Genomic DNA, 53,994 nt, shown 5'->3' with positions numbered 1-53,994 from the left:
TTCAGCCCTTTGCTCCGGGACTGTCGGCAGCGCCGCTTCTCCCTTGTCTCGGGAGGCTCTGCTGGGGTCCTGCCGCGGAGCTGGCAGCCCCGGAGAGGACACGAGGCGTGGGGTGGGCACTGCGCAGCCCTTTGGTTTTCCTTCGGCTCTTCCATGACCTCAGGAGTTGGGCGTCCGCCTCTAGCTGCTCCGAATTCGAAGGCGCAGCCGCCTGCTGGGGAAGGCTCCCGGGGCAAAATCTGTCCCGTGCCAGCACCGTCTGGCAGCGTGGGCACGGCAGCTCCCCGCTGCCTCCCACCCTGAGCCTGCAGCAGGTAAGCGGGGTACAAGCAGCTGCTGCGGCGCCAAGCCCACCGCCTCCACCTGTAACCCGGGCCGGAGAGGTTCTGGTGCCCCTTGCGCCTGGGGAGGCCGAGTGCCAGCGGGTGCAGCCCCATAACCACCAGCCCGGAGCCCCCTGCAGCGGGGGGCTCCCTGCTCCTTTCCCCAGGGCACTTTTTGGGAGCCGCGGGGCCGCCCGGCACCTGCGGGGCTCCGGGGGCTGCGGAGCTCCTCGGCCGGCCCCGGCGCCCGGGGCTGGGGGAACGGGCAGGGCTGGCAAGCTCCTCGCTGCCGGGTGCCGCTGCTCGAGCACGGGACACCGAACAAAGCTTCAAAGGAGGGGTTACGGGAACGGGCCCGTGTCGGTCTGGGCACGGGCTGCCCGCTGCGAAGCAGCGCAGCAAATCCCCATTGCACCGCGCCGCCTTCACAGCTCCCGGCCCCGCTGCTGCTGCTTGCCTTGAGGGAAGTGCACTGAGGTGAGGAAAAACCACCCCAAACGCCAGGGGCTAGTGCCAGAGCCTCGGACAGGGGGGTGCCAGCAGTGCCGTGAGGTCCCCGCAGCCTGGCACCAGCTCGAGCCCCTCCTGGTGCGGCCGGGCATCGCCGCAGGGATGGAGCCCAACCCAAGCCACTCGGTCGCCTCTTAGAGGTTTGGTCAGCGCAACCAAATGGCACCTTCTGCACCTTCTGCGCCCGCGTTTGGCCTTTGGAAGCGAGAGCTGTTTGAAGGGGAAAGCCCTTCCCTCCCGCCCGCAGCGACGGCGGGATTAGAGCTGCGAAGAGAAGCGCCCCCGGCGCAGCCCCCTTGCATGGGGTTTGTTTTATGCCCCTACCGTATGGATCTCTGCTGCATCCCTCTTGCGTGGAATTTTCCTGGGATGAAAATAAAGGGCTGGCCGTGCTGCCGGGGGGAGCACTGCAGCGAAGGCACTGCAGGGGAGGAGGTGCACGGCGCGGGGACGGCGGCTCCCTTCTGCCCGGCCTCACCCTGCCGAGGCTGCCACTGCCGTTCCCAAACAGGAGACGAAGTCTGCGCACGTTTATCGGGGAAAGCAAGCAACAGGCAGCAACAGCCCTATTTCGGGCAGGATCTCGCCCTGTGGTGCGTCACAGGTCTGCACTCCTGCTTAGCACCCGACATTGCACTCTACAGGAGCTGATGGCTTCTTGAGTTTTCCCTCTGCCGGAGACTGACTGTCATAGGAAATCGATACAAGCGCCAGGCTTCAGAGCCAGAGTTTTAAATGGGGTACGAGATTTTACCCTGGCTGCAGTTGCTGGCTCCCTCTGCCTCTCACCTCTGACACGTGAGAGGTGCCGGAGCTCCGCAGGCTGAGCCTCCCATGAGTGGTGGGCAGGGGCTCGGCATCTCCTGATGCTGTTGGCCATTCCCCTGCTGTTTTGGGCCGGCCTGTCTCGTGGAGAGGGAACAGGCTCCCACTGAAGCTGCTGGAGCATCCTGGCGTCTCACGGCAGCACATCTCGTCCTGTAGCACCAGAGAGAAACGCTTCCCACCTCGCTGCCTCCTCACCCACCAGGTAAAGCAGCACGGGGGGAGCTGGGTGCCTGCGGGGGCTGGTGCTGTGCTCAGGATGTCCCCGGGCAGCAGCACAGTGGCTCCAGGCGCTGGATGCCCTCATGGTCCCCTCTGAAGATGACGCGCTGCTGGGTGACAGCATCCCACAGCTCCTCTGAGCCTCATCCCTCCGTGCCGCGGGCGTGGGGCAGCAGCCCCTGGCTGAGACAGTCCAAATGCTGCCCTACCCTTTGGCTGCGTCTTCGTCTGGAGTCAGGGATGGTTTTACCCACTGTAACAGCAGCAGGCACCCGTCTTTTCTGTTTCTCCACCCTGCTTTCACCGCGCTGAAAGCCTCTCGGGCTCTCCAGGGGAAGGGCACTCCTCCGGGTGCAGCCGAGGCTCACTCGTGAGATGGATGTTGTGGCTCAGCGATGGATAAGCCGCTCTGGAACATTTTCTGCTGAGTGTTTCACAGGCTGAGCCGCGCTCCCAGGGGTCGGCTCTGCCGGGCAGGGACAGCCCTTCTGATAAGCTAGCACCGGTGGCACGCACCTTCTGGTTTTAAGACTCATCTCTGTAATTCCAGAGAAAAATCCCCTCTCTGCCTTCTCCGTTGTCTCGTACCTCCGTAGGAATCAGCAACACCCAAATCGGCGTTCAGATGATGTCCCAAGGTCCATCCCCTGTGAGGCAAAGCAGTGGAAATGGAGCACGGTGAGGATGGAGCAGCCCCAGTGCCTGGCACCGTGCTCGCCGCCGTGCCTTCTGTACCTGCCCCAGCCCCCTGGGGCATGCCCCAGCGGCACCCCAGGCAGTGCTGCCCAAAAACCGGGTGCTGTAACTGCGGGAGGTGAGGCCCGGAGGCAGCAGAGCCTCCTCTGCAGCAGCACAGAAAGCGAGGTCTGCCTGTCTCCGGTTCTGCTAGGAGCAGGCCCTGCAGACTCCCTCCCTTCTGAAGCAAACCCACGAAGTGTGGTGGGGCCCCCCGCGCTTGCTAGGGGGTGGGAAAGGAGGATTTTCTGCCCCAAATGTGGATAAGAGAGGAGCGCTGCCTGGGCTTGGTAGCCCTGGCAAGCACATCCTGGTGCAGCACGGCTAGTCTCGGGAGGTCCCCGGCCGCCAGAAGCGATCTCTGGCAAAGTCAGCACAGAGAACGGACGGGACCCTCTCCACCCACCCCTTCCGTGGGTGCCCACCACGCTCCCCCACCATCTCCCAGCTCCCAGAATCCTCCCGGATGATACCAGGGGAGGCAAAGCAGCGCACGGCGCCTCGCCCCTGCTCTCCGTGCTCTGCTCGCCCGAGGGGCTCTGGCAAGCAGCTGCTTTCCATTTCGAACGGAAAATCTGGTCGCCGTCAGCTCCGGCCCCAGCAAACCCTGACCGGCAGCGGGGCACGGAGCCAGCACCTGGCGGCCACATCCTTCCTCCGGCCGCCTGCCCTTCCCTTCCCGAGGCAGGGGCACCGCGCCGCACCCTGGCTCCCCTTCCCACCCCTTCCCCTGGTGAGCCTGGCGGTGTCCAGGCTCCGGCTGCGTCCCCGCTGGCCGGCTCGCAGCTCCCTTCCCGTGGCGCTCACGGGAGAGGCCAGGACCAGGCGGGGAGCGGCGAGCCGCCCGGCATCGTGCCACGCTTGGGAAAGGTTGTTTGAAACTGGGATAGCTGCCTCTGAGCAAAAGTGACTAGCCAAGAGAGCGGGTAAGCTAATAATTGCTAGTTAGCATTTCCTTGTGGCTAATAAATACCTCATAAACACCAGGAACGAGGTTTTAGAAATCGTCCCTGGAAATCCCCGTTAATGACAGGATTCGGGCGAAGCGGATGCTCGGCGGGCCGTGAGCGCTTCTCCCAGCCCGGGCAGACGGGAGCCGAGGGCCACGCGCCGGGCACGGCCTCTGCCTGCCAGCAGAACACGCAGGGAGGACCCGGGACCGAGCACCGGCTGCGTCAGCAGCCCCACGGCGAGCGTGGCCGGCTAAGGGATCAGCCTTCGTGCCACAGCCCGGGGAGGGCAGACCTGGCAGGGGGAACATTTGACGGCAGGGCAGAAACGGGCACGGACGAGCTGGCTGCCAGCCGCCCTGCGGCAGGGACGTTTAGGATTACATCGGCATTTTAAAACCGAGATGTTTGGGGGTGGCAGGAGCCTTACCAACGCCGAGAGAAAAGGGCTGGGGAGCGAGAGCCTGCAGAGCATCGCTACGGGTGCAACCGGGCTGACCTCCGCAAGTCCCCGCGCAGCAACATCTGCACGGGAGCACACAGCCGCCAGCACGTGCCGTACATCGCCCAGAAGATGCCCGGATCCGGCATTTGCTTTTGCTCACAGGCAAACCCAGGCAACCTCGCGTGGCTGCCCAGCCTGCAGCCCCTCGTAGCCGCACCGCCGAGCCGAGCCCAGGTTTGTTGAGCTGCCTAATTCACAACGGGAGAAAACGGCCCGAGCAGCGCCAGCTCTGCAGGCAGCTGTGGATCAGCGGCTGCGATGACAGCACTAATAATTCGCTAATGCAATAAAAGTTGACTAGGACTAATTTCCACCCCTTTGAATTAAGCACGAAGCGATGTTGATCGGTGTGCTGTTAGAGAGATCTGCTTCATTCCCCTCTTTTCATCGTTATTACTGTTGTTATTACTACTCCTGCCACTGTTCGCTTCAGACAAGAACTTTCAGAGAAGCTCAGCGTCACCGGCACTGCTTGAAAGGGCCTCTTGTTAACATGGAAGCTCCTTGAGAAAAATCCTCCGGGCTTTTTGGATTAGACACAAACACCAGGGTAGAATGAAATAGCTCCAAAGCCCCCTTCCACCCTTGTTTGTTTGGTTTTGTTTTGCTCTAGGGCAGGGTCAGGCATTACGAGGCTGCTTGGTAAGGGTGGAAGTGGATCCGAAACAGGTGGGAGGACAGCATGGAGTCAGCGATGCACCAAGAAGCAGAGAGATAAGAAATGATAGCCTGGAAATCCACGCAACGGTTTGGAAAAACAAGCTTGGGTTAGGACCAAAAAGTGGCGCTTTTGTCTAGATTTTCTCCTTGCGGGGCACACTCCCTCTGTTCCAGGATTCGTCTGAGACCGTCTGTAGACGTGCTGCTCCCCAGCGCCTGTTCCAGCCACAGCAGGAGATTTACAGAGCTTTTACTGCGCCAGGCACCTGCAGCTGCATTCCCAAGGTCGTCCTCCGCCGGGCCAAGCCCTCCTCCCGCTGAGATGGGGGCAGTCAGCGGCGTGCCAGCACGCGCTGAGATGCTCGGGAGCGATATGGGTCTGTCACAGCCAGCTTCTCCCAGGCTGTGAGCAGCACGGCGAAAACCTTTCCGATGGTATTTTCTACAAAGCCGTTCCCAGCGGCCGGATGGCCGTCATTTAAAAGGACAAAGCGTCTGAACAGGCAGAAAGCCCCGGCGATTTGGTGAGATCAGCTTTCTGGTTTTGTGGCACGGAGCCTGCGCCCTCGTGGAGGGCACCTGTGTGAGGTGTGTGCGGATCCCCGCTCACATCAGCACGTAGGCCGCATGCATCTCGTCTTGTTTAGTATTGAATTCGGTTCGTGACTCTGTAAGTCGCCGTCAGGGCTCCAATCCAGGCGTTCACAGCCTGCCTTCAGCTCCTCTACCTGGCTTCTGCAGCTGCTTCAGGCTGCTGTGGATCTGTTAGCCTAAATGTGGCACAGCAACGTCCCGCCAGGAGCAATCCTTCACTTCCCCGGCTCCGAGCTCCCCGGGAGCAGCTGTGATCAACGCTCCAGAAGAGATTTAACTCCTCTGCTTACAGACCTGTGGGAAGCAGCAGCATCACCCTCCTGTGACCAGGATGTAATCACGGCTTTGAGACCACAGCTTATTAAACGCCCTCAGCTCTGTATGTTGGGATAAGCAATTATTTCTTAGGTACCACCAGTGAGTTCAGCCTGCCAAAGTGACGGTCGCTGCCAGTCTGTGCGGGGAGCGGGGGCAGAGGGGGAGCGTTTGGTGTCCAAGACGTGCCACCAAAGGGCCACGCAGCCGTGTGTGTGGCTGGGGGGCACGGGAGGCCAGGGCAGGTGGTCTGCAGATAGAAGCTGATGAGAATCACATCCCTGTAGTCCTTCAGAAGCACTTTATTTGCCCCTTTTAGAGCTGTTGCCCCTGCCACCTGTGGCCCACAGCATCGAGGAGAACACCAGGGGCTCCAACTTTAACCATGTTTTCATTTGCAGCTTCTGTGAGAAACAAACGGCAGTCCGTAGGATAGCTTGGGTGGGCTGATCCAGTGACCTAATGCTTTAGAGCACATTCTTATTGTACAAATCACCGCTCACACCTGTTAAGGAAATCTGCTCTTTGCCATGGAACATCTGTGCCAGCTGTTTGGAGGACACTGAAGTCCCCTGCAGCCCAGCTAGTGTCCTCCCAGCCACATCCACCCCGAAAAATACCACCCAGCACCGTTTCCCCATGGAAGAGGCAGGCGGGTTTAGCGGTGCCTGCAACCCGAACAGCCCAAAGCTGCCTCCCCCCTGCAAAGCTGCCAGCCCCTGCAGCAGTCGGGAGAGCTTCGGGCTGCCCTCTCCCGAGGAGCACGGCACGGGGTGGCCCTCGCACAGCTGCACCGGCCCCTTCGGCTGCTGAGTTTGGCCAGCTGTAATTTAACAACAACAGCCGTAAAGGGGAGAAGTTTTGCAAAAGGCAATGCTTCTGCCTCGCTCTGGGGCAGCACAAGAGCTGCAGACAAAGTAGCCGGGTGCTGATACCCCTTACCCACGGGTATCCCCGCTATCCAGGCTGACGTTTGTCCCCTCCACACGCTTCCTGCCGCGTGTTCTGGCAGCGCAGTACCAGCAGTGCCCTCTGCCACATTTTAAAGTTGGCATCCTCCTCGGTTCCCACCCTCTCCTGCAGCTTTCCCAGGGCCCGGCCTCGTCCGAGGCGCTGGCTGGGGACTGTCTGTCCTCGTCCTCCTTTCCCTAAGGTTTGGCCGTGCGGCGCCGATGACTCCCTGATGGCCTCCCCGGGACCCGCGGCCTTTTGCAGGCTGCTAGATGGGAAGCCCCGGTCCAGGCTGGGAGCTGTGTTTGGAAAGACTCATTCTGGAGGAGAAGGAAAAAAAAAAAAAAAAGAATTCTTATCTAAGCAATACAACACTCCCCCCTCGGTCACGGTCAGACCCGGTTGCGATGGCCGCGGTAGGAAACGCCGCACAAGCTGAGAGCAGCTGCACTTCTTCAGGCGGCCCCGGGAAGGGTCGTGCCTCCCAGCAGCCGGGCTGGGACGTTCCCAGCTTGTGCAGCTTTGGGAAAAGCTTCGTTTCAGCCTGCCCTGCGAAGGCAGCTTCCCCTGCTCGAGGGCCGCGCAGGAGGCACTACCGGGGTGCTGAGCCCTCAGCCCCGCGCCTCACAGCTGGCAGCACCTCAGGGCCGAGAAGCGCCCATTCACGAGTCAGTTTCACAGCTGATGAAAAACACAGAGCGCTACAAACACTCCACCTTCCCTAGGGGGGACAACAGGCACGTATTTTCTTCATTTCCTCAGGAAATCAGGGCTGAACAATTAAGGCACGCCTGTTAAGTGGCTAACGGGTGAGGCTGGGTCCTGTGGTGGGCTTGGTGCCGCCCTCCCCGAGCGCAGGTGGTGGCTGGCGGGGGGGGGTGAGGGGACACAGGGCCCTGCCCGGCCTGGGGGCTCCCTGGGGGCTCCCTGGGGGCTCCGGGGGTCTGTGAGGCCTTGGCGGGGCACGGGCCGAGCCGGCTCCGGAGGCTGAGGGCCGGGGCCGGGGCCGGGGCCGTGGCGGGCGCTGCTCCGCGGCGGCTCCACGCGGGGGCGCCGGGCGCTCCCCGCCGCTCTCGGCGGCTCCGGGCCCGGGGCTGAGGGGGCGGCGTGAGGGGCCGCGGCGGGGGCGGGTGGATGGAGCCCGCGGGAGGGGACGGGGAGCCCGCAGCCCGCAGCGGGCACCCGGGGCAGGAGGAGGAGGAGGAGGAGGAGGAGAAGGAGGCGGCCCCGGGCGGGGGTGCTCGCAGCCGGCTGCTGGGTGCCGCTGCCATGGGGCCCGGCCCCGCCGGGCTGCGGGAGGGAGCTGCCGGCTGCGGGTGAGTCCGAGCCCGGGGCTGGGGCTGGGGAGGCGAGGCGAGCCCGGCCGGGGTGAGCCCTTCCCGGGGAGGGGATGCTGGAGGCTGATGGCTCTCCTTCTCCTTCTCTTTCCCCACGGCTCCCTTCCCCTTCCTCCTCCGCAGGCCGTCGCTGTGGAGGGCTGCGTAAGCCTGAAGACCCTGGGGGGTTTTTCGGTTAAAATCCTCGCCCGCGTCGCGGCACGGCAACCATGCCCGAGCAAAGCAACGATTACAGGGTGGTCGTGTTCGGAGCCGCCGGGGTGGGCAAAAGCTCCCTGGTCCTCCGTTTTGTGAGGGGAACCTTCCGGGAGACCTACATCCCCACGATCGAGGACACGTACCGGCAGGTGATCAGCTGCGATAAGAGCATCTGCACCCTCCAGATCACGGACACGACGGGGAGCCACCAGTTCCCCGCTATGCAGAGGCTGTCTATATCCAAAGGGCACGCTTTCATCTTGGTGTACTCCGTCACCAGCAGGCAGTCCCTGGAGGATCTTCGGCCCATCTTCGAGCAGATCTGTCAGATTAAAGGGGACACCCAAAAAATCCCCATAATGTTGGTGGGTAACAAAAGCGACGAGACCCAGAGGGAGCTGGATGCTAGCGAGGGGGAGGCGCTGGCCAGCAAGTGGAAGTGCTCCTTCATGGAGACCTCAGCCAAAATGAACTACAACGTGCAGGAGCTCTTCCAGGAGCTCTTGAATCTGGAGAAGAGGAGAACTGTCAGTCTCCAAGTGGACGGAAAGAAATCCAAGCAGCAGAAAAAGAAAGACAAACTGAAAGGCAAGTGCTCTGTGATGTGACTGCCTTTGGCTAGACTTGCACGCTGCGTGGTGTAAGCAGAGCATGGACTCCTAGAAAATACGCTTTTGCTGAAGGGTTCAGAAGGATCCTTGCCTTACAGGGCTATTGCTTTTCTGTAAAGTCTCTGGATTATTTTGTGTTGGTTTTAAAGGGGATGGCTTTGTGCATGTTTATTTTTTTAAACAATAAATGTTCAATGTTAGTAATGACGTGGTGAAGTTTTTAATGCCAGAAGTTTACAGAAGAGAAAAATGTCACTTAGAAACCAACATCTCTGTTCCTGTGAGTACATGCTAGTTTTTAAGTATTTCCAGGCTGTTAGCTTGAAAGAAATTGTTATCTATAAAGTGTGTATTTCAAAAAACATTTTCAGGAATCTGAATAGAAACAAATCTCTAATAAAGCTAGGGGTCTGCACTGCAAGTGATCATGTCTGTGACTCCAGATGCTTACACTTTCGGGCACGAAGACTGGCTTGCCTACCAAAGACATAACTCTTTCATTTTAGAAATTGTTTTCCTGTGTGCTCTGCAGTTCCTGAGACTTCTGCAGTTCTGTGAATGATTAAAGCTATACCTGTGTATAATCAGGATGGTTTTTGCTTTTTTTTCCCCCCTCACTACCGTGTCTATTTTCCAACGCACTGTTAATGGTTGGTTTTACTTCTGCCTTGTTGACCTCTGTCCCTCAAACCAGTGTCAGTCCTGTAGGGTGTACAGCATCTCCAGGACGTAGTGGGAGAAGAGCTCGCCTGAAGCTTGAGTTCAGATCTTGGAGCCTGGCCAGCAGATGGGAAGAGGCAGTTAATTTTTCCCTTCAAATGTGAGCCTGAGTGATTGGAATAATGCTGCGCACTTGTGTGGCGTTCTTCTGCCGTACTTGTGTAAGAGCTTTAAAAGTTGAGCAAGTTCCCTTCTCCTTGTACTTCTGGGGAGCAGTGGGTACAGACTGGAGGTAACTTCAGCCTTTGTGCAGCTTTGGTGATGCCTCTGTTCACTGAGGCAGGAGGTTTTGTGCTTTTTGGTTCCGTATGTCAGGTGATTCCTGTCATTTCTATGTAAGAGCAACATCCTTCATGAAGTTAATCGGGCTGCTCTGAGTACCAGGTGATTTAATATCTGGTTACTCTGGCAATTCACCTTTCATCCTCCTGGCTTTGTGTGTGACTGAGGCTACTCTTGTAGTATCTTATCCTCCCACCTCTTTATTTCATCCAAGTTACCCAGGTTTTGGTTGAAAATCATGATAAGCTGTTTTAGGTAACACTGCTTCAGGAAGAAACACCTAAACTTGGAAGCTCCTCTCCTACTGGAACTTCTGGCAAACGCTTTCCACAAATGAGAGGACAGGAGACATGGATTTAGTTTTGCTCTTGCATGTTCCCTTTTTTGTGTGGGCCGTTCTTAGCAAGAGACAACCACGATAAGCCTCATCTGCAGGGCATGATTGAAAACGATACCCAGGAAATAGGTATTCATTGTATGCCACAGATCTGCTGCTTTGGGTATGCATCAGTCCAGAGCTGCAGCCTTCAGGACGGGGGGATTCGCAGTTGAGTTTACAACTTGCAGCAGGTTTACAGCTGAACTTCACCCTTCCCTCCGGCCCCACGGGTGTTGGGTTTGGGTGGGCTGCTGATGGGCTGTTGGACTGGGACGGAGGATGAGGGACCCCGGAGCCAGCTGGGCTGAGTGTGGGGTGCTGGTTTGGCTGCTGTGGGTCTCGCAGGGGGTGCTGCAGGGATGGTGGCTTGCTGAGAACCGTGGGGCCTCCTGAGCTGAGAGCAATGCTACGAAGCTTGCCCTAAGTAAAGCAGGGGGCTGTAAGGACTTCAGGATCACACAGCAGGCTGGATTTTTTTAAGCGGTAATGTAGTCTTGACAGGAGATGAATTGCTTTTTTTATAGCACTTCTCTAGCGAAAGGAGTTTATTGTCGAAGATGAGTAAAACACGAGCTGCGTTTTATGTCATCTCAGACTGGTCCTGCTGGACATAAGGGGTCAGTTAGCTTTGTTGTGGTGTGCCAGGGGTTTCACCCCCCTTACAGCTGGGGCTCCCGTGCTATTGAGCCAGCAGAAAGCTCTCGGGAGCTGACTGCAGAAACAACGGGAGTGCTTGGTGCAGGCTGAAATGTTTTGCAGTTTTCTCTTCTCACCCATATGTGCTTAATCTACTTGCCAAAATAAAGAGTGGGTTTGCCAAGTAGGTCCATTGATACGAAGGCCCCATACTTTTTTTTCCTGGAGATGACATCCCGCAGCGCTGGGTGCGAGGCTGGGCCCTGCACTCGGGGGGCTCACACTGAAGGGTGGCTGCAGAAGCAGCTTTAATGGCTTGAAAACAACTCGCTTTTTCCTCCCTGTGCATGGATTTCGATCTGTATTTTTTCATTTCCTAACTGTTGGTCTTTCTTAGCGTCTGGCGATTATAACGGTGAACCTATTTCAGTTCCATTCCAGCCTTTGAAAGCCCTGTAAGACATCACATATTTAAGCCTACTTAAAAAGTCGTAAGACCTAGTGATGCCTTTACAACTCCCACTGCCTTCGTGGAGACGTCTGCACGAAGGCAGAGCACCACGTACCCGCAGTTACTCACACGCGGGGCGTTCTGTGACGCGTCCTCGTTGCTGCGGCGTTTCTCCCGTGTCCACCACGGGCACCGCTCCGGACTGGGGCCTGGTGGAGCACAGGGAATACCTGGTGCCAGCGGGACAGACGGACCCCTCAGCACCCAGCAGAATCACTGGCACGTGTCCCGAGCTGCTGTGGTGGCCGCGAGATGGGAAGTCCTGCACGGCAGAGCGCGGTGGAGGTGCCCTGGGTGGCGTGGGGGCCGCACGGGTGGCCCCGGTCTGGCTGCCTCTCACCACGTGCAAAGGGGTGTTCGGGGCTAGGTCAGCTGCAGCAGTTGTACAACTGTAAACCAAAGCTATGAATAAAACTGTATGAACGCTGTATTGTATAACTCTATTTATTTCCGTATAAACCGACCTAGTTTGATTTCCTCTGTAGTATTCCTATAAGAAGAGAAATGTATTTTAATTGTGGTGGTGCCTGTCAAGATGTTAGCCATTAAGCTCCGCACAAATCTAAATTCCGGGGTAGGATCTCCACGGTCTGCCGGGGGACTGTGCAGGCAGTGACCGTAGTCAGTAACTGGGTGAGAAATGCCGCACTGCTTGCAGGCACCGGTTGTTACAAACCAGCTCAGCTTGTGAACGGCAGTAACTTCCCGAGCCTTGTGTTTGAGCCTGCGTGCTCATAGCCAGGGTCTGAGGGGCCGGCGTGGGGTGGGATGCTCTGACACTGTTCGTCCTGTGCCGTTATAACCAAAAATACTGGCTAATGTCGTTCTGGACTAACAGTATAACCGTGGAGTTATGACCGTCGGACTAACACTGAGTAGCTGGAGATCCGTCGTTTTGGGGCACTGATGGGTGAGCTTCTGCTAAACCAACCCTAAAGCGATACCTCGCCTCTTACAGCACACATGCAGAAGGTTTTTTCCTTATGTGGGAGCGTTTTGCTGAATTAAAGGCACAGTGCTTTTTCTTTAAGTATTAAAATGTTTTATAGCTTAAGGACTGTAAGTTGGTAGTAAATGCTTTAACCTTGTATTTGAATAAGTGGGGTTCTTAAACATATCTGTTCTCTTTATAAATAAATAAATAAAAGGCTGATTAAAGACATTCAGGAAGAGTCACTTGCCTGGAGCAAACAGGCACCTCTGATGTCTGATACAGCTCCTGTATGATGTGACCAGCCCTGTACTTAACTGCTGATTGCCAACAGCGTGTTTTTCGTGATGTAGCGACATGTTTTTTATGGAGCTATTTACGTATCCCGTTCCAGGTCCCTAAAACTGGCTGCACTTGGACTGAGAGGTGCTTGTACCTGCCCAGCGCCTCCCTCCCCCGGGAGGAGCATCACGGAGGCGGCAGGCGCGTTTCGTTCTGGGACGTGCAGCCCTGCTCTGAGCTCTGCCTTCAAAACCTGGCTGCCACTGGGCTCCCTGCAGCGGGGAAGCTCAGAAAGGAAATTTTTCCTTCCTACGCCAGAACTGGTAACTTCCAGGCTGGCCAGCAGTGGGCGAGGATGCCTGATTCAGCCAGAACCAGCGAGGTGACAAAATCCCCGGGCTGTGGCTCCTGCCCACCCAGCAGAGCCCCGGGAGAGGCATCTCCTGGTGGGGAGCGAGGTGGAAGGATGGAGCATCAGCCCGGGCTTTCCGTATGTCTGTGTCTCAGGACCTCTTGGCTCCAGTTTTGCTCAGTCAGCTCCTTCCTTCCCACGGCTGCAGAGCTCTTTTAAATAACTTTCAGAAACTCCTGTATTGGCCTCATTCACCCCTGAGGACTTGGTAGGCAGGATTCGGATGAGGCATCAAATCATCTCTGCCCTAATGGACAAAGATAATAGTTCTGCAGGCCTTCTGATTCTTTGCTCCAGGAAAAAAAAATGATTGACAGCTTTCATTTTAAAGCTGCTCCGTGGTTTCCTCTCTGCAACCCAGAAATTCAGACCCTTCTCAATTAGCAGCATTTGTTATTTCCATGCAGCACTTCTCAACTGGCTTGAGGCAGCTCGTTCCTGAATCTGGCCAGCAAAATTGGTGTCAAGAGAAAATACCGGGGAGGAGAACTGCAAACAGCTCCTCTGCAGCTTGCAAGAGAAAAACGTGAGCAGCAGCTGGAGTGTCCACCCACACAAGCATCTTAAAAACAAGCAGCCAGAATATTGCTATATTCTACTGCCTCTTCCCGGAGCAGAGCAAGCACATGATTAATGTGACAAACAGCCCCGAATAATAGGCAATATTGTTTTATGTGCACGGTCTGTAGCTACAAGATACCCGGAGCTGGAAGAACACAAGCACATCTTAATCACCTGCCATCCTCTACAGGTTATGGTGTGAGTAAACGAAGTATGTCAAATGCACCCGAGATCCAACGAAAAATCCTAAAGACTGGACTCAGCCACAGGAGTGGGGTGGCCTTTCTCAAGCTATTCAGGGTCAGTTCTGTTTATGCATTTTTAGCTCTGGGAAACGCAATGATCTGTACCTGTCAGACTCCGGTTTGTTTTATTTAGCTAGAGTGAAAATTAAGCACTTTGGCAAGTGCTGGCAAATAGTCTGAAGCTGAACCCAACCCAAATTCACTTCTAGTGCGCAGTTTTTCCCAGAAACGCGTAAATAACTCAGTAGCTGGGTCCCTTTGGCTGTAGGAGGTCCTAGGGAATATGACCGAGCAGCCTGCCGTTTGCTGGCACAGAGCTCGTGCCGTCTTTAGCACGCAGAAGTAATCCAGCCTCTCGTTCTGCGCTGCCTCTCTGAGCCAAGTGGCTGGGCAGCTTTTCTGTATGAGCTGCTTGGCTCCTAAAACAGCAGAGTTTAAATCTAGAAAACTCCGTAAGGGGTGCTGGATCCTCCGGGAGGAGCTGGAGGTGGAGGTGGCTTCACTGTAGGTAAATACGATGCGAACCCCAGAGCGCGGCGCGTGCCCTGTCCCGGTTGGAAGCGGTCTCCTGCTGGAAGGTATTGAATTGCTTTTCAGTGAGTGCAATTAAAAACAGTTTACTGACAGCGACGTTATTAGCATGCCCGTGATGAGGCCACGGTGTTTCCTCCAGCTGTGGGAGACCGTTTCCGTGCTGCCACCGTGCTGAAACACCTGGGCAGGGCAGAAGCCAAAGCCTCGCATCTTGGGCAGCAGCATGGGGCTGCTCCTTTCACCTCTGCGCTCCTGGGGTGACAGCTGGCTGTTCCTAGAGGTGAGACCAACATAAAACGAGTCAGCATCTTAACACTATCCAAGGCTGAGCAGCCCAGGTTTGCGGCGCTACTCCCGGATACCTCGGGGAGGCGGGGATGTTGTTTGCAGTCTGACAACCAGAAATATGCAGAATCCGACAGGGAAGCATCAACTGCTCAGCAAACACTTCCCAGCCAGTGGTCTTCAAGGGGGTCTCCCCGGGAGCACCTGCACGGATGGGCCCACGGTGCAGGACCTGCTCCCGTGGGATGGAGCTGCAGCCACTGCTTGTGAGAGCTGGGTTTGAGCCCCGGCTGAGTGGGGGCCTCCCCCTGATAGCACCGGGAGGGAAAATATAAAGGAAATGCGTGCGACCACTGCAGCGAGCGAAGGAAACGCTCGGGAGCCTCGGCGGCACATTACAATGCTGCCCGCGTTGCAGCGAGTTTGCAGTCCAGCCGTGCTCCTCCTGCTGAATCCTGCTTTCAGCCGGGGACGGAGGAGGAAAAAAAAAGCACGTCCTTGGCAGAACCCTTACCAAAGCATGCCGTGGGCGTAGTCTGAGCGGGGGAAAGGGGCAGCAAGTCAGAAAATTAGAAATAACACCTAAATCGGCCTTGTAAAATCTGTCCTAAAAGCATTCCTCAGGTTCGTGTGATGACTGCAGTTTTCAGAGGAACCCAGCTCTGCCATTCGCTGCACCCGTCCTTGCTCCCAGCACCAGTCAGCCTGGGGTCAGGAGGCAGTGACCACGCCGAGGGGGACGTGCTCCGGCATCCCCTGGCTCAGTCCCCACCCCGTAGTGCAGTCCCTGGCCTGCCAAAATATAAACCAGGAGAAAATTGGTTGGGGTGTGCTCAGAAACCGAGGGGCTCAGCAGAACCGCTTGGCTGGGACGCGACTTCTTATATAAAATCGGCTCACGTACCCGCTCCATAAAATAGCACCAGTATTTCATGTCCTTTGGAAGCACTTAAATCTTGTTCTTGGACGTGGCCTTGGAGAGCATCCAGCTCCCGAAGCGCGAGCCAGCCGGGCCCGAGGAGAAAGACCTGACGGGGACACGGCGCGGCCTTTGCTGTGTGACCCGCGGCTGAAACGCGAGGCAGCGAGGACCTCACCGACATTTTGGGATCGGAACGGGGAACAAGACCGGGACAGCGACCAAAAACATCTTTTCACGTGCGTGGACGGCATCTAAATCCCCCCACCCAAGCTGTGCGGTAAGCTCGGAGACGTACTGGTGCATACCAGTAATGACAGTGCCCCCATCAGCCCGGCTGCCCCCCGCACCGCCGAGGGGCTTTGTCGCCCCCAGAGCGAGGGCAGCCGCCCCCCTACCAGCACACGCAGCGAAGGCAGGTGCCCCGGGGCTGCCGAGCCTCCCCCCGTGCATCCTCTGCTCGCCCTCCCCGCCTGGTTCTGGCTGGCGCAGCTCGGGGCGATGCTGCAGGAGGGGATGAGCTCGGGGTGGGGCCCCGGGAGCCCCAAGGTGCGTTGGATCCGGGCCGCTTGGCGATGTTTTCGGGCTCTGTTTCGCTGCCCTCGGTGTCAGCCCTGGTCCTGCTCTGCGGCCAGGAATGGCTCTTGCACTGCTGGTACTGGCTGCGGGGGGCTTGCCCCTGGTGGCAAGGAAGAAAACCCCTGGAAACACAGATATCTCTGCCTTTGCTTGCTCTTTTTGCTATTGTATTTTTATCGTATTTTTAGCAGATCGGGTGTTCTGGCTTTCAGGTACAGATTGGTCCTGACGCTGCACTTCCACAGGGTAAAGCCCCCAGAAGGAGAGGGGAAGGAAATGAGTGTGTAAGGGGGTGTTTGAGCTCAAACTCTTGCAGCTCTTCCTGCTGTCAGACGCTTTACCAGCTGGCTAAGCAGGGACAGAGGGACCGGCTGATTTACTGATTATCTGGGAAGACCGGCCAGAACGTGCCTCAAGCGGAAAATCTTTCTATTGACTGTAAGAAACTCCTCTTTTCCACAGACCTCATTCCAGGCGTTGATTTGTTGGGTTCTTTTTTGGGGTGAAAAATGGTCTGCGCACAACAGAGAGGATGCTAAATTGGGGCTGGTGCTTCTCCACGGTGTAACACCTAACAGTAGGATGTTTGGCGTTTCACGTTTTCGTGGCATTCATTTCTGTTGTAACAGCACCAGAGGAAGCCGTGGTCAGAAAGCAAAAAGGGGTGATTTCTGGGGGCAGGCAGAGAGCTGGCAGCCTCGGCTCCTTCTCCCTGTCCTCCTGTGTGCCAATGGGCAGCGCTGCTTGCCAGTGCCTCCACCCCTTCCTTTTTAAAACGGGGGCACCAATTTCCTTCACCTCATTTGTGTCTTCGAGGCGTGAGCCATCTGCTGCCTGCTTCTTGGGCGCAGAGCAAACGCAAGGGGTGCTCCCCTGGCTGGCCGTACCCAGAGACTTCCCCGTGGGTTAAAGCCCCCGTTGTTTTGTGCGCTGGAGCTGCCCCGGAGAGGGGAACGGCCATATCAAACGCCGCTCCCCGATCCCTCTCCTTTCCTCCTGCTCTTTCTCCTTTAGCACAGTCTGTTCAGCATTCAGCAGAGCAGCCAAGATATCGATTTTTTCGGCTCATTAATTCAGGCTTTGCGAAAACGAGAAAGCCCTGTGCTGGGGCGGCTGGGACGGAGCCCACGGGCAGCAGCGGGGTGCTTTGGGGCGCAGGGTGATCACTGTCAGGAACGCTGCCCCGCGGTGGGACGGGGCTCTCGGGGGGGGACAGGGGTGGGCTGGGACCAGCGGGACCCCTCAGCGGCGTCAGCGGCTCCGTCAGCAGCGATGCCACAGCCGGCGTGACTCAGAGCCGGGGGTGGAGAGGGAGCAGCAGCCCTATTTTGAGCAGCAGCCTGCTGGGGAGGATCAGTGCCCCCGGCCGCTCTGCCCCAGAGCTGCGGGGGATCCCCTCGGTGCTGCAGAGCAGCCCCCAAATGGGGCCTTTCTGCGTCGCTGCCACCGAAGGAGCAGCTCTGCCCGACAGGCACGATGCCAGCGTGTATACACACGTACACATACACACAAACACACACACGCTCGGGGGGGACCGTGGCCACAGGCTCGGGCTGTGCCTCCAGCACATCGCCGTGATGGGTGACGGCGACCTGCAAATTGCATCGTGCTGTCTCCTGCACCTCCGGTCCTCCTTCCCCGGACGCCCAACAGAATTGGATTACCGGTCTGCTCCAGAGCAAACCATGCTGGCTGTGGGCATCCTTCCAGTTAACGTGCAAAGTACCTGTCTGTAGATATTACTCCAGGCCCTGCTCAGTGAACTAAACGCGCCGGAGGTCTGGGACTGCCCCTTCCCGAAGGAAATCACAGCCACACGCCTCTGCCCTGCACTAGCATGCGAACTGGGAGGAAGCCCTTGCCTGGTCTCAGCTGTTTTCTGAGCAGCTTTTCTGTGCATTTATAGTTAAGCGCAACCTCAGCAAAGCTGTCAAGACAAAATTCCTGTTTTGCAGGAAAAAAATTCCTGGGGAAAAATCCTCCGGCACTGCCCTGTCCCCTGGACGCGGGGTTCGCTCAGGGCTCTGCCATCGCAGGCGGGGTGACACGCCGCCCGTCCCACGCGCGCCGCGCCGTCCTGAGGTCAGCGTCTGGTTAGGTCTCTGCAGCACCTCCACGACTGCCTGCGGAAGACCCCGCAGCTCTCCCAGTGACAGGCACGCCACCTAACCGGCACCGGAGTCGGGTAGGGCAGGACACCGCAGTAGCACCCGACCGCTTCTCTGTCAGAGCTGGGGTGTCCTCTTCTGCGCCGCTGGAACCGGCTAAAAGGCACCCGGACAGGAGGAGCGGCTGAGCAGAGCGCTCAGAGGAAACCTTGCTTTGCATTAGCAGGGCCAAAGCACGTGCCGGGACCCGATCTTCTCTTCTCCAGGTTTGTTATTGCAGTGTGTCCCCTGGCTGAACTCTACTTGTTGTCACACGCGCAATAATAAGAGTTCAGCAAAGATAAATGATTGCGGTGGACGGGATCACGGCCTGGGTACTGCACCAAAGCGCACAGGCACAGGCCGGTGCTGATACCTCACATTCAAAGCAGCGTCCATGCGCCCTGCTGCGGGTTAAGGGGAGCAAAGTAAAAGAATGAAGTAACAAAAAGAGTCTTTACAGTAGCCGAAGTTGAAATACGGATGCAATATATGTAAAAAGCAAGCTGCAAAAACAACCCATTGCTTTGTGTGATTTTCCTCGTGTGTGTTTGTGCCAGAAGGAAGTGGTTACACGGACACGCAAAAGCAATGTCCTTCAGGATGGACAAAGTGTAGAAAGCGGGAAAGCTCTTGAGGCAACGACTCTGAGGATATTAAATATTGTGGGGCTCTGATCTAGGCTTAGGCCTCTGGTAGTATACATTAATAATACACAGCTTTATATATTTGTATGTGGAGGAGAAAGGAAATGAAGTGCTTGTGTCATTCTGCAGGTCAGAAGAACTCAGTCCTGTGTCCTCAGGCACGTGAGGAAGCTCTTGCTTTAGGGGCTCTGGGGCAGAAAAACATCAGCCTCTGAAGGGATGCAGGGCCAAGAGCGTCTCCTCTTGCTGAGTCCTTATCCAGTCCTGTCTCAAAAGGAAAACAGAAGTTTAACAGGGAAAATACAAAGCTCAGACTTGTTCTAAGTTTTACGGTTTTGTTGCTCTGAGCCAGAGCTGGAAGTTTAGTCCCATGCGTGGCAATTTTGTACAACTTGGGTTTGTTTGTTTGTTTGTTTATTTGCTTTGTAAGATGTAAAGGTGTAAGATGTAAAGGTGGAAGATGTGAAGGTGTAAGATGTGAAGGTGTAAGAATTAAAGGTGTAAGATGCTGTAGTGTTGCTTAGCCTGGAAAGGAGGAGCCACCAAAAAGGGCAGTCTGTTTTGGATCGAGAGGTTTAAACGTCAACATTTCTGCGGCCCTGCTATTAATTATTGCTGGCTTCAAACAAGCGTAGTCATTTTCCAGACATATGGCCACTATTTGTTTGGTAGTTGTGAATGGCATATAAAACGCCTTTTTAAAGGATAAGTGTATAAAAATAAATGAAGCTCATTAATCACCGCAAGGACGGTTGGAACAGCAAATCCTGTTGTTCATCAAAGGAATTATTCAGCTGGTCAAGAAGCATAATTTTGCCGCTAAAGAACTGAATTATTTGCATAGTCCCAATGAGAGCGTACTTGGTGTTTTTTGAAACCTAGAAAATACCTGCTCCAGGCGGCTTTTCAGTTTGCCTAAAGGTGGGGATTGAGCTCAGCTTTCTCCTCTTCTCCTGTGCGGTGAACGAGGGGCCCACCAGCAAAAGCCCCTGCTCCCATCAGAAGACCGTCAGAGGAAATGTGTCAGCAGGTAGGTAAATGGCAGTTAATTAAGCTGGTGACTATAAATGAATTACTGGAGAGCTGCTGCTTTAGCCCACGAGAGGGCATCGCTTCCTGGGAGCCAGCTGGCTGCCTGCGAAGCATGAGGAAAATTGTCTTTTTTTAATTAGAAATTGCATGAGTTCACTCTCTTTTGACTTTTTTTTATTATTATTATTCTCTGTTTATTTTACATCAAAACGCAAACAGTGGTCTTTAAAAGCTAGCTCACTTAAAAGAAAAGCAGACACCTTTACATTAATTTGGGAAAAATAAGTCCTAACAAAAACTTGAAAAAACAGATCAGGTTTCTTGCCATTGTTGGAAGTCTGAAAAATTAGGATTGTAACAAAAACTGCTGCCGGAACTGCAGTGGAAGCACACCTTGGGTGAAAAGACCCATTTTTCCCCAAGCCAGGCAGAAAACCAGAGCCACAGAGCCCTGCGCCCGCTCCGTCCCCATCCCTCCCCACCAGGACACCAAACGAGGGGGCAGGGGGACACCGTCCTGCTGCGGGATGCCCGCAGGCGCGTGTCGGGTGATGGTTTTTGGGTGCAGAGACATTGTTTTGGGCTGCGTTATTCCTGCGTTGGCCCCAGTGTGTAACGAGCGAGGACGTCCTGGTGCGACAAGCACCCGGAGCACTGCAACGGCACCGGCTGCCGGCACGGCGGTGACATCTCCCCGCCTGCGGGCACTGCCTGCGGAGGGGCTGACACCGTGCCCAGACCCGGCTCTGCCAGAAGAGTCACGGCTTGGCTGCGCTGGGATGGCGTCAAAGCCAGCTCGGCTGTGGAAAATAGAGAGGACAGGACGGCCTTTCCTGGGAGTGCCACGTCTGCCAGACTGCGGGGCTGCAGCCTGGGGGATGCGCTCTGCACCAAATCCCTGTTGATAGCACACCAGTTTCCCCAGTGTCGGTCTCAGAAAGCCACGGTTGCAATGGGGCCGCAATTTTCTCCTTTCCCAGTGCCTGCATCAGGCCCCTCACCGGGGCGGGGAGTGGGTGAAGGCAGGCGGCAGGATTTGATGTGTGGGGCCGGCTTCCTCGTGTAGTGCCCACGGCCACCTCCTGCCCCCCTGCCAGGGAGAACTCAGGTTTTAAAGCACAGCACCGCTGCCGATAGAAAGGGAAAACAGGACAGGCACAGAACCTCAGCTGTTCGTGTCCTCCTCGATCTCCACAAAAATCGGTCGGGTATAAACCCGAAACTTAATGTGACCTAACAGGCGCTGCCGCGGGCTTCCAGGCCTGTATTCAAATTTTCACCAGCACCCTCCCCTGCGAACAAACACGATTTGCGAGCGACTGGGGCACCGCAGCGCCGCGCCCTGCGAGCAGCAGCAGGCCGCGGCCGTGCCTGGCGGGGCGCAGGGCAAGCCCCGACAGCCGCCAGGCCCACTGCGGGCCGCGCTCACCCAAAGCCCCTGCGCAGCCCGGCTCCTGCCTCCGCACGGGCACCGGGGGAACCGGAGGGACCGGGTTTGGTGGCGCAACCGCTCGCGGGCCTGGAGGAGGCTCTGGCTCCGCGCACCTCGGTGTGCGTCCCGGCACGGAGCCGGGCGGTGGTGCCGTGGTTGGTGTCTCCTGGCCCCAACTCCCCACGGAGGCCACTCGCCTGGGCCCGGTGCCATTGACACGGAGTATTGGGGGGGTTCTAAGGGCTCCCTCAGCCCCAGTTCTGCTCTTTCAGACTGTGGGCACAGAGCTTGGGTAAACACCAAAGCATGGCCAAAATCTGTCTTCAAAGCGCTCGAGGCTGCTGTGCTGTCCCGAGCCCCGTCCTGCTGTCACTGCCCTGCTGCGGGGGCACCCAGCGTGCTGCTGGGGATAGCAGGAGCATGGGGCATATAAATCCCCACATACATCGTATCACCCCAACAACACGTCACCGCGCCCAAAACAAGAGGAAAACCCCTTTTTTAACACGAAAACGTTTATTTCCGAGAGCCCCAAACCGCGCGGCTCCCCGTTGCAGCAGCACCAGCAGCACCGGGCGCCCCTCGGCACGCAGCCCCCGGCCCCCAGCCCCGGCCTCTCCGGGGCGCTGCGAGGCCGGGGCCGGGACCTCCGGGATCCTCCCGGGGCCGGGGCCGGGGCCGGGGCCTCCCGGAGCCTCCCCGGGGCCTCCCGGGGCCGGGCCGGGCGGGGCGAGCGCGGGCGGAGCGGGGCGGAGGAGGCGGAGCGCGGGGCCCGGCCGCCCGCTCCGGTCGCCCCTGGAGACGGGCTGCGGGCGGAGGACGGCGGCGGGGAGCGGGGCCGGAAGGACGGACGGGCGGACGGACGGACGGACGGTGGGTCGGGCCGGGCCGGGCCGGGCCGGGGGCTGTGGCCGGGCCCGGGCGGGGGTGGCCGGGCAGGGCAGGGCAGGGCAGGGGCGGCGGCGGCGCAGGGAAGCGGCCCGCGGGCGGGCCCGGCCTCGGGTGGGCCCGTAGCGCCTGGAGCGGAGTTTGTAGCTGCTTTTTGCTGCTTTTTATTTATTTTATTCTTTTTTTCCCGTCCCGGCCTCGCTCTGCCGCCTCCGCGAGGGGCCCCGGGTGGGGGAGCGCCGCGTGCTGGGGCCGCGGGGAAGGCTGCGCGGGGCTGGCAGCGGGCTGCGACTACGGGCTCGCCTCGCTAACGGCACGGACTTCGAAGTTCAGCCCCACGCTGAGATTTGCTCGGTTTGGGGCAATAAAAAAAAAAGGGCAAATGCGCCTCGCCTGCCCGGCGTGGCTGCACAGCCCCCGCGGCGTCGCCCGCACGGCCTCGCCCCGCCGGCCGCGTGTGCGCCGGAGGCCTTGCGTGAGGGCGACGGCGAGGCCGGGACCGGCACCGGGGCCTGGCAGCGCGCTGCAGGGGGGCTGCAGCGGGACAGGGAGGCCCCAGGAGGGTGCCCGGCTGCCCCCGGAGGAGGCCGGCCCCGGCGAACAGCACGCGGTGTGGGTAGCGCCGCGTGTCGCGCCGGGTTGGGAGCGATCCGTCAGGCTGCTCGCCGGCGCTTCTCGGGGCTGGTAGCATCCTAACAAGCTGCTCGTTTGCATTTATCTCGCTCGTAAGTTCGTTTAGGGGTAAAATCCTGCGAGTAAATACCGAGTGCCGGGCGGCAGCGGTATTTCGTGCTGCTCCTGTACCACGGGATGGGATTAAGGGATTAGCGTGCGGTTAATGACTTCTCAATCCCGTGTTTCATCCTTGCGCTGGGTGTATTACCGGAATTTGGGGTGTCTTTAATCCAGCGCTAAAGTGGCAAATAAATTTGGAAGGGAAGCACCTTGTGAGGGCTGAGCCTTGCAGTGAGGCAGGCTTGTGTGATCACACAGCTGATGGGACCACCTTTTTCTTGCTAATGAAGCACTCGTGCTACTCAGAGACGTCGAGGGCAATCGCTGCTGATCGGCATCACCGCCAGCATCCCTAACCCCTCAGCAGCACTAAGTTTTAACACAGCCATTGCGTTTCAGGCACGGCTGCTGTTTCAGATCTCTCTCTGTGGCCGTGTAACAACTCCTTTATGAACGCTGCAAGTTCGTTTCTTCGGCTGTGTTCCTCCAAATACTCGGAATACTTGAGCCCAGGTCACGAGAAGTTCCTCTGCAGCGCAGAGCCGTGGGAGACGCAGGCGGGCGGGCGGCGGCGGCTCCACAATACCCCCGAGTGTTCTTCAGATCCTCGGCCCGCCGGGGAGACGGCGAGCGCCACGGCTCTTCCGGCCGGGAGCGTGCTTTCTTCCCAGATGCATCGTCTTGCGATGAGGCTCATTGCAAAAGCAAATTCAGACCGCTCCGGAAGTCCGCGGGGCGGCCCCGTAAATCCCCACCACGGGCCGTCTCGCTTCATCCCCCTACCAGGGCAAAGATCTCAGCGCGAGCCGTCCCCTCGGGGGCAGAGAAGAGGGACTTCCGAAGCAGTCTGTAATTAGCACGGAAACTCGCCCCGACAGTACTGGCCAGATTGTTTAGCAGCGCTCTCAGAAGGCTTGCGTTTCTGCAGATAGGTTGTTGTCTGCGTGCCCCAGAAAGGAGCGGGGCTCTCGGGCCTCGTGTTCCAGCACAGAAAACCCCTTATCTCGCCGAGATAGGAATCGGTAGTAAAACTTTCACTGGCTTTAATGAAAGCAGAAAGCGAGTTCGCCAGATCTGGGAAGTAGTTGCGGGCTTGCCTTTTCTTGGGAAGTTGGAGCTGCAGATGTTGGGCGACTCCCGGGATTTGCTCGGAGTTAATCACCGCCGGAATCGTGCAGCTGCTTTCTGCGTTTCGTGGTCTTACACAATGAGACCTCGTTTTTCTAAACCCGAACACTGACGCTGCATTTGACACGGTGCTCTCTTCTGAAATCTGTTGAGGATTATAGGAGGGAGGGGGAAGAGAAAATCCTGAAGTCACGAGCAAAAGATTTTTACTCTGTGTTCTCTAGGGGTTAATGAGAAGTAGCAGAAAGAGCAGAAGTAATGACAGGAATCCTCACAGGTACGGTAGAGTTCTCTGTGGGGTTTTCTGGAGGTAGGTAAAAACAGGTTAGCAGAGGAAAACAGTTTGGTGTTAAATATGAACAAATGGGTGGCGCGGCAGGCTGCGAGAAGACAGATTCGGACAGTTGCCCGCTGAATTAATTGGCAGGGTGTGGGTAATGCCGGGAAACCCCATTTGCTGCCTTGCCTTTCGTGTCTCCTCCAGCACACCCCTGCGCAAGCAGAGCTTTCCACGCGGGCGTTGGGCAGGCGTTGGACCCGCGCAGGGCTCTCCCCAGCATGGCGTTTACACTCGGCTTCCCGGGGCCGTGTCAGCGTCTTGGCGTGTGAGGGGGTTAGAGCGCGGGGAGCGCCCGCGTGTTGTGCCGGCCGGCCCGGCGGCGGAGTTAGCGCTACGGCGGGAAGAGAGGGCTGGTCTTGCCCGTGGCATCGTCCCCAGCCCGTGGCATCGTCCCCAGCCCGTGGCATCGTCCCCTGCCCGTGGCATCGTCCCCAGCCCCGGCCGTTTGTCCCCAGCCCCGTGCACGCGGGGCCGGGGCTGGCTTCATGCTGGGGAGCTCCGAGTCGGGCGGCTGCAGGGCGTTCTCCTGGGGAAGCGGAGGGCGTCGTTAGAAAGGGAAGGTGCGGGCAGGGGATCGGGGAAACCTGTTGTTGGAGTCTGGCTTGCAGAGCAGGAACTGCTGCGGCGGCCGTGGGTGGGTTGGCAAAGCCTCGCGGGCAGCGGCCCCGTCCTGGCGGAAGGGTGTAAAAGCTGGGAGGGATTCGGGCCGTCCCGGCGCCTTGCCGTGGGGCGGTGTGTCTCCCGCAGCACCGTCACCCCACACAGCCCCTTGCCTTCCCTGGCATCTCCTGCCTCCGGGCGTGTGCCGAGCAGCCCCAGCAGCAGCAGCAGGGCGGGAGCTCGGTGGCCCCGAGCACTCGGTGACCGCAGCAGCGTCTGCAGCGTTTCCAAAACGCCGACCCTCGCTGTAAAGAAGACGTCCCTCGGCCCGCGGTCGCCGCAGCACTTCTGCTGCTTTTCTGTGCTTCGTGGCCCAGCAAAGCTGCAAAGCTTTCACCGCACCGACACGGGCGTATTATCACACGGGCGTGTTTGACGGAAACAAGGCGATTTTAATTGTTTATAAATGTAAGCCTCACCTTCAAATTGGTTGTAACGTAGGAAGTCTGCCTGCAGCGGGCCCTCTCCCGAGCCGTCTGTCCCCAGCTGGACGTGTTTGGATTTCTGTCCTGCCCTCTCAGGGCTCTGTGCTTGGGCTTCCCCAACGCTTGGTGCAGCCTCTGCTGTTCTGAGGTGTTTGATGTATCTGCGTATGCCTTTGAAGTTAACGAAAGAGGAAAAGGCTCTGCAAGGCCATTCATCATTTCAGCGAGTAGCCAGTGTATTCCCAGAAGAAAATTCCCTTTCTGGTTTTAAAAATAAAATCAGACGGATACAGAAGGTCAAAAATACCTGATTTTTTTTTTTCTGTGCTGCCACCTTAGAGCGAACGTGCAAAAAAACTCTGCCCAGGGTGGTTTACTACAGCTTGCGTTCGAGAAGTGAGGTTCTCCTGAAGGACCCTTTGCAGCAGCGCCCTGCAGCTCTGTGGTTTCGAAGCCTGCTGAGGGCAGGACGGCACGTGGTGGCGTCCCGGCGGACGCTGAGGATGGGTCCTTCAGCTACACAACCTCACTGAGCCGCACCTGTATGCCGTCCAGAGGCTTACCTCGTCGGTAAGAATTACTTCAAAGTGGCCGAGGAGCTAACTGCGTTGTTTGTTTTTCTGTCCAACCCACGCCCGGATCGGTCGGGGTACAGGAGGATGTGCGAGGGCCGTCGCCTCGGCGTTGCGGAGGAACCGTCCCGGCTGCTGCCGGCGTCGTGGCTGGGAGCGTTCGCACAGGAGGAGGCTGCGGGGATGGGGCTGCCCCCTCCTCGAAACTGTTAGAGAGTGTCAGACTCGGGCAAGTATGGTTCAGACGGGCTAATGCATCACGAGAGTAGGTAAGATTGTGTTTGTGTATACATTTGGTTTAGTGCCGAGCTTGTAAAAACCTCTCGGGCATCTAGCAGCTTGGAAGGTAAACCTTAGAAGGAAGAAAGCGTGCATCCTGAAACGCCGGGCGGCCAAATGAGCCAAACTGGCTCATCTAAAAAATACAGGGTTTGCTCTGCCCTCTCCCTTCAGCGGTCCTGAACCTCCGCGAGCGTAGCTGGCAGAAGCGATCCCCTGGAAAGCTGTGCTGCCGCAGGACATGCTTGAAGGGAACGTAAACCAACATTAAATACGGATCTGCAGTCGTCTACCGGTGACGCAGAAGTCCAGGAGGCATTGATTTCTGAATCAAAATAATGACAAAAGAGTCCCTGATTTAAGTCGCCGGGAAACGTGTTCGTCTCAGCGCTGCAGAGGGAAGTTAAGCGAGCGCAATGGGAAGATTGTAGGTTCAAGCCGAAGAAGTCGGGCGTTTGGGTCTCCGCTTGGTGCGGGGATGAGCAGAAGGACGTTTTGGAAGCCTGACCGTCGTCTTCCCGGCCGCAGCTGGTTTGTGTCGCTGTGAGGCTGGGGGGGATTTGCCCTGAGAGCGGGGCTGGTCCCGCTGCAGCAGGTGCTGGGCCCCCGGCCTACCGCCTCCTCGTCCTGCTGCACGCGCGTTCGAGCTGCTTCTGAAGCCGTCCCAAAACTTCCCCATTTCAGGCAGACTTTTTAGGTGGGCAGAAGACTCCTCCTCTCGCTTCGCTGCAAAACGAAAGCTCGTTGCCATTAAAAGCTCGTTTTGTGCAGCACAGCCGTCCGTGTGGGCACAGGCCGGGTGCCGCGTGCGCTTCGTTTCCTCGCTGCGTGCGAGAAGCACAGGCTCAGAGCGGGGAAAACAACGATTCCTGCGGCTGGGCAGTCCCGCTTTTGATGCGACTTGTTTTTCTGCTCCTCACGGTGATTTAAGCAGCAGCTATTAACACTTGAGCGCCGTTTCCAGCGTGGGGAGAGGGGTGTGCTTTGTTACCGGGACTGTGCCGGCAGAGCCCACCCCTGCCTCCCTTCACCCTGCCTCTTGGCAGCGTTGTGGCTTCGCCCCGCACCGGGGTGGCACAGTGGGGTGGTGCACTGGGGTGGCACGCTGGGGGTCTGCCCTGCGTTTCCTGCCTACCAGCACTTGTAAATTGTGGCTAATTGCACTGCTTGGCTGGTTACTGACCTGCGCCGGGGCTCGGAGCCAGGCCTCCACCGGCCCTCGGCAAACGGGGCTTGGTTTTTGTCCAAAAGGTGTCAGTGGCGATCGTGGCTCCTGCCGGGCCTTGGTGAATGAGTTCTTGGTGTCCCGGCTTCTTCGTCTGAAGGCAGCCGGCGCGGGCGGGCGGCTGGCACCATGCTGGAAGAGCGATGGCTCCGCAGGGCCGCAGAGTTGCATAATTTGCATTGTAAATGATAGGAGAGGTGAATGTGCTGATTACCAGGCAGGGCTCGATGCCTGCTCGCTGGCTGCACAACCTGAAGCTGTGCCGCGCACCCCTGGGTGCCCCCCGGCTCGCACTGAGCCCACACGCAGCCTCCGGGCAGGGTCAAGGCAAGGTGATTGAAAAAGCAACATGGACTTGTGAGCGAAGGCCCCGCTCTGGCTCTCACAGCGCGTGGGTCGCCTTAGGATCACCTCTCCCGCCCCCAGCATCAAGGCAGCCGACGTTCGTCTCCCAGGTGTGCTTTAAACAAATAAACCCCCTGTGATCTTCAGGCGCCCGTCAGTCGCTGCCTTCCATCCTTAGGGTGCCCATCTGCGTGTATTGGTCTCCTCGCTTCACTTCCATTCACGACCAAAACTCTTAGAAAACTGCTGCCCTCGTTGAATTGCCATCGTTTGAATGTTGTAAGGAAGCATCGCCCGCCGTTCCGTATCCATTTTTCTTTAATACAGAACAAGCTTTGCGACCAGTGCTACGTTAATCTCGTTTTATTTCTCTCTGTTAACCCGTATCGAAGTCTTGTAGTCAAGTGTGTTTATTCATTTATTTTTCCCCAGCCGTAGCGTGGTGGAAGTGAGGCCGGGGCGCGAGGAGGCAGTGAGAACGTGCTGGCTTCCCGCACGGCTGGGAGGCGGCCCAAGGGAGCCGGCCCCAAGGGAGCCAGCCCCAAGGGAGCCAGCCCCGCGCGGCCGCGTTCTCAGGAGGGGGAACGGAGCTGGGTGTTGGGGAGGCTTGAGAAAGGTGTTCTGGGGGGCCCGGCTCAAAATGCCCCAGTCCTTGCGATTAGAGTTAAGCCCCAGGTGCTCCTCTTTGCTTTGGCTTGCTTGCACTGCTTACAGTCGTTGTTTTACTCTGTTTCAGGCTCGCTGCAGAAAGAAAATCCAAGCAAGGCGGACGAGCAACAGGGCTGCCTATGTAGGTGAGTGTCCGGCACACACTCGCTCCTTTCTTCCATTGCAGAACACCAAACAGCACGGCGAGGCCCAAACCCCTCTGATTTCATTTAGTTCTGGAGTAGAACAAACACAAAACACTCAGCTTGTTTGCAGAGGGACGGTCCCAGCGTGCGGCACGTGCCTGCCTGTGTTCCTCGGGCTGCGGCCGTGCCCCGGCCCGTGCTGCGGGCGGCGCTGTGCCAGCAGCGGCTGCTCCTCCACCATAACCCTCGTCCGACTTCACGTTGAGCGCTGGGGCAGAAACACTGTTTTGAAGGGGTTGCGGCTCCCACGGAGGTCAGGTCTTTCCTTGGGGCTACCCCAGTTAGCAAGGGGTGGCGCGGAACCCTCCGTAACTGCTGTATTTGTTGAAGCGCGTTCGTAATTATCGCTTGCCCACCTCTGAAGGCAAAGCCTCCTAATTCTCCCTTTTCTCAAAATAAACACTCGGATAAATTCCTGCAGCCAAGCGGCCTGCGTGATGCTTTGCACCCCTTTAGTGACTTTGACCCGGGAACCTTGGAGCTCTCCGCAGAGCATCTCCCACCCGGCTCTCGGCTTTATCTCTCTTTCAGACTAAAGAATTCGCTCAAGGTCACGCAACCTGCGGCCGGGCTGCGTCTCGTGACTCCCCGTCTGGAGGTTTGACCACGGACCGTTCCTGCCTTACATGCTGTAAGACCGACTGATTTTGGTACAGCCCGCGTCTCTCTGCACGTTTCTGTAGCTCGTTTTTGTCCTTTTCTGCTGTGCGCGAGCGGGGCGGTGCCGCGTGGGGAGGAGCAGCTCCCTCCCGGGGGAAGCTGCGCCCCGGTTTGGCAGGGAGCAGGTTGCCTCTCCTCGTGGCATCAGGCTGGTGACTTGAAAACAGCACTTCTCAGATGCCTTTCGAAGTAACCTGGATCTGGAAGTGAGTTTTCACGGCTTTCATTTATACTGAAGACATAAAAAGTCCGGGCAGCGAAAACACAGAGGAAAATAAAAGCAGGTTTTTCCACAGCTCCTTTCCCAACAAGGAAATTGGGTTTGTCAGAGTCGCGTGCTGGGAGGCTGACTTTGAAATCAAACGTAGCTGTGGCCCGGACTCAGTCAGCAGGACTGTACTGGGCTAACTGGTGAGCCGGAGCTGATGAGGGAACGAGCCCTTAACAGAGAGCCCAGAAGGTTAAATCCAGGTGAAGATCTTGGCGGTTGTCTATTTTTCGTTTCGGATTATTGGGGATTTTTATGCATTTTAGAAAGACTAAGAGATCGGCAGTATTGTTTATAATTTGAAAAAGAGAGAATTTACGGGTGAGGATGTTCTCGTGTGTAAATCCCCTGCAGAAGCAGCAGGCTTCCCACGGCGAACTGCGGGCCACCGTCAGCACTTGCTCCGGGAGCTGCAGGTGGAAGGAGAGTTTGTCAGTGCTGTGCGTTTCGTGTTAAATACGTGATTTAGAAACATGCTAACGTGTGCCATAATCCAGACAAGGGGCACAGAGACGGAACAGGATTGAGGCGTGCCGGTCCCCCTTACACCACCCTCCTCTCCTGCCTCTCTGCCATGTCAGACCCTGTGCCTGTGTTGACTTCAGGCCCACCTCACCTGTAAAATCGGCGCGTGTGCAGGCTGTACAACACGCCGGCCGGTTGTGCACAGGACAGGAGCTTCTGTGCCCAGCAGAAAAGAGGCTGGGTCTTCTGGGGCACCTGCGTTGCCTCGATCCCTCCAGCTCTCGGTAACGTGCGGGGTAAATCCCAAGGGACTGCTATCCTGCACTGCTCACACCGTGCGCCGGGTGCTGCAGCTGCCGCCTGCTTTAGCTTTTTTTGTGCACGAGATAGCGTGATCCTTGAACACCTAAAAGGGTTGTTACCGTTTGGGAAGGATCTTCTTTTCTTTTACCAAAACCAAACTTTTTCTAGGAACCCCAGGAAGCCGCTGATGCCGTTGCCACCAGTAATCGTTCCCAGCAGAGGCAGCAGGCAGGGGCAGGACCCCCAGGGTTCGCATCAAGGGCACTGGGCTTGGGGCAGCAACATGCACGAGCGCACTGAGCCCTCCTTGTGCAGGTAGAACGGTTAGAAGGCCTCCAGCCCACGCTGGGCTCTGCTCCTTCCGCATAGTTTTGAGGCGGGCAGGGTTCAGCTGCGTCCCTGCTCCCCAGGCTTTGTTTCCCACCGTGTCTGGCGGAAGGAGGCGGCTCAGCCGCTGCCTTCCCCTCCGCCAGGCCTCTCGCCCCGCTTTCCACTGGGTGTCAGTGCGGCCCCGCGCAGGGCTGGGCGCCTGGATGTCCGTCCGTCCCTCTGTCCGTCCCTCGGGCAGCCCCACGGGTGCGGAGTGCCGGCCACCTCCCCTCCTTCGAGTGCTTCCTAACTGGGGCTGCACCCAGGCCAGCGGGGTCCCCGCCGCGGGCAGCTTTTGTAGCGTGCCCTTTGGAGCTGCGGATGGGACGAGCAGCGCTACCCAGGAGGCGGGCGGGTGAGTGCTGAAGGTGTCAGCAGGCTGGCGGGTGGGGGAAGCTGTTCTCCCTCCCCTTCCTCCGCACCACGTCTTCCCATGCCGGGTGCCACACTTGGTACGCGTCCCGGCTTCCCAGCTCGCGATCAGATCCATGCTCTGCTCTCGGCGCACGGAGACGCTGCGGGCTCCAGAGCAAGCCCCGTCCCCCTCCGGGCGTGCTCGGATGCAAAGCGGCAGGCGCTTTGGCTGACGGTCACGCCGGGAGTTCTTCCCTCAAGAGGTTCTTCCCTCAAGGACTTGAAAATTTAAAAAAAAAAAAAACAAGGCCGTGAAATGCACAAGCACGGAGATGTGGAGATTTTCTGACGCTTGGGTCCAGCCGCGTTCTGCGCGCTGATCTTGTCGCGCTGTGCCGTGCCCTCGAAGCAGAGTCGTTTATTTCAGCCCCCGGCTGCGGCCTTCGGTGCCGGCACCGGGCTTCTTGGCCAGGACTCGCCGCTGCTGGCTTCTGCAAGTCGGAACAGACCCGGCGCAGGGCAGCCACGGCTTCCCACAGGAAAACCAGCTGCGGCGTTCAAGTCCCGACGCGGCCCGCAGCTTCCAGGCTCCCACGCGGGTGCCTGCACGTGCTGAAGCGCTCGCGGCGCGCACGGGGCCTGCAGCAGCCGGCGAGTCCTCAGCGCCGTGCCGCGGGCAGCGGGCTGTGCTGCAGGGCGCGTGGCCTGCGAGCGTCCCGGCGCCGGAGAGGGGCGAGCAAAAGCGCTGACCTCGGAGGTAGGAGCGAGCTCCGGCCTTTTGTTCCCGGTAGCGCTGGAGAGGCTGGGGAGGTAAGGGGAGAGAGGCGGCGGGAGGTGGGTTTTCCTGGCGTGTTCTTGCTGAATTGCCTGCAGAGCCGCAGCGGGGCGAGAGGGTGCCGGGGGGGGACGGTGCTGGGGGTAAGGTCTCACTGCAGAGGGTTTTGAGGCAGCTCTGTAAAGCCGCGGGGAGCTGTTGCTGCCATGGGGCTGGCGGCGATGTGCAAGGGGCACCCAGCTTCAGACTTTCAGGAAATGCCCGGGGAGGTCGCAGGACGGAGGATATTTTCTTTTGTAACCCCGCAGCGTTCGCTGTGGAATCGCCAAACCCGCGAACGTCGGACCCCGCCGTGCCATTTCACGGGCAGTTCGGGAGCCGAGCGTTGCCTGGGCGTCCCCCGGCCGCGTCGCCCCGCGGGCAGCAGCCCTGCTGCTGGGCTTGCTGCCGTCCGTGCCCTTGGGGCCGAGCGTCCCCGCGGCGCGGATCCCAGGCGCTGGCCGAGCCTCCCTGGGGCAAAGCACCCGTGGTCGGTGCCCTGCGGCGGTGGGCACCCTGCGGCTGGCGGGACAGATCGGGCTTTAATTAGCCCGGCTGGAGCTCAGCCTTCGCGCCCGGCTGTGTACCTGCCGGGGCCGTTGTTCTGAGCGCCCGCTGCACCTTACCCTCCTTGCTGACAGCCCGTGGGAAGAAGTAGGGCAGTGCCTTAAAAGCAGGGCTCCTGGAGGGAGGAGAGGCAGCTCCACCTGGCCGTAGCCGTTTCTGTTATTACTTACTAAAAAACGCGGGTACACGTCCTGCGTGAAGCGCGCGCTGGAAGGTTCACGTGTTTTTGTAGCTAAACCTCCCCGTGGCCAAACGCGGCTGGTGGGCACCCTCCTCTTTTAAAGATCGTTATTTAAACAAGCCCAGGTCCTCAGTTTTCCGTGGGAAAAAAAGGTTTTGTCCTTTTTTTCCTCCCCAAAGGATGAGCCCGAGCCTTCCCAGTGGCACGCTTGGTTTGCTCCGCTCGTTTGTTGATGAAGGAGTCTCAGCCCCGCGTGTGCCCCTGCCAGCGAGGTGTCTGCAGGGGGCAAGCTGCCCTCGGTGGTGGTCGTCCCTCTCCCGTAACAACTTCACCCTAGACCCTCGCTGCGTGCTCAGAAGAGCTTGTAGCGTTTCTGCACATCTGGTGCCCTGGGCTGTGTCCCTTTAGGGGGGAGTATGGACCGTAAAAGTGTTCTCCGGGGCGGGTAGTGCCATCCTTTCCCGATGGAGGAGCAGGGTTAGCAGTAACATCCAGAGCAGGGGGTGGGGACGGCGGGTGGAAGAGGGCACAAGGTGACCGCGAGGGCACGGCAGCGTGTGCCACGGTACGCGGTGGGCTGCGGGTCTGGGAGCCGAGTCCTGCTGGAGGTAACGGCTTCCGCAGCAGAAGCCGATCTGCCGGCAATCCAGCCGGCTGCGCCTCTCTGCTCCTGGAGGCTCCTCGTGTTACGAAGGGGGGAATGAAAGCTGCACGGTGTGCTCGGGGCTGAAAGCAGAGAGAAGCTCGGCACGACGAGCCCCGAGCCGCAGCGGGAGGCGTGCAGCAGGTGGCCCGGCTGGCGGGCAGGCAGACCTCCGGGCCCCCTCGCAGGCGTGAAGCACGGGCACGGAGGCTTGCTGCTCTTGTTAGACCAGCCGCAGCTGGAAAAAATACACCCCGGCCGTTTTCAGACATAGCCGCGTGCGCTTCCAGAGCACTTCGTGGGGAAATGTCGGTGCTGGGCGGGGGTGCCGGGCACGGCTGTTGCTAGGACTGAGAATTGGGTCCCTTTGCAGCTCCCAAGTCGGAGGCGAGCGGGATTTGTGCCGTGACTGCAGCTGTGCCGGGTGGGGAGCTTCTCCCGCCTCTAACCCTGGCCCTGTAGGGCCCTCCTGCTGCGGGGTCGCTTGTGGGCTGGTCGGGGGCCGCAGGATGTCACCCAGCGTGCGTCCTCCACTGGGCTCCTGCCCAGGTGCTGCCGCAGAACAGCGTGAGATCACACGGGGGGGGCTTCGTGTCCTTGCACTGAAAAGCTCGGTGGGACCTCGGTTTTTATACGGAGGATTAATAGTGGTGGCTGCATGCTGCTGGGGGGGGGACAGGAGAATGAAGCGGGATGGCGTGGGCTGTGCGGTGCCCCTGGGGGGCTTAGTGCCTGCGAGCTGGGGGCGGCCTCCCCAGCCGTGTGGTCGTCTCGTTGCAGGTGGCTTCATGCAGGCAGGGGAAGCACGGGGCAGGACAGCAACCTGCTGCTCCAGGGGCACCCTGCTGCTCCAGGGGCACCCTGCTGCTCCAGGGGCACCCTGCTGCTCCACAGGCACCCTGCTGCTCCAGAGCCACACTTCGGGAAGCGCTGCCCCAGGCTGGGCGCGCACAACGCGGGTCCCACCGAGCGTTTGGGTTTAGACACCAGCGCCCTACAAGAAACCCCGCAGCCGGAGCCGTTTGCTTATTTATTTTATTTTTATTTGCTTATTTATTTGCTCATTTAACAGGGCGGCTGCCGGGGGCTCGGGGAAGCAGGAGGGGAGCTGACCCGGTTGTTGGCAAATCTCTGCGGGAGAGATTCGGTAACCCTAGGAGGGCCGTTAGAGTAACGCAGCTTCTGTTTGTTTGGGGGGGGAGGAGGTGCAGCAGGTTAATTTTCTGATGTTACGGTTTTGTTTTTGAAACGTCCAATTTATTAATGCAGTTGGGAAAATAAGCAGGGGAACTTCGGTAACGAGGCCGTTCGTTTAGGAAAGGAGAGGGCGCTCGGCGGCAGAGGCGCTGTGCTGGGGGCACGGGGAGCAGAGGCAGCACAAAGCCCACGGCTGCCAGCGAGACGGGAGCTCCTCGCCCCGGCTTTCAGGTCTGCGGTGCCTGGTTTCAACCCTGCGGCTTTAAAACCGAAATGCCAGGATTAGGGGGGTGGGCAGCTGCGGAGCTACCCCACGCCTCGGGGTGCGTCCGTTACCTGTAAATAACAGATTGCTTGTCGTTTGGTGGGCCGTCAGGAGCACGCTGGCTGACACCCATGGGTGCCACCTCCTGGTCCCCGTTCCCCCAGGCCTCTCCCCCCCACCCTGGTTTACAAAGCTGAGCTTCTGTGTCTGCGGTGACCCTGCGTGTCCCTGCGCTGCCCGCTGCTGCGTGAGCCTCCCCGGCTGGCCGGGCTGGCCGTCCCCGGCTGGAATTGGCAAAGGCTCCTTCGTGTGACTCACGGGGCTTCGGGGTTACTGTGCCGCGGCCTCCGCCTCGAATTCCTGGCAGCCTTTTCACTTCGACTGCGTTTGACAAATAAGGTGGGATGCATTCAGCGCGCACCTCCCTCCCGTTGCCACTTCCAGTGACAGGCATTCCCCGTGACTTCCCCTTTCCCAGCAGTAGAGCGAGCCACATGAAGATTAACCTTTGTGAACGGGTTGTGGCTGTGCCGGACCGCTGTGCGTGTGTCCCTCAGCCTCCCTCCTCCTCCCCGGTACGGTGCAGGCTGGATCACCCAACACGCCTTTTATTATCCGGGCGCTACCAGCGCCGGTGATTCAGCGCGCGGAGAGCTCGCCGGGGCCCGCGTCTCCGCGGCAGGCACCGTCCCGGCTGCAGCACGGCGCCGTGTGCGGCCCGGCCGGACGGTAACCGCGGGCCGGTGGTGGCGTGCGCACGGCTTTGGGTCGCCACGCGTCCCCCCCTCTCGTCCTGGCGGCTGCGGCACAGCCGGACTTTGCCCCCCCACGGCCGGAGCTGCTCCCCGCGCGCCGTCCCCGCCCCGGCGCTGGCTGACTCACGGCGGGGCTCCCTCGCCTCCTGCCTCTCCGCGCCTGCCTCCGGTTAGGGCTGGAGCAGGCTTGCAGCACTGCAGGGCGAGCTGCCGTCGCGCGGACAGCCCTGCCTGCCTTCCTCCCGCCCTGCCTGCCTTCCTCCCGCCCTGCCTGCCTTCCTCCCGCCCTGCCTGCCTTCCTCCCGCCCGGCGGGCCGCGGCGGTGCTCACCCGCGTGCGCCCAGGGACCTCTCGTGGCGCGCAGCCCGGTGCTGGCCCCGGTGGCGGCTCTCGGCCTGCGTGGGCAGCGTGCGGGGCGCCGAGCAGGGCTCCTGCTGCGCCTCGTGGTGCTGCTGCCCCGCAGGCCGAGCGCTGCGAGGAGCCGCCCCCTCCTGCTCCTCTTCCCCTGCTTTTGCTCTGGGAATTTTGCTTTGGGAAGCGAGAGGCCCGTGGGGAGGGGAGGCAGCTGAGATGCGGGTACCGAGCCGGCTGCGGCAGCGGCACAGCCACCCGCACGGCCGCCCTGCTGCACGCTGCCCTGACCCAGCTGCCTGCTGCCCTGCCCAGGGGCACGGGGGGCTCCTCCGCTCACATTTCCGTGGCTTTGCTGCAGCTCTCCCGGGGCAGCTGCACGCAGGACACCGGGGCAGGCACGCTCAGGGGCCGTGCCGCAAGTGCAGCGCCTTCCTGCAGCCACCCAGAGCCTCGTCTGCTGCCGAGCGCTTGCTTGGCGCCGTGATCTTTGAACTGGCACGCGTTTAAAGGCTCTGAACTTAAAAAAAAAAAAAAAAAAGCGCTTCCCCCGCTTACCCCGGGCTTGGCACTCGGCGTGCGTGCAGCATTTGAACCGGTTCTGCTCCACGCCTGCCTCCTCCCCGCTGCACGCACCAGGAAAGCAGCCGGGAGCCCAGGAGGCGGCTGCTCCGCGGCCATGTGGAGCAGGGAGATTCGTGAGCACCCTTGTGCCGGTTGTTCCGGGGCGTAGGAGTGCAATGTAGGATTGCAATCGCAGCACCGGTGATTGCTGTCCCCCCTGCCTGCGTGTGAGGGTCGCGCTTTGCGACCGCCGTGAGCCGGGCCAGCACCGTGCGGGCAGAGTCCTCCCGCGTCCTGCCGGCACCGCCGCTCCCGGCCCGCGCCCGGGGAGGCTCGGAAGCTGCACCGTGCCCTGCCGGTGCCTCACCGGGGGCCGCACGAGGCAGCTGGGAGCTGCGGAGCGTGAAATACCTGTCGGTACGGCCCTCGCGGTGCTTCCCAGTGCCGCATCACAAGCTGCTTAACCCGAAGTTAATCATCTGAGCCTAGTTAATCATTCGGAGACGGCTTTAATGGGTACGAAGTTGGAGTTGTTTTCTCCAAGTCAGCCGACGCTGTCACAAACTCTTTTTTTTTTGGCGTGTGACCCTGTTTCTCGTCTGCTCAGCTAAGCCCCGGGTGGCGAGCTGCCTGCCGGGACGCTTTGGGCAGGCCGCGGCCCCTCCGGCCTCGGGAACCTCTGGGGTTGTGCTGGAAGGGGCTCGCGGGGTGTCGGAGCAGCCAGCACCCCCTCGGGGGAGCGGCTGGGGGCTGCTCTGCCGTTCTGTCGGCGAGGAGCAGGGCTCAACCCCGCGCCCCTGCTCCCCGGGGAGGCGTTTCTGGGTGAGCGAGCAGCGCCGGCGTGGTCGGCCCCGGGCCGGAGCAGCGCGGCCCCGCGGGTGGTTGGTAGCAGCAAATGCTGAAGGGTGCTGGTGCGCAGGGTGCTGGGCGCGGACTGCAAACAGTCCTCGGCCTGCACGAAGCGCTGCACTTGCCCGCGCTGCTGTCGGGGCAGGAGGCCCGAACCCGCTGCTCCTTGAGCTCCTGGGCACCTGGGGAAGGTGGCTCGGAGCAGCCAGCAGAGCCTTTATCTCGGGGCGGCTCCAAGAGGGTTTTTTGCCTCTCGGTGCCTGGGCTCTCCACACCCCACGCTCCCAAACCACTGCCACAATCCCTGCCTTGCTCAGCCACATGCGGAGCCAGCGCCTCGCCAGGAGCCTTGTGGCAGAGCACGCTGTGGGGTCGGGCAGCTCAGGCTGTGCAGGAGCCCCGACGTCCTCCCGCGGACGTCCCTCCTCTCTTTGCTCTCTTTGCCTTCTTACCCAGAGAAGGAAAGTCCCGGGGCTGCTCTTTTATTATTTTTTTTGCCTGCTACGCCTCCGTACGTGGCCATATGGGAGCAGACGGCAGCTGGCAGTATTTCTGTGAACTTTGGCTGTTGTTTTGTGTGCGTGCGTGTCTTTTTTTTTTTTTTTCCCTCGGATGTGTCACAAAGCTGCTGCAGACCTGAAACAGCCTGGGCAGATGGGGCAGGGCAGGGGAGCCTCTGCCCTTCCTCCTGCTGCGACGTCCTGCTGCTCCGGCCAGGGGAGATGCTGCACGGGGACCCGCTGGGGTGGCGGCGGCAGCGCCGTACAGGGGGGCTCCATGCACTTTTCCTGGGGGTGTCTGGTTCCGGACTAGCCGACACTCAGCTGGCAGCTCCCGTTGTGTAAAATAAGAAAAAAACACCTTTGCAGCGTATTGCGGTTGCCTGTTTGTAGGGGTGCAACACGCTGGGCCGCCTGCTGGGAAAATAACCCGCTGTCTTTCCAACAGAGCGCCTCCGGATCTCTGAAAATGTCTGGCAAAACGGCTAGCACCACCAACAACATAGCGCAGGCCCGGAGGACTGTCCAGCAGCTAAGAATAGAAGCCTCAATAGAACGGATAAAGGTGAGAGCACGTCCTTCTTCAGCCCTCCTTTTCTCCCGTTTTGCCCTGGATGTGATCAGGGAGCGCCTGTGCGCGGGGGCACGCCGTTCAGCTTTTTTCCCCACCTGGAACTTGACCTTTGTGCTTCAGCCTAGGAAACCTGAACACAGCCAGGTCCTGGGGCTGCTCTCAGAGGTGCCCTCGGGTACTTCGGTGTTTCACAGGCTTGTAAAATAGACCAGGGCAAAACGTGAAGTGCAAGTCAAAAGTGTGCAAAAAAAAAAAAAGCAGGTATAAGCTTCCAGTTTGATGTGTTGCGTTAATTGTGTGATTTTGCTACATTCTTCCAATGGCTGAAAGTTGCATCTGCACCTTTGTGTCGTTGAAAGGAAGGTCGTTGAAACTGGTTTTCTCTAACTCAAGGCACAAAAGAAGCCCGACTCTTTTCCCAGCTGGAAGGGATGGGATGTTGGGTACACTGGTAATATTGCCTGGACGGATTTTGTCTGTCTGGCTTCTCGAATTATCGCCCAGCCCCTCCTGGAGGCCAGCAGCACAAACCTCCAAGTGCACACGGCAGAGGTGCCTTTTCCACGCTGGCTGCGGAGCGGCGTTACGCAAGGAGGGACCGTATGCGGCGTTCTAGAAAGTGTTAGTCATCCGAGGACACTTCTGTTTGTTCTCCCCGGTTTTACAGATGATAAGTTCCTTATTACAAAGCTGCTGTATATTTCGAACCCCTCCTGTTTATTTTTAGCTTTCTGCAGGAGCTACGTAAGAGCTGAGCAGTACTTTCACCACCTGCCACAAACTATCCCCGGGGCTCCTGGAAGAGCACGGCACCAGGATTCATCTTCTTCTTCTCTCTGCAGATAAAGCTGGCCCCAGCGTCACACCCAGGACAGTCTGGCTTTTGCAGGAAATAGGGTCTGGGCCCAAATAACGTGTCGGCTGCCCAGCATCGGTCTGTTCGTGCACAGGGCTTTTCCCCAGTGGGCAGCTCCTCTGGTCGTATTGCTAATTCCAGGGAAATACGTGGCCGTTTTATGGTTTTCTTCTGTCTTCCACAGGTGTCAAAGGCGTCAGCCGACCTAATGCTCTATTGTGAAGAACATGCCAAGAAAGATCCGTTGCTAATGGGCATACCTGCCTCTGAGAACCCCTTCAAGGATAAGAAGACGTGCGTTTTGTTATAGGAGCGCTCGCGCTACCGCCGCGCTGCGACGCGGGGCAAGGCACAGGCAGATGTATAGACAAATAACCTGTAAGGTACCTGCTAGTAACTCTTCTTTTTCCACGTGTATAAATGATTTCTTGAGCTTTCGAAAGCATTTCCTCTGTTCCCGGTCTTCATTAGGAAGCGGGTTACAAACCGAATTAACTGCCCTCTGGGCCGAGGGAGCGGGGTCCTCGCCGGGGGCCGGCGGGCGCGGGGCTGGCTCCGCCGTGAGAGCCGCCCGCGTGCCCGGGGAGCCGCCCTGCTCAGGCCCCGCTCCCGACTTCCACAAACACCACCAAAGTTGCCTGGCTTTGCCGACAGAACAGGGACAGATTGGGAATCCCAATTAAACATCGTTTGTTTCAGTTTCTCAGGTTGTGCGTGCACGCAGAGCGGGCAGCGATACCTGCCTGGGTGACGCACAGCCGTGCGCTCATGCACATACCCACGTCCAAGTGCATTATTTAGCAACAGCTGCCTTGAAAACCATTGTAGCAACTGCTGGCGAGCTCCAGCGACTCACGTCTACGTCTCTGTTATGCCTCTTTCTCTTGACAAGGATTCGTAAGCGTAAAACCTGAAGTGGCAGGAGTCAGATAGCTGAGGGTTTTTTCATAGCTCTTCAAGAGGAGTTGAAAAAGCAGAGTTTTCAGCTTCAGTTCTGCTCAATTCTGCTTTTCTGCTTTCTCTAATTAAAGCTCTGTGTTGGTATTAAAAAAAAAGCTGTCGGAAGAATCAAAGGCTACAAGCTCACGTTTCCCTGGCTTTGTGGCTGAGGTGGAGGTATGGTTCTGTCACTCCAAGTCTCGTTTGTGTTTTGTTCAGGGATTCAGAACTTGGCTCTCTTTTAAATTCCTTTTTAGAGGGGAAAAAATGCCAAATTGTATCCAGATTGTGGTTATGCAAATATAACTGGGGAGCCTTTCCATCAAGTAAGTGATTTTATATATATACATAATAAAAAACCTCCTTGTGTGTGTGTGTGTATAAACTTTAATAGAATATTTATACAAACATTGCATATTAACAGAAAACTTCGAGGGGATTTAAAATAATCCCGACTTCAGCTGGCTACCAATGTTCTTTGTCTTTCTCTGTAGCCGGTGGTTCGGAGGCTGAAGTCCTGATCTGCCATAACCGTGCATTTCTGTAACGCTCTTTACAGAACTTATTAACCACTTGTAATTTACTGTCTTACATTGCCTATTTGTCATTTCTATATTAAATTATATATGCACTGTTGATAATATATTGAGAACTTATACATTTGTTTAACAAGCCTCTTTAGCCAACAGTTCACAGACGCGAACACAAGGCTGGCAGTAAGAGAGCCGTACTGCTTATTCTCTGCTCACCTTCAAATTATTTTTATAACTATTTTTCTAGTGACAATTTCAAACCAACGATGTAGATCCACGCTGATTTTTTTTTTTTTTTTTAACTCTCATTTTGTAAGGCACCTAGTTCAGAACAGACCTTGGCTGCGTGTGGGTATAAAGGGCCGGCAGCACCAGGGGGGCTGAGCAGGTCGGGGGGCGAGGGCAAGCTGCCCACACGGTGTTGTCCCGCAGCAATCCGCGGCGTGTCCCAGCTCCCCGCCCCAACCAAGGCAAGCTGTGTAGACGCAAAGATGATTTTTAACGTCGTGCTTTTTCCCTCTGGTGTTCGCCCTTAAAGCAGGAGCCGGCGGTGACGTGGGGCCCAGCTGCGCCCCGCTGGGCCGCCGGGGTCTGCCCTGCACCTGGAGCTGCGCAGCCCCCGTCCTGCCCCCCTCCTGCCTCACCCCACCGCTGCACGAGGCGCCTAACCTTGTACCTCCTAATAAAGACGTTTGGCATGGTGCTGCCCTTGGCTCGGTTACTGCTCGCACGCGGATCCCCGGCGTTTCCCGTGCCCTGCCCCGGCTGCGCACGGGGCTCCCCGGGGGGCTGCTGGCCGTGGGTGCCCCTGCCTGCGGGAAATCCATCGCGCCCTACGGACCCGTTCCCCGCGAGGTGCGTTTTTCTGCCTCTTCGTACAATTCTGAACTCTTTGCAGCTCTGGGGCGAGGATTTCTTTCAGCATCTCCTTCGTTCTTGCTTACACGTTGGAAGAGGGTATGTGGGCGCGATGCGTCGTCGGTCAGAGGCGTGGGGTTAGCAGCGCGGCGCAGGTTTTCCTTCAGGTGCTTCTCAGTCCGGGCAGACCGCCTGGGAGGGACAGCTAGCCCAGCGGCACGCGGGTGGCCGCTCCTGGCGATTCACGGTGCAGCTGTTCGGGTAACCCCTGGGTTTTTACCTGCAGTACGCGGGGGGCGTATGGCCTCCCGCGGCTCCGTCTCCACTTGTAACTTTGCTCTTTTGGTGTAAACACTCCAGTGAAAGAACAGGAATTGTACGATCCTGAAGGAGCACGGACTCTTCATCGGTGCAACGAAAAAGGAGAGACGAAACCATTGCCGTGGACAGCAGCCGGGGGTTTCTGGAGGTAGGATAGGTGCTGCCGGCGGCTCTCAGCGCCTGGCTGGGCCCAACGCACCACGGCCCTGCCTCTCGGCGCTCCCACCTCGAGGCTCTGCTGTCGGGGGGACCCCGCTGCCACCCCAGCGTGTGCGGTCGGTCCCCTGCCCCGCAGGCCAAGGAGCCAGCTGGGTCGCTGTTTTTTCTCCGTATTTCTCAGCGAGCCTCTCAAATACTCCTGCTCCCTCTGCTCGTCCAGCCTCTCGCTGCTGGCCGTTCCCCTCCGCCGTCCCTGAGCATTGCACCTTCGCACGCGCGCGCCCGTCGCTGGCTCGGGGTGCCGGGGGCACGTGGTGGGGGGCACGGGGCCGGGGCAGGGCTGCAGCCCCCGGACGGGACCGGGGGAACCCCTGCGGGTGCCTCAGGGGCGCTGCTGCTTGCGTGCGAATCTCTGCCCCCTCGTGCCTTTCGGCGCGGCCCTGTACGGGTCCAAGTGCTGGGGCCGGAGGGGAGGAAGGCGGCTGCCCCCCTCCCGGCAGGGCTCTGGGCTGCGGCCTGGCCGCGCGCGGCTGTCAGCACAGCGGAGCCCTGGGGTCACAGCCCCGGGAGCGCCCTGCTCCAGCGGGGTGACTCCACTGCGGCTGCTCTGGTTTTATTTTTAAAAAAAAACAGATGTTTTACAGAGCCTTGGTAAAGCTGTGGTTCTTTTTTTTTGGGTGGGGGGGTCGTCTTTCCTTTTGTTTCTTTGCTGTGCCCAGCTGATCGGATTTCACTTGGACGCCCCCCCCTCTTGTATTGACGCGTTTTGGTTTTGAGTCAAAGGTCCGGTGGTTGTTACGAGGCCAGAAAAGGAGGCTCTTCGGAAGCAAAAAACCCTAAGTTTTACGTGTGTCTCGCTGTTACTGGGTTTATGAAAGCAGGGCCTGAACCGCCCCCTGCTACGGGGCTGGCACCGAGCAGCAGCCTCTGCTTGGCCTGGCAGGGGAGGATAAAAGAAAGGCCTGGCCTTGTGCCGCCAGGTACTTGTGGTCCAATGTTTTTTCCCCGGTACCCAAATTTGCGCTCCCCAAGCAACACGCGCCGGGGGGGGCTGTCTGAACGCGTGCACGCGGAGGGGGCAGCCCGGGCTCAGCGCCGGGGGCACGTTCGCTTTAGAAGCGCTGACGCCGGCCACGCGCCGTAAAAACAAAGCTAAAAAATAACGAGCTCAGAAAGCTCCCGTTTGGCGCAGCGGCGGCGGTGCCCCAGCCGGACCCGAGCTGCGCGGCCGCACGGAGGGTGCAGGGGCTGTTCCCAGCGCCTGGACCAGGGAGAAAATCACGTAGGGTCGGTGTCCCAGCACCCCAAGACAGCCCGCGCCGGGGCTGCAGAAGCCAGGGCATCTCAGCAGCCGCTATTTAGGTCACCGGTGTCCCCGCAGCCTCCCGCCTCGGCCGCGGGCAGAGCGTGGGCGCTGCTCTGCCGGCACCTGCGGCAGCGGCACCGCCGTCAGCTGTCCGGCTCCTCTGGGGCCAGGAGCGGGGATTTGTGCCCTGTGGAGCTCGGCTTTGTGTGGCGTGCGACAACAAGAATGAAAGCAGCTGCTGGCGGGGGCCCTGCGTGCCTCCTGCCCTCCCCGCCCGGCTCTGGCGAGGCGCGGGGAACGAAGCCAGCAGGGAAGAAAGGGGCTCGCAGCTGGCGGGGCGTGCTGCGCCGCGCAGGCGCTGGGGCTGACGGCAGCAGCGCCGGGAGCACAGCGGGCGAAGGGTTCCTGCAAAAAGAAGCCGCCTTTCCCCCATTTTCGAGAAGACTCAACCCCCGCAGGGCTTTCAGAGCGTCCCAAACGCTTCCTGGCGTTCAAACTATGCTTTTAAGTGGCGGCGTTGGAAGAAAAAATACCCAACATTTCCTGCAGCACGCCGGCTGCTTTTGCGTTTGCTGGTTTTGGGAGGGGCGAGGCAGGAGCCCAGGTGCCATTCCAGGACCAGTGCAACAGGACCGCGGCCGCCCGCCGAGCCCCGGGGACGGGGCGCTGCCGAGCGAGCGAAGGCCACGAAACAGCGCAGAGGATCCGAGAGTCAACTTTATTTCAAAAACAGCAACAACAAAAAAAAAAAAGAAAAACACCCCCAAAACAAAGCATTATCCACTTCCAGACAATGACGGTAGGGCAGCTGCTCCCACCAGCCGCCTGTTACAAGGTGGGGTTGGCCAGGACCAACCGCTCCAGGGGTGTCTGCTTAGGAGACCGCGGAGTATAAATAACTTTTTTTCTTTTAAATCAATATCATAAAATAACTTACTATATATCTTAGCATTAAAAACTCGAGACTCAACAGCCCAAAATACGCTAAAAAGTCGGCTGTAAAGCGTGTCGATTAACCTTTGAGCTCTTCGGAGAGTTGAACCAGAACCGGCAAGTCGCGCTTTAAGAAACCTCGGGGGGCGTTCGGCGGCGTCCTCGCTCCTGGGGCAGGCTCCGGCTCCTCCCGCGCCGCTCCCAGGCTCCTTCCCTTCGCTTCCCGGCCGCGTCGCTCGGCCTCCGTCCCACGCAACGCGAGTCCACCCCCTCTTTTTTTTTTTTTTTTTGGATTTTTTTTTTTTTTTTTGCCCTTTTCCCCCCCCCCCCCCCTCCCCTTCCCCGGCATCCTCGCGCGAGGGCAGGGGGAGTTTCCTTCCTGAGCTAAGTGCGAAAGCACGGAAAGCGTCCCACCGAGCCCGGCGCGGCGCCGTCACCGCTCGGGGAGGTTGATGACCGGCACCCACTGGTCGGCGTAGCGCCGCTCCCGGCAGAAGCACATGAGCTGACTCAGGGCCGGGTCCTTCCACTGGGACGCGTGGGGGTTCTGGAAAAGAGAAGAAGGGGAAGAGGGACGGGTCAGCACGGGGAATGCAACCCGAAATCCAGGCGATAGCACCACCAAGGTCCTGGGAAGGTCCCGGGGAGGCTCCCGAGGCCGAGCCGTCGGCGTACGCCGACGGCTCGGCCTCGGGAGCCTCCCCGGGACCCAGGCTTCATCTCACCGTGACCAGGACGCAGTGGAGGTCGGTGGGGGGCTCGGTGCCGGTGTGGGGCAGCAGGAGCTGCGCCAGGCGGGCCGGGTTGCTGACCCGCAGGATGTTGATGTCGTTCTCGCAGCAGAAAGCCTGGATCAGGGTGAAGTGGATCTGCAGCGCCGCGTCGCCGGCTTCTTCCTCGTCCGCCGCCAGCAGGCACAGCACCACGTTGTCCGGGTCCCTGCGGGGGACACCGCCGTCAGCGGCACCGGGGGGGGGGGGTCACCGGGAGCACCGGGGGGGGGTCACCGGGAGCACCGGGGGGCTTTGCCGGGGGGGTCACCAGGGGGTTACTGGGAGCATCGGGAGGGTTACTGGCGTCACCAGGGGGGTCACCAGGAGCACGGGGGGGGGTCACCAAGAGGGTTACCGGGAACACCGGTGGGGGGGGGGGTCACCGGGAGCACCGGGGGGGGGGAGGAGGGGGGAGAAGCACTCACACGTTGAGCAGCTTAGCCGCCTCGTAGACGCCCAGGGTGAGGCTCCGCTGGCTCAGCGCCTTGCTCAGCACCTCCTCCAGCGCGTCCCCCGCCTGCTCCATCCTGCGGGCGGGCACACGCCGTTAGCACCGGGAAGGGGCACCGCCAGCACCGGGGGGACACACACGCCCACCCACCCCCTTGCACCCCCCCGGTCCCTACCTGCCGGCCGCGCGGTGCTCGCCAGGCAGCTCCTCCAGAGTCATAGTGCGGCCAGGGCAGCAGGGCACGGGAGCTGCTGCTGCTGCTGCTGCTCCGCCGCCGCCAGCCCCGGGGCCGCTCCCGGCCGCCCCCGCCCCGCCCGTCCCGGCCCGGCCCCGCTCCCGGTCCCCGCTCGCCGCGCGCCGCCGCCGCCTCTGCGGACAAAGGCGCCCCGCGGGCGTTGTCCTGCCCGCGCCCCGCCAACCCGCGCCGCCCTCATTTGCATGCGCGCGCGCCATTGGTTCATGCAAATGAGGCCACGCCCCCAGCACCACCGCCACCACCCCCCCCCGACCGCCTCTCGCCTTTCCCCCCGCAAGCGAACCCCGCGCTGCCGCCCGGCTGCCACGGGAACCGGAGGGGCCGCCGCCGCTGATTGGGTGAGGGGGGAGGGGGGGCGTGGTCTGCGGGGAGGGGGGCGGGGTTTGGCGAGAGGGGCGTGGTTTGTGGGAAAGGGGGCGGGGCCTCCGGCGCGCCATCACGGGGCAGCGCGCCACGGGCTCCCCCCTGCTGCCCGGTGCCACCGGGTCCTGCACCCGGGAGCCTTCCTCCTCCTCCTCCTCCTCCTCCTCCTCCTCCTCCCGGCCTGCGCTCCCCGCAGCTGCCCAGAGCTTGCCCCTTGCGGCTCAGCCCCGCAGAGCCCTCACCAGGTTTTTGGCAGTGGGTGCTGCGGGGGCAGCTCGCAGCCCTGCTCCGCGGCTGCTGCTGGGCGCCCGTTTCCCAGAGGGGTGCCTGGGCAAGGCTGAGGAGCTGGGCTCGTGACCCCGGCACCCGGCTGGGGGATGCTCAGCTCTGGGCAATGCTCAGGGGCTGGGATATGCTCAGCACCAGGTGATGCTCAGCTCTGGGGGATGCTCAGCTCTGGGGGATGCTCAGCGCTGGGGGATGCTCAGCACCAGGTGATGCTCAGCTCTGGGCAATGCTCAGCTCAGCACCGGGTGATGCTCAGCGCTGGGTGATGCTCAGCTCTGGGTTATGCTCAGCACTGGGCAATGCTCAGCGCTGGGTGATGCTCAGCTCAGCACCGGGTGATGCTCAGCGCTGGGTGATGCTCAACTCTGGGTTATGCTCAGCACCGGGTGATGCTGAGCACTGGGCACACTGCCTGCCATCACTTCACCAACATTTCAGGGCATAAAGCCCGGCTCTGAAAGGGCTCCGCACGGCCAAACGCAGAGCCCTGGGGGCAGACGCTGCCAAATCCCTTTGGGGATTGCCAGGAGGGTGCCCGAAGGTCAGCCCTGGGTGGCTCCCGGTGCCCCACATCCCGCGGCGCTGCCCGACCCCTGGGGCGTGCGGGAGAAGCGCTCAGGTGGGGGCGGCAGATGGCAAGGCCCCGGCGCAACAGGTGGGAGCTTTGTTTGGTGGCCTCCGAATTAAGTCCGCTTCATTTGCCCTATCTCTAATAGCAACCAGAGCCCCAGAGCTCGCCGCAGATCAGATTATACCCGCAGACGGGCTGTCGGTGCGGCTCCGGCGCAGCTCAATCTGTCTGGGAGGGAACCGAAAAGCAGCTGGGGCCGGTTGGATCTCTCGCCGGGTATCAGCAGCTCCCTGACCGCCGGCAGTGCCCGGGGACTGTTTCCTTTTCCAGTTCTCCCGGCTGGAGGCAGGCAGGTCCCTGCCTCGCCCCTGCTGGGGCAGGTGCTGGGCTGTGCAGCACCGGGGCCGTGCAGCGCCGGTCCGCGGGCGGCTCCCCGGCAGCAGGAGAGGCCCCAGCCCCGTGCCCCTGGGCCGTGTTTCCCCGGCCCTGGGTAGCTCTGGCGGTGCGGGACAGTTGGCATAAGGCCTGCTCGGGGTCCCATGCCCACGCCTGACGGGCGCTGCACGCACGGTGCTGCAGGAGGAGGTGCTGTACCAGCACGGGACAGGTGCCCTGCACGTCAAAGCCTCGAGTTGTTTAAGTTTTTGGGAACGAGACCAAAGATCAAACAGCGTCGGTGAGATGCCGCCCGTGGCCCGGCCTCGCCAAACGAACAGGAGCGGTGGGAGCAGCGCCAGCGGCTGGCACCCCAAGGTGCTCTGCACCGTCCCCGAGCTGCTCCGGCTGGAAGCGAGCTGCGCAAAAGGCAGGGAGAGGGGCTCACGGGTTGACCCTGCTCCCGCTGTGTCCTGGCTGGCACGGCACAGCCCGAGACCGCGGCTCTGCTGGGGAAGGGCGGCCGTGGTGGGATGCGCACCCGCACGCAGCCGCTCGGCGCCAGGCCTGCAGGGAAGGACGAGGCTGGCAGGTAAATAATCCTGAATGCCGGGCAAGGACAAGAAAATCAGGCTAGTTTGCTCACAGCAAGGGAAGTGATTCCTTATTACTCACCCACATCTGCAAAATATCCACAGAAGCATCCCTCTGCCCGGCCTGCCCTCTGCCCCAGCCCCAGGCTGGGATGCCACCCGACGGGTTTGCGTTGGCCCCGAGCTGACCACGTCCGCACCGAACATCCCCTGCCCCGGGCTGCCCCCTGCCCCTGCAGCTCCCTCTCCACCCGGCTCCTTGCTGGCCCTGCGCTCTCCTGGCCCCGTTTTGCAGCAATGTCCCCATCCGCCCCCCGGTCCCTGCCTCGCTGCCGTCCTGCGTGGGGCCGCGTCCCCCAGCACCTCTCACCTGCCCCGCTGAGCTCCCGTTTCCCCCAGCCCCGGCTCCGTGAGGGCCCTGGGCTTGGGGTTTTGGCCACCGTCACGGAACCGTGCTGCCCACACGCTGAGCACCAAAAAGCCCCAGCGGCGCTCGCTCCGCGGGGCCGCGCGCCCTGCCTTAGCGCTGCAAAGCTCCTGCAAAGCAAACACCAGCTCGCACATTCCCCGGCTGCCCCCCCGGCCCCGCGCCGCTTTGTTAGCCCTGCAGCACCGCTCCCAGCGCCGCGGCCCCCGAGCGGAGCCGGGCAGGGCCGGGGGGCGCGGGACGGGGCACGGGACGGGTCCTGCCCCGCAGGGTCAGCAGCTCCTGGCCCCGCTGGCAGCACGCCGGGGAGGCGATGAAACGGCTGATGCGGCAAACCCGGCAACCAGAGTGTGCTGCGTGGGTGCTGGGCGGATTGTGGGGTGCCGGGAGGGCTTTGCCGGGTCCCCTCCGCACGGGACGCTCGGCTCTGTCCCGACCCGCGGCACCGGCACTTGTCCGGGGGGGTGGGCGCAGGGATTTGGGGAGCTCGTCCCGGCAAGCCGAGGCACAACGAAGCTGTGCTTCTGAGCAGCACTGGTGTGCTGGGGGCCAGGGAGCGTGCGCTGGGGGGGACAAAGTCCTGAGCGTGGAGAAGGCAAAGTCCTGGGTATGGAGGGGGCAAAGTCCCGGGCATGGAGGACGCAAAGTCCTGAGCATGGAGAGGGCGAAGTCCTGGGTATGGAGGGGGCAAAGTCCCGAGCGAGGAGGGGGCTTCGCCCCCGGGCTGTGTTTGAGGGCCTGGTTCCTCACCGGCAGCCCCGGGGCTGGTGACGGCTGTGCCGGGCCCTGCACCTGCAGAGCAAATCCCCAGGGAATGGGGAGCGCAGGGGGGCCCCCGGGGGTGCCTCACACCCGGCTCCTGCTGAATTCCCGATTTACCCCCGGCAGGCGGGAGGCCCTTGGCATCCCTCCCCCCGCAGCATCCCTCCAGGCAGGGGCTCAGCACCCCGCAGCACAGCAGGATGCTCTGCGCAGGGAGCACCTCGGGGTCCCTCCGGCCCCCCCCCCCGGGCCCAGCAGGACCCCCCCGGGCGGCTCCGGACCCCCCCCCCCCCCAGGCCCCCCATCCCCTGCCGGTCCCCGGGGACCTCCCGGCTCCCCCCAGCGCCGCCCGGCCCCGGGCCCCCGCCGCCCGTGGGCCCCCCCTGGCGGCCGGACCCTGCCCCTGGGCCGGGGGGGGGGGGCCGGGAGCAGGGCTTGGGGTCAGCCCCCGGCCCCCTTCCCCCTGCCTTTCTCAGCAGCATCAAGGCTGCCGGGGGCTGAACCCCCGCTCAGTGCGCACAACGTCCTAACGAGCGCCGTAAGATGGTTGTTATATCATTATTATTATTATTATTATTATTATTATTATTATTTATTTTTTGTAGAAAATGCTCGTATGAAGAAAGGCAGCGCCGCCGCTCCGGGTGCGGGGTGCTGGAGGCTCCCCCCCTGTCCCCGAGCAGCCTCCCCAACCCGATCCCTCGCCGGCCGTCCCGCTCAGGGCTGCTCGCACGTGGAGCCCGCGGCAGGCGGCCCCGCTGGTTTTTATTGTCCCGTCCCGTGGGAGCTGCCGGCACCTTCCAGCAGCTCATTCACGGGCGGATTTTTGCCCCTTTCTTCCGCTCACCAGCAGGCTCCGGGCGGCAGAGATGCCCTGCCTGCTCCTGCCGCCGGCACCGCTCGGGCCGCGCGGCTCTGCCCGCCCTCGCGGCGGGGCGGACGGGCGCTTCGAACAATTCCTCGCTCCTTTTGGGCCCTTTCTGGGGGCTGCCGCACACCGCCCAGGCAGCGGGGCCGGGCACGGGGAAGAGCGGCTGCGACAGGCCCCCCGCGTGGGCCGGCAGTGCTGGCACCGCAGGGCCGGGCCGTGGGCTCCTCTTTTCCATGGGAATCCCATTTTGGGGTCCGGCCTTTCCCATCTGCCAGCTGGGCGCAGGGTGCTGGTCCGCCTGGGGAGCTGTTATTGAACTGGATGTGTTTATACAGATGTATTCGATATATTTATAGCTATGTATAAATGATGTACACGCATAGCATACTTATATTGTATAATATAGTAATAATTATATATGATATGCACAACAAGACGCTGTGAAGAACATGGGTATGAAACAATACCCCCGAATATACGACACCTGACCCAGCACACCACGCACGTGTTGGTTTTGCACCTGCACAGGAGCAGCGGCAGGAAGGCAGGCCGGCGATGGGGGGATGCTCTGCAGGGCTGCTCGGGAGCCGGGGATGGTGCTGGCACTGAACGGCCCTGGGTTTAAGCGCTGCACGAGGGCCGGCTGTGAGCTGATCGTCCCCTCTGAGGCCCGGTAAGAGGAGATCCCTTTAGGAAAGGTGCCGCGGGGCTGGAGGAGCCGGGCAGGGTGGGTGCCGAGGGGTGGGCAGGATGCGGCCGTTCCCCGCGGCACGGCGGCTGGCCCGGCGCGGGTGCCGCTCCCCACGTAGCCGCCTGCCGCAGCCAAGCTGCTAATAGCACTTTGTTCTGCGCCTCTTTCATCAGCGGCACTCGAAGCGATTCACAGGCGGGGATTTGGGTGTGCAGCACGCCCACGGTGAATGCAAATGCTTTTTTTTTTTTTTCTTTTTCCCTCTCCGTTTTCACACGCGTGCGGGCTGGCAGAGAGGTGCCCGGGTTGCCGAGCGGGCACGGCGCTGGGCACGCCGGTGTCCCAGCCGTGCATCGGGGACGGGGACGCACCCAACCCCATCCGTCTGAATCCTCCCGTCCTTCTTCCGGGCCTCGAAATCTGTCTCTGGAGACGTTTGTGGTCAGGCTGCGCCGAGGCGTGTTCCCCCCCCCGCACCCCCTGCAGCCACGGGGGCTGGCCGGGACACGCGCCCCATTATCGCAGCGCGACGCCCCGCGCCGTGAACCGGGACCTCGGCCTCCGGCACCGCGCTTATCGCAGCCGGCAGCCCCTGTGCCGCTTTATCCGTCCCAGCAGCGCTGCCCCCACGGGACGCGGGCGCTGGGGCAGGGCAAAGAAGGGCAGCAAGCACGGCAGGTGGAAGCCACGGCGCGGGGAGGTGTCGGAGGTCTCGCTGCAGGTCCTGGGCTGGGCAGAGCGTCTCTCTCTCGCTCGTCTCATGTGCACGCAGGGTCTGGCGGTGAGCAGGAGGGTGGTGGGGTGCCAGCCAAAGGCTGCACCACTCGGGCAGGAGCTGAGGATGCTCAGGATTTCTCCGCAGCATGCCTGAGCCCAGGCCGGGCGGTGCCGCCGGCGCGTGCCCCCGGGCAGCGCGTCCCAAAGCGGGCAGTGACCGACCCCCCGGGACACCTCCCGCATGCTTCAGCCCCCCGTGAGCTCCCTGCCCGTGGGACGGGGCCCTCTGCCCGGCCGCTGCGGCCAGGGGAGCCGGGCCCGTGGTGCAGGGCAGGGGATGGGGACAGGGAGGAGCAGGAGCAGGGAGGAAGCCCTGGGAGCTGCCACCGGAGCTGAACATGCGACAACAGCCCCGGGCTTTGTTTGGGCTGCACCGGTCAGGCAGCCCATGCTGCTCATTAGCAGAGAGCCGGGGTAGTTCCCCCGCCTGTAATCACCCTAATGAGTAGTTGTCTTGCCCGTCTGCAGCAGAGGCAATGCCATGACCTGTTTTCAGGCTGTTTGATCTTGTTCTCCCCGAATTTCCCCGCCGGGGCGAGCCTGCTGCCGCAGCATGCGTGCTGGAGCACGTGCGGGCCGAGCGCGCCCAGCAGCGGCACGTTCGCCGGGGCCGGTGTCCCGGCTGCAGCTCGCTGGCATCGCCCTGAAACGCGCTGCGCGCGCCCTGCTCGCCTCCTGGGAGCGCGAGCCCTAATTAGCGCATGACAGCATCAGCATTAATGGCTCAGGCTAATCGCCCCGGCCTGACGTGGGGCTGGAGGAGGAGGTAATGCCTCCTGAGCCGGGACGCTCCTGGGCACCCCTGCCTGCCCGGCGCATGCTGCGGCCGGGGAAACCCGCACCACGTTTAGAAGCTCCCCTCCTCGCTTCTCGGTGCCTTCACGCACGGACCGTGGGCGCCTCTGAACCACCACAGCCATCGAGGGCTCGGGCTGTTCCCCGTTCGGGCTGCACGTCCTCCCCTTGCTCCTCCTCCGGCTGGGAAGGAGGCCTCGAAACTCGGGTCTGCCGGTGGCAAAATTTGGGAAAACGCCCAGAAACGCGCAAAGAGCAACGCCTTCCTCCCAGGAGCGCTGCTGCACAGGGTGGCAGAGGGTTTCCCTTGGCCTCCCGATGCCGTGTGCGGTGTTTGGTTTAATCAAAGAGAGCAGAGCAAATAAGGGCCCGGGGGTGGCACGGGGGGGGGGGACGTGGGGGGCTGCGGGTGGTGCCATGCACTGTCCTCATCCCCGCAGGGAGCAGCGCGTGCAGGCAGTGCCGGGGGCCGCTCCGGAGGGCGTTTGGGCTGGGACAAAGGCCCTGCGGTCATCCTGCACTGCTTTTTAGGAGGAATCCCGGCGGTGGGAGGGCGAGCTGCGGGGCTGGGCTGACAGCACTTTCTCTATCACGTTAAGGAGGCGATTTCTCGGGGGCCGGGGTGTGCCGCGCTCCCAAGCGTAACCAGGAGTGAGCCGGGTGAGATGTTGGCACGGCGAAACCGCCAGGCCCTTTCTCTTTGCGCCACGGAGAGGGCTCCACGGAGAGGCGGCGAGGCCGGAGCCCAGCGGCTGCGAGGCTCGGTGGCCGCAGGCAGGATGGGGACGGGGAAGGGGGACGCCGCATGAAGCCGCGGGCTGCAGGGCCAGCAGGCAGAGAGGACGGGCTGGTTTGTGGCGCGGGGACGGGCTGGGCAGCCGGTGGGGCTGGAAGCGGCGCTGCTCAACGCGGCCCGGCAGGCACTGGGGGCCGTGCCAGTGGCTTTCCCCAAAAGCGCATGGGCTGCAGGCTGCTCTGGTTCGTGCTCCAGGGGAAGGCCACCGGCACAGTGCAGCAGCAGAGCACCGAGCACGTGCTGCAGGGAAGCAGCGGCCAGCCCTGCCCCCAAACCCGGGCAGCACCGTTCCCTTTTCCCCCCCGTGTATTTGGGCTGCTGCCTGCACGCAGCCAGAGAGCTGATCCAGCTTAAAAATAATAACGCGGACCAAAAGAAAAAAAAAAAAAAAAAAAAAAAAACGAGTGTGCTTGCTTTTTTTCCAGCCAGCCCCGCAGAAAAGCGGCCGTGGCAGCAGCAGCCGTGATGGGAAACTGCCCGTGGCCGCAGAGGCCGGTTCAGCCGGCAGGGAAGAGCAGCTCCCTGCCCGGGCAGCGACCCGCCGGCCCACGGGATTTGCTTTGGCTTGTCCCGGGCTTCTCGGCACTGCTGCTGGCCCTTTTGCTGCGGCACCGTTGCGTTCCCTGCTCTTTTCCCCAGCGACGCCCGTGGGAAGAGCCGCCACGGGTGCTGCGCCTGCTGCGTGCGCGGGCTGGGCTCCCCCGGCACCGCTCGCCCCATGATCGCGGGTTTTTAACTCCCGACGGGTGCTGCAGAGCCCTTGCCAACCTGCTCCCCCCCACACACACCCTTGCTCTGCGGATCTCGGAGGAAGGGGAAATGTTTTTTTCTCCCCTTTTCCATCTTCTGAGCGTGGGAGGGCAGCGGAGCCGTGCCGAGGGGTGCGCAGAGCAGGGCTGG

The 53,994-nt window shown here is 60.3% G+C and overlaps 4 protein-coding genes across 9 annotated transcripts; 2 read left to right on the top strand and 2 right to left on the bottom strand.

The window, feature by feature from the left end:
* Positions 1–7,187: 7,187 nt before the first annotated feature.
* DIRAS3 (DIRAS family GTPase 3) lies at positions 7,188–9,320 on the top strand. Of its 4 annotated transcripts, none has more exons than XM_083845757.1 (2): positions 7,188–7,327; positions 8,051–9,320. In XM_083845757.1, exon 2 carries the CDS (start codon positions 8,137–8,139, stop codon positions 8,731–8,733), a length of 597 nt encoding a protein of 198 aa, XP_083701883.1. In that variant the 5' UTR covers positions 7,188–7,327; positions 8,051–8,136; the 3' UTR covers positions 8,734–9,320. The 4 variants fall into 4 exon arrangements, with proteins under 4 accessions (XP_083701883.1, XP_083701881.1, XP_083701882.1 ...); XM_083845755.1 differs by having other exon boundaries at positions 7,269–7,399; XM_083845756.1 differs by having other exon boundaries at positions 7,325–7,448.
* Positions 9,321–21,990: 12,670 nt separating this feature from the next.
* Positions 21,991–41,430, top strand: GNG12 (G protein subunit gamma 12). 3 transcript variants are annotated; one of them, XM_083845749.1, is made up of 5 exons: positions 21,991–22,143; positions 28,604–28,661; positions 29,253–29,371; positions 38,275–38,391; positions 39,441–41,430. In XM_083845749.1, the coding sequence occupies exons 4-5, from the start codon at positions 38,296–38,298 to the stop codon at positions 39,564–39,566; spliced, it is 222 nt and encodes a 73-aa protein (XP_083701875.1). In that variant the 5' UTR covers positions 21,991–22,143; positions 28,604–28,661; positions 29,253–29,371; positions 38,275–38,295; the 3' UTR covers positions 39,567–41,430. The 3 variants fall into 3 exon arrangements, 2 of the variants coding, with proteins under 2 accessions (XP_083701875.1, XP_083701874.1); XM_083845748.1 differs by having other exon boundaries at positions 21,992–22,143; positions 29,253–29,352; XR_014587270.1 differs by lacking the exons at positions 21,991–22,143; positions 39,441–41,430 and adding an exon at positions 22,163–26,287 and having other exon boundaries at positions 38,275–38,305.
* On the bottom strand, positions 29,251–37,849 carry LOC310903202 (uncharacterized protein; the record flags this gene model as incomplete). Its single annotated transcript, XM_083845957.1, has 3 exons — positions 29,251–34,878; positions 35,893–36,933; positions 37,825–37,849. The coding sequence occupies 3 exons, from the start codon at positions 37,847–37,849 to the stop codon at positions 34,805–34,807; spliced, it is 1,140 nt and encodes a 379-aa protein (XP_083702083.1). The 3' UTR covers positions 29,251–34,804.
* A 2,641-nt stretch (positions 41,431–44,071) lies between the features above and the next one.
* On the bottom strand, positions 44,072–45,886 carry GADD45A (growth arrest and DNA damage inducible alpha). Its single transcript, XM_083845750.1, has 4 exons — positions 45,705–45,886; positions 45,504–45,605; positions 45,031–45,244; positions 44,072–44,852 (listed from the first exon to the last, which is right to left on the bottom strand). Exons 1-4 carry the CDS (start codon positions 45,746–45,748, stop codon positions 44,739–44,741), a joined length of 474 nt encoding a protein of 157 aa, XP_083701876.1. The 5' UTR covers positions 45,749–45,886; the 3' UTR covers positions 44,072–44,738.
* Positions 45,887–53,994: the final 8,108 nt, after the last annotated feature.

Source organism: Anser anser (assembly GCF_964211835.1).
Source record: "Anser anser genome assembly, chromosome: 8".
NCBI lineage: Eukaryota > Metazoa > Chordata > Aves > Anseriformes > Anatidae > Anser > Anser anser.
This window is presented reverse-complemented; position numbering and strand designations above follow the sequence as displayed.

What these genes read in the sequence shown, in the direction of transcription:
- DIRAS3 (XM_083845757.1), top strand. Translation starts at nt 8,137, where the DNA reads ATGCCCGAGCAAAGCAACGATTACAGGGTGGTCGTGTTCGGAGCCGCC.
- GADD45A (XM_083845750.1), bottom strand. Translation starts at nt 45,748, where the DNA reads ATGACTCTGGAGGAGCTGCCTGGCGAGCACCGCGCGGCCGGCAG. An exon ending in GCGGCTAAGCTGCTCAACGT is followed by an intron (nt 45,245 to 45,503) that starts GTGAGTGCTTCT and finishes TGTCCCCCGCAG; the next exon opens with GGACCCGGACAACGTGGTGC. An exon ending in TCCACTGCGTCCTGGTCACG is followed by an intron (nt 44,853 to 45,030) that starts GTGAGATGAAGC and finishes TCTCTTTTCCAG; the next exon opens with AACCCCCACGCGTCCCAGTG.
- GNG12 (XM_083845749.1), top strand. Translation starts at nt 38,296, where the DNA reads ATGTCTGGCAAAACGGCTAGCACCACCAACAACATAGCGCAGGCCCGG. An exon ending in CCTCAATAGAACGGATAAAG is followed by an intron (nt 38,392 to 39,440) that starts GTGAGAGCACGT and finishes TGTCTTCCACAG; the next exon opens with GTGTCAAAGGCGTCAGCCGA.